The following is a 60,948-nucleotide window of genomic DNA, read 5'->3' as shown; positions in this document are numbered from 1 at the left end:
TCATGAACTTGAAGTCAGGAAAAAGCAGGAAACCCAGGTCATTGACATTCTGTTGTAGTTGCCTTTTTTTTTTTTTTAAATAATAACTTTTTGTGGGTCTCCCACCCAGCTCCCAAGTAAATATACAGAGAGTCCTTGTTTATGAACTCCTGGCCTTAGCTGAACTTTATTCTAGTGAGCTTTTCTAACTTAAATTATCCCGTTTCTCTTTAACTATGTTTTGCCTCTGGGCTTTTTTTCCTTCCTTTATTCTGTATGTCTTTCTTTTCTTCTTACTGCATGGCTGGCCCCTTGTGTCGTCCTCCTCTTCAGCTTTCCTCACTCAATCTTCTCTAGGTTTCTCCTCCTATGTATTCTGTCTGCATGCCAGCTCTGCATATCCTTTCTCCTGCCTAGCTGTTGGCCTGTTCAGCTCTTTATTAGAGCAATCAGGTATTTTAGGTAGGCAGAGTAACACAGCTTTACAGAGGTAAACAAATGCAACATAAAAGAAGTCAACACATAAAAATATTCCACAACATTCTTTTCTGGACATTCTGTGGTTATCCTCCAACCCTCATGGAGTTAAGCTCTGAGGATCTCCTCATAACTCTTGTTTGAAAACCATTGTGTTTCCCCACACTTAGTCACTCAGGTAAAACAATTGTCAGTTGCCAGAAAGTGTGATTGGAGGCTTTCTGCTTTGTATTTTATGGCAGCCCATTCCATATTAATAGAGTTGACCATGTCACCTGTACCTGTCTTTGTAACAGTACTGTGGAAAATGGGTGTTTATTGGCTCAACTTCTTTGTCTTGAAGGTTGTGGCAGCACTGCCGGAAGATATGACAGCAAGCTTTGATTCTAGTGGGGCATCATTCCAATTGGTGATATGTGTGCTTACTCTTGGACTGCTTGCTGTTTTTTTACTTCTTTGGAGAGGCTTCCGATCAGTAAGTACCCACTCATAGTAAGAGTATGGTCATTCTCGGTTTTTAAAATTTATTTCATTTTATGTGTATGACTGTTTTGGCTGCATGTATGCTGTATGTGTATCACATGTTCCTGGGACACACGGAGGTGAGAAGAGGGCATTGTTGGATCCCCTGATATTGGAGTTACTGATAATTCTGAGCTACAGTGTGGGTGATGGGAATTGAATCTTGGTCCTCTACAAGGTAACAAGTGCTCCTAACCACTGAGCCATCTCTCTAACCCTAATTCTGTGTTTAGACTGAACAACTTGTTATTTCATGGAAATAAATCATGTCATAGTGTTCTGGGTTACTTGTGGTAATATGCAGTTATTATAAACTGAATACAGATTTAGAGTAATATTTTTGTGTGTAAGGATTTTTAAAGGATTTTCTTTTTAGGGATACTATATACTAGTACTAAAGCCCCAATCTTCTTTCTTTTTTTTTTCTTCTTTTTTTGGGGGTAGGTGTTCTGTGTTTGTTTTTAACAGTATTAAAAAGCCAGCAGATGTTTCTACCTCCTAACTTTAGAGTAAAAAACACTACTGCCATTTATATTCAGTTAATAATCCCTGATATCATCCTCTGGCCTGCTGTGTAGAGGTACACATGTCCTGGATCCTTTATTGCCTTTCCTATAGTTAATTTTGTTTTTTAGGAGGGAGTCATACCATATCCTTTTCTTTCTGAGACTTCTTTTTAGATATTGGCCCTTGTGCACTGACTTCTTTTCTAGTTTCTTCATGGAGACCCTCTACTCGTGTTTTCCTTATATCTGTTTACACACATCCCACTTTACCTTATCTTTCTATTTTTTCTTCTGATTTTCTGTCTCTGTTGTGTAGGTGGCAGAAGTCTTTTGTTTGCTTCCCTTGATCACTTTTCCCCAGCCCCAGTGCTCTCAAGGGTGGATTTCTCCCTTCTTCATTGAGAGCTGAAGCTTAAAGAAGACAAAGGCTAATGAGTTTTTTAGAGTCAGTCTAGGCCTAGACCCCCATGATATTTCATAGACTTTTATTTTGATTATTCACAGTAGGAGACTTAATAATAGGAGATCTCTAAAATACTTTGTTTTAGGGCCAAATATATGTGTGGGAAACATAGGATTAAGTGGAATTAAACTGGTGTTTTTAGAATTAGGCTATTTCAAAGGCTTCAATATGATAACAATGTAAATCTTCAATGGGAGATCTTACTATGTAGCATTGTTTTCATTGGAAATAGAATGCTTTTGGGTAATTCATTCACAAGGCCATAAGAAAGTTGTTATCTTAAAGCTGGGAGTAGACTTCATATAGATTTACTTGAAGGTATATTTGTTTTAATATAATTTTCTTAAAAATTTGTTTCAGATTCAAAGCCGATTTTATGTTGGTAAGTAGTCATTTTGATTTTAGATCTTGTGGTTGTATATATTTTAAAAAAGTGACAACACTTTAGTCATAATAATCTTTACTTTGCCTTCTCAGTAAGAGAGAAAAGACTCGCTCTTGAACTTTCTGTGCTAATGGAAGAGAAATGTAAACTACTTGAAAAAGTGAGCCTTGCTCAAAAGGAGGTAAGAATGAAAATAACATCCATTGTAGTGTGGCACTTAATGGTTCTCCATGGATTATTCAGTGCCATCAGGCTTTGTTTCAATGCAGAGTTCCCTTGCTCCTCACCTTCATCACTTAGCCTTTTATCTTTGGAGTCCTCTTGGTGATGTATAGTGCTTATCTTCCCTGACTAAGGAGTGGGAGCACCTTGATTTTCTCATTGCTCATTTAGATATTGTGAAATTGCCTTTTAAGTCTTTTTCACATTAAAAATGACTTTATTATTATTGTGTATGTCTATTTGTTTCTCTGTGTGTGTGCCCATGTACCCAGAAGGCATTTGTGTGGTGATCATAGGTCTCAGAGGAGTTAGCTTTCTCCTTTTACCAAGTGGGTCCCTGGGGTTGAACTCAGGTTATTAGACTTAGCAGCAAGCTCCTTAACTATGGAGCCATCTCTCTGGCCCATTTCCACCCTTTTAAAGGCACTCATAATCTTTGTCCCTTTATATCATATAGAAGAAGGGCTTTTGTTTTTAATATTTTATATCTTATGTATAAGAGGTTTGTCAGATATATATTGATTGTAAATATCATCTAATCTGTGGCTTATATTTATGTCTTGTTTGGTGCCTTAGAAGGTTGAGGTTTAGAATTACAATTTAATGTGGTGTAATGTGTCATGAGATTTTCACCTATCAAGGATGTAAAGGTACTTTGTTACTTGTTATGGTGTAGAGACTTTATTCACTGTCTTCATTTGGGCTTTATATTAGTTAGCTAGGGCTACTGTGACAAAATGCCACTTTAGCAGCAGGAGTGAATTTCCTTACAGTTCTGGAAATGAGTCCATGGAGATGTAGGCAGGCTTTGCTTTCTCTGTGGCCTGTCCCTTGACTTGCAAATAGCATTGTCTGCTTGTTGTGTCTCACTCTGTCCTAATGCTCTCCTCTTAGGATACCAGTCATGTTAGGTTAGGGTCATGTTAACCGCCTTATTTGAACCTACTGATTTTTAAAGGCTTTGTGTCCAAATAACACACATTCTGAGGTGCTGAGACTTGAGACACGGTTTCTCTGTGTAGCCTTGGCTGTCCTGGGACTCTCTCTGTAGATCAGCCTGGTCTTGGTCACAGATTTCATCTTCCTTCCTGGTCTGGAACTTAAAGATTGTATCTTCTTTTCTTGCCTTGTCACATGGTGTAAATATGATTCCCAGTAACTACACATGGCTCCATTGAAAGACTGGAGAAGCTGTTGATTTGTTCAGGGGATAACAGACAACTCACTTCTTCGGATATGCTTTAGTCACTCTTGCTGTTAGAGTTTTCACCCCCAGCAGACTTGGGACAACTTTGCTCGTCAGAAGGGTAAAGTTGTGCCATATGTTGCCCAGGCTGGTGGTTGTGGCTTGTTTGCGGTCCTGACTTTGCTCAGCACAGTGGTTAGATGGCAAAACTAAGCTCAGAAAATCCAAGGGAATTTTATATATGTGGAGATAGATTCTGTTTGCTTCTTTGGCATCTATTTAGATACAATTTGAGATAAAATTTGTAGTTTTTACTCATGTGTTGTCTTGTTTTATTCAGTATGAAGGCTTACAGTCATCTTTAAAGGAGGTCAACAAGGCGTCAACAGAAGCAGAGTCTGAAGGGAAAAAATTATGATTTAAAAGTTAGGGAAAAGATTCTTATTTAAAATAGGTTATTTTCTCAAAAATAATTATTTCAGAAATTATGAAATGGTATATATGGATCTTAAACTTTAGAGAAAAGCTTAGGGGAAATGGCATTTGTAGGTAGCATAAAACATTAAAAAACAAAACAGTTTCAGGTCTTGTTATTACCTTGTTTTTAGGGATACAAAGTCAGTTTATCAGAATCTATAGATTTATATTAAAAAGTCCTTTATTCTATACTCCTAAGGGTGCATTGAAAAGACCATTCCTTTTTTTTGACATAGTTTGCTCCAGGAAGGTGACACAAACTCTCACAAATTTAAGCATAAGAGTAAGAGACAAGTAGGGCCTGACCATATTATCTTTTTCTTACCATGGTAGTAGGCATTACCTAAAATTAGACCAGAGGTTTACATTGTAAATAGGGGCATGGTGATAAATATTTAATCCCTGTCTACACACTCCATCATGGCCAGTTTTCAATCAGTAACATGATTGGAGAGTTTAGGAGAGATAGAATTAACTCTCCTGTTTTCAGAGGACACAATGATTCATCTTAGCAGACAGAGTAGGATGTGATGGAGTGCCTGGATACTGTTTGCAGATGGAAGGGCTGTAAAAAGTGAGTGTGAGCCTGTATAGTAAGTAGAATCAGCCTGCTCCTGCTGGTGATAAAATAGAAATCAGACCTTGTACCTTTGATTTAGGTGTTCAGTCCAGTGTGGTAGTTCTGTCATTGTCTGTCCTCAGTAGGAATTTTGTCCAATGATTTAGAATGCTCTTGTAGAACCCAGAAGAAGTTTAGATTCCAAATACATTCCTTAATTTTTTCTTTGTTACCTATGAAATCCTCAAGAGCCCTTTGTAGTTGCTATGTTTTATTGGGTAAGCCTTTTGTGATTTCTATGTGTTATTTTTAGAGCCTCTATTGTAAGTGCTATCCCAATGGGAACTTATTAGTTTCCCAGAATGAAAGAAATTTAGGCAAGTGTGGGGCATGCTTATGGTTCTGGAACTTGGGGGGCTAATGTTGGAGGATTGCCAGATCTGTCTCAAAACACACACACACACACACACACACACACACACACACACACACACACAGACAGACACTAATCCAAAACATATAAAGAGTTTTAGAACCTGCTTGGCATGCTTACTGACAGGAAAGTTGTTATTGGGTAACAAAGACAAATATTTATTCAGACTTGGTGTTGCAGGTAATATAAACTCACGTTTGTTATGACAGCAAATTTATGAGCATTATGAGTAAGATAAGTTGAGATTTGGCTACATTGAATACCTTAGAAAATTATCTAATTTTAGTAATTGAAACCATCTTTAGGGGTAGTAATCATAGTTGCACACAAACTATAATGTAATACAAGTTTTACAAAGCTTGAGAGTTGACTTTGCAGATAAACATCACATCAGTAGAGTAATCTTGATTCAAGCCAGAAATCTTGTAATGAAATAGTCAAATTTCGAGAGATCCATTTTTGAGACTACTATAATACATATTGGTTTTGTTCTTTTTAACAAGTTTGCTGAAGGATCACAAACATAGGTATGTTAATTATAGTATCTAACATCCAAAAACCAATCTTATAATATAATTAATCACTTTAAATTAAAAATATTATACAAAATGTCATTCAATGGAAAATATGATGACATACTCTTGATTTTTATATTTATTTTTCTATTTAATTGAACTTGTCTTTTCTCCCTGTAACATGCTTTTTAGCATACTTTAGAAATGTTGACATTTCTGTCAAAGCTGTGCTTACTGGATTTTCCCTTGTCTTCTGTCTTGGTACATAAAAGTTTCATTGGAATGTAACCATATTAATTCCTTCTGGGGTGGTCTTTGTCCTGGTTAGCCTATGGGAGTGTGCAATACTTAATCTTTTCATATAAGTTGCTGGCTGCTGCTAGGCCTGCTGTTATTTTAATATCAGAGAGATGAACAAATGTATACAGTGTTTATAAATTTGTTTGATTATAATCATCTGATTTTTACTTTAACTAAAAAATTCTTATGTCTGGCTTGTTAAAGTTAGCTTTCTATTGTAGACAATGTATAAAAATCTAGAAAGAGATAAATCTCAACTTGAAGATGAAATACTACTTTTAGAGAAGAAACTCGAAGAAGAGAGAGCTAAGCATTATGAACAAGATGAATTGGTGAGTCCTGTGTATTCCAAGAGAATTATGAATCTTACATAATACTGTGATATTGATGCAAATATTCCTTGTAAGCCAGCCATAGTGATGCAAACCTGTAATCCTAGAACTTGGGAGGAAGAGGCAAGACTTCCATGCTCTCCTGGCCTGACAGTGGGAGGACACACTATTTTCAAAAGTGTAAATAAATGAAAATAAATTAATACAACTCCAAAACCAACCAACCAAGCAATAAATCTAACTAAAGCAAAATGAAACAAAACAAGAAACTCATGTATGTAAAACATAGAATGTAGAAGACCATGAGAACAGTTTCCACATCTGATCTTTTCACTTTTTTTTGTTTGTTTTGTTTTTTGGTTTTTTGAGACAGGATTTCTCTGTATAATAGGCCTGGCTATTCTGAAACTCACTCTATAAACCAGGCTGGCCTGGAACTAACAGAGACCTACTTGCCTCTGCCTCCTGTTTGCTGGGATTAAAGGCATGTGACATCACCTCTGTCAAATTATTACTCTTTAAATTTTATGATCATAAGTGTTTCTGCACATTCCTTTTTTCTTATTGTTTTCATTTGTTGAGACAGTCTGAGAATATATCCCAGTGTGTATAACTGCATAACTGAGGCTGGCCTCAAACTCATGACCTTCTTGGCCTGTGTCTCCTAAATGCTTGGATTACAAGTGTGCAACCCCACACTTGGCTCTCTAATAATATACTGAAGAGAATAATATAGTGAAGAGAAATATGTGTGCATATATATATATATATTAACTTGTAATATTTATAACTTTTTTCTTTAAATTCTGGCATAAGGAAATCTTAATATGTCTGATATTATTGAAATATGAATTAGTGGGTTCATCTTGAACCTGAAAAGTGCCGTGATACATTCAATTTGTGAAGATGTACTATTATCACATAATTTATAAAATTCTTGTGAGCACACGGTAAGCAAGCTGACAAGGCCTCTTCATCTGGCCTCTCACTTTTATTAATAATAAATTAACAATGTACCTAACTAATGCATGTTGTCTTGGAGCAAAAGGGACATATTAAATATAATGACTGATACTGTATTTTCAGATGACAGACATTTTAAAAACGATACAATCTCTAGAAAGTGCATCCGAGTATGTCAAGATACAACTCGCTGAAGTAAGTTGAATTACTTTAAGTGGTCTGTCACTTGTGAAGAACATTCATGTTTTCAGATTATTATTAGATATATTAGTCAGAATTCTCTAGAGGAACAGAACTAACGGGATGACATCTATCCCTCCCTCCTTCCATCCATCCATGTGTCTATCTACCTACCTATCTCAAGGGAATTTATTAGAGTAATCATCAGGCTGCAGTCCAGTTAGTCCAAAAATGGCAGTCTACCAACAGAGAGTTTAAGAATCCAGTAGTTTCTCAGTCTGTGAGGCTGGGTTTCTCACCTGATATTCAGTATCCACTGGAATCCCAAAGAAGTAGTCTGAATGGACTTGCCAGTGAAATTTAAGACAAGCATGCTTCCTCCTTCCATATCCTTTAGATAGGCTGCTGCCAGAAGGTATAGCATCTAAAAAGATCCAGATTAAAGGTGGGTCTTCCAACTTCAAATGATTTAATTGAGAAAAATTATTTATAGCCTGCTTGGGTTTTCATTAATTCCAGATATAGTTGATAACCAAGAATAACCATCACATTAGGTAATAAAATAGTACATTAGTATTTGAAATATAGAGACTCTTAAATATGCATTTGCTTTAACTTGAGTTACCTTGAGTGACATTCATCTTCCCCTGGATAGATTTAAACTATGGCTGTTTCTGAGCACTCTTGAAGTTATGTAACAGGTAACGATCCTAACCAGAGTTGCTTCCTGAAGTACCAAGTTTAGGGCAGGAGACAAAGAGTAAGTAGTGTGGGATCTTTCTGGAATAACTACTCCTGCACTAGTGATTGTGGAAGAGAGATGTCACCATCACCAGTGGACTGTAGCCAGGGCACCTCCTGAAAGCCTTTAATTCTGGGTCCGGTTTCTTTTCTAAAATCACAATGTGGGCAGCAAGCAAGCAAGATTTTTCTGAAGTGCACATGGCAATAGCAGGTTGCTAAGGATGATGACCCATTGTATCAGCGATTTCTTCAGGTCATTCTGTTCCTGGTAGCAAGTGAAGCCATGCTTGGCAAATAGGCAGTGCAAGCAGTGTTTTAAGTGAGTCTTGAAATAAACCAATAATTCAGTAACTAATACTTGTTCTTTTCTGTCTTTCTATTTCAGTAGTTAACAAAATTGTCTGTATAGTACATGGAATTTCAATAATTTGCTCAAAGTCACTTGACAAATGAGTGTTGCATCAAAGTAGTGTTGATACTGCTTCTGCTGTTAATAGTGTCATGTTTTGGCTTTTGCTTAAACTTTATATTTTTCAGAGATTACATAAACAGGAGGTTTTCTGTTAAATTGTTATAAACTGTGTATTTCTTTTACTTAGGCAAAAACTAACATCAGTATATTTCAAATGAATGAAAAACACCTTAAGGAAGTAATACAAAATACCCTGAATGAAAATTATCAACTTGAGGAAAGCCTGAAGGAGGTTTGTTGCCTACAGATACTCTTTTAGATGTGAATATAGCGTTTGGTATTCTAGACACCTCACGACTGACCCATGTGTGGAGTTGTGTAGTGAATGAGTAGGCTTTTGAGAGCAGCTAGTGTCCCATGCAGACTTCCATCTCCCATAATGGATTTAAAAGTGGATCCTTCCATCTTATCTTCTGTCATGAAAGAAGTAAGCCCAGGCTGTCCGTTAGCATTTTGACACTCACAGCACACTGCAGCTAACACCACTCCTCACAGCAGAGAATGCAGTAAGAGTGAATAGATTACCAACTGGGGCCTAGAGGAAGAAGGAGTCCTGGGGGCAGGTAAAGTGGGACTTAGCTTTTATTCTCATTCCGCTCTCACTTAGACACTTGAACACATGTGCCCTCCCTTCTGTTGTCCCAGTACAATTTTTGTCGAGAAAATTCTGTTTGTCTGTCTGTCTTCCCCCTTTCCCTATCTGTCTCTTTCCTGCCTTCCTTTCCCTTGCTTGATCCCTCTCTCCCTTCCTTCCTTTCTACAGTATGCATATTGAGGTAGGAGTGTGTGTGTGTGCTGTGAGAGTTCGACTGTGCACAGGTTATGACTTGGTGTTGGTCCTTACCTTCACCTTGTTTAAGACATACTGTCCCTTTTCTCTTGCGTTAGAGCCTTTACCATCTTCCCACCCTAGTGGTGTGACAATGTCTGGTTCCATTATTATGAGTGTCTAAAAAGCAGCCTGTCTGACTTGACTATCCTCTTGTTAATAATTGCTTGGTTTCCTGTAATATATTTTTGTAATCTATCTCTATGGATATGTCATTCACTCAACCACTTTGGCTAATTTGTTCATTTAAACTTCTATTACTACTATTATTATTTTATTTACTCTTTTAGAGAGAGTCTTCTAGTGTATTTTAGGGTGACCTAGCACTCACTGTGGTAGTCAGCCTCCAAATTGCTGGTTTTATCGGTGTGTGTTACCTTGCCTGCTGCCACCTCTGTCTCTTCTTCTAATTTTTAATTTTAATTATGTGCATGTGTGTGTCTTGAGTGTTGTTATGTGCACACATGTGCAAGTGCCTCTGGAGGCCAGAGGCATCAGATCCCCCACAGAACTGAATTACAGGCAGTTATGAGCCACCTGCTATGTGTAAGGGAAACCAAACTGAGGTCTTTTGCAAGAACACTGGGCACTCTTCAACACGAGCCATCTCTCCTCCTTCATTGCCTTCTGGGAGCCATTTTCCTTGGGAACTTGGATTCTCTTGGTGATGGTGCATACCTTTGATCCCAGCACTCAGGATAGAGGCAGGTGAATCTCTTGAGTTCCAGGCCAGCCTGGTCTACAGAGTGAGTTCCAGGATAACCAGGGAAACCCTGTCTCAAAGAAGGAAAGAGAGAGAGAGAGAGAGAGAGAGAGAGAGAGAGAGAGAGAGAGAGAGAGAGAGAGAGAGGAGAGGGAAAGAAAGAAGGGAAGGAAGAAGAAAGAGGAAAGAAAGGAAAAGAAGGAAGGGAGAAAAGAAAAAAGAACCTGTTCTATAGATCTAGTGGGCTTTTGTTGTGTATTGTAGGGGAAGCTGTAGCCACGCCTACTTAGGGGCTGGCTACAAGTGTGCCTGACCAGGATTGTGAGGGCCTGGTCAGGGTGACATAGAGCGATACTTGCATGGGACTGCGTTTTCTCTTTTCGGTTTCACTTTTGTACTTGCTGGACAGACGCTGTAGCCTCGCCTACTTAGGGGCTGGCTACAGGTTGCCTACAGTGTATGTGTATGTGTATGTGTATGTGTATGTGTATGTGTATGTGTATGTGTATGTGTATGTGTATGTGTATGTGTATGTGTATGTATTTGTGTGCATTTGTGTTCATGATTAAGGTGCCCTCAGAGGCCAGGATAGGATGTTGACTCTTTTGCAGTTGGAGTTATAAGTGGCTGTGACTAGGCTGATGTGGGTTTTAGGAAGTGAACTCAGGACCTCTTGAGAACAGTGCTTGGTATTAACCACTAAGCAGTAGGTCCAACTCCTTGTTCTCTTTCATGTTCCTGATATTTAGTACTTATTTTGACTTTCTTTTTTGTTTGTTTTGTTTTGTTTTTGTTGTTGTTGTGTTTTTTGGGGGGGAATCGAGGGTTACTCTGTGAAAACAGTCCTGGCTGTTCTGGAACTACCTATGTAGCCCAGGATGACTTGAAACCCAGAGATCTTTCTGCTGTACTGCGTACAGCACAAAAGTGTGTATGTAAATAAAATTTTGACATTGCTGCATTGTCTTCCCTTTCCACTTTTGGTTTTGGGACTTGAATGCTGTGTAGATTATGTTGCCTTCTTTGTTTCCTGCTCTTTTTTCTTCACAAACAATATCCTTCTGTTAACTTTAGCTCTCTGAAATTATGTGATGATGTCTCATAATGTTTCTTCATATGTTGGACACTTGCATTCTGAAATCTCTTGATTCTGTGCGTTACTGGAATTATTGTAATAATTTAACATTATTTATTTATTTATTATGTATACAACATTCTGCTTCCATGTATATCTGCACACCAGAAGAGGGCACCAGATCTCATAACGGATGGTTGTGAACCACATGTGGTTGCTGGGAATTGAACTCAGGACCTCTGGAAGAGCAGTCTGTGCTCTTAACCTCTGAGCCATCTCTCCAGCCTCCATAATTTAACATTTTTATTTGTTGATTTGTGTGTGTGTGTGTGTGTGTGTGTGTGTGTGTGAGAATGTTAACGTGTGCATGTGAATACATGTGTAACTGTGAGTAGGAACCAGAGACCTTAACAGTGTCAGGAATGGATCTCCCCCCACCCACCTGGCTTTTAATTTTTGAGACAGAATCTCTCTATGTAATCCTGGCTATCCTGGAACTCCCTATGCTGCTCAGGCTGACCTTGAACTCACAGAATTCCACCTGCCTCTGCCTCCTGATCACTGAGATAAAAGATGTGTGTGACTGTGCTGGGCTAGGTTCCATCTTGTTGAGCTGGCTCGTCTTAAATCCAATTAGGAAGTGGTTGGTTACTTTCATAGCATTTATGGCACTACTGTACCAGTAGGCATATGTTGCAGGTGTGTTGTTACTGTATCTTGCACGGTTCACAGGTAGGTGACATTGATATAATTTTTTCCTCTGGTGTATGCATAATACCTTCCAGCATGATTGAAGCACACCAGTAGGGCTGAAACATCCAGCTATATGCAGGCATAAAGGAAACAAAGATAAGAGATGAGTAGCAGAGAATGAGACGTGCATATGCATGTCTAGGAGAAGACAGGAGCAGGAGGGAGGAAGGAAGGAGAGAAAAAACAGGAGAATGTATGTGTGTGCTTCTGGGTGTTGGTGTGTGCATGTGTGTGCAGGCACCCTAGAGGCCAGAAGAGGACATTAGCTCCTTTGGAATTATAGGCACTTGTGAGCTGCTCAGCGCAGGTGCAGGGAATTGAGCGTGGATCCTCTGCCAGAGCAGCATGTGCTTTTAACTCCTCAACTGTCTCTCCAGTTCCCCAGTTCTTCCCTTTTGTTTTCCACTCCTCCCTCTGTTAGTACTGCTTTCAAATCATGAGCCTTTCTGGATTGTGTGAAATCATCTTATTTTCTGTTTGTCTAACTGGCTTAAGTTTCTTCTGTCTATTGTCTGTGGAGTCTTTTTATCACAGCTGTGTCCCTACATGCTATTTGTTCATTTTCTTTTTGGGTTGATGCCTTTTCCTTTTACATCTTTGTTCTGTCATCTTAGATTTCAGAGAACATGGTGGTGAGGACTCCTGTGTAGATTTCCCATACTGTAATCAATAGTGCCTCCTCCTCACTTCAAAGTCCTGCCATGTAGCCCAGGCTAGACTGGAACTTTCAGTGCAGTTCAGGCTCAGAGCATATGCAGAATATCTGTTCAAGATCAATAGTGTGCTTGAGGGTTAGCCATCTTCAGTTAACCCTGAACAAAGCAGCATGGTGACTAAAAAAATATCATTAAATAATGAGGTCTGACATATTATATGTGATACAAAGAAAGAGTTGACTAGATTTATCAGACAAGTGTGTGTCAAAATCTTGTACTTGATAAAAACTTACCTTGTAAATCAGTTGGAGAATATTGGTTATTTTTGCAGTCGTCTTTTTTGAAAGTTCTTTATCAATGGGAGCCACATCTGAGTTCCTTTTTTAAATAGCAGCTCTACCTTTTTAATATCTTTTAATAATGCATATAAATATTTAAATAAATGCATCTAAACATTGTGTTGTCTTTCACATCCTTGTTGTTTTCTTATCAGCTTTTAGAGGAATTTGAAAAAACGAAAGAACAAACTGACGAACTGAATAATCAGAAAGCAATATGTGGAAGATCCAAAGTACAGGCAGAGCAAGTCCTAAATGAAAAAGAAAATGAGATCAAGGTAATGGTTCCTTGGTTTTAGTCATTAGTTGGCCACAATTTTATACTTAATTGGAAATACAAATAATTTTAACAGCTTTTATTGCTATTGTTGTGTCTTTTGTCACATTTCAAATGCTTCTTGAAGATACATAAATTTTAATATATATATTATCACCCCATGTCTTTGTCGTCTCATATTTATGCCAGGTGTTTATCAGTAAATAAAGAAAATAATGATTTTTACCTTTTCTTGTTATGCCGACATCTGCTTCTGTTGATTAAGAAACTGGGTTTTAGTTTATATGTTTTAGCTGAATATTCTTGTTATCTCTACTAAGTTTGTGTTACTTCATTCTACAAATGCTTTTTAAATCATTAAACTCAGGCTGGGAAGATGGCTCCCAGGGTAAATCATGTTTCCTAAGCCCAATATAGGAGTTCATATCCCCAGAATCTTAGAAGCTGGGTTTTGTAGCATAGTATCTAATGCCAGTGCTCTGTAGTAGAGAGATGGAGGCAGAGTCTGGCAGAAGCTTGAGGTCAGCTCGCCTGGCTTCCACAGCAGTGGAGAGACCTGTCTCAAGCAAGGTGGAAAGAAACGACTGACCCCAAAAGTTGTCTTCTGACCTGTGTAGGTTTTTTGTGGTGTGTGTACTTGAACCCGTCCATATGGCTCTCGGTTCACACCCACATACACTAATTGGAACATGACTCTAATTGTAGGAATACAAAATTAACATTACCTAGGCCATTGAGTGTACTGAGTGTGTTAAAGCACTTGCTGTACACTTCCTGACACCAGTTCATTTGATTCTTAGGACTCACTCTGTAGAGGGAGAGAATTGACTCCTAAATTGCCCTCTGATCTTCCGGCTTATGCCATGACACATATGTTGCTCCCCACCTAAATAAATAAATGTAAAAAAATAATAAGAATGTTTTCAAGACATTCTAGCTTTAGTTTTACTTACAGTTTGCCATATACTGGACTCTCTATCTCTCTAAATTCAACCAATCACAGAATGGTGCTCTTAACAAATTTGGGCTGATGAGAGGGTTCATTGAGTAAAAGTGACGACCTGAGTTTGGTCTCCAAACTACAGAAAAGTAAAAAGAGAAAGCCAGCTGACTTCAGTTGTCTTCTGACCTTCATGTGCTTGCCATACATACTCAATTCACAGACATACCAAAACAAACACTAATAATAAATAAAAGAAAATAATGGCCTCTGACTGTGCATGTGCAGACTTCCTCTCATTCCCTGCAACTGTTAATGCAGCGTTTGTGTTGCATTCGTTATTACAAGTCGTCTAGGAGGATTTGACGTGTACATGAAGATACATACAGGTTATATGCAAGCACTGCTATCTGATGTAAAGGACGTGAACACCCATGCAGTTTGTCTTCATGCAATGGTAGTGACAGGTATCCTGGAGCAGTGCAATGTGGATGCCGAGGGATGACTGTGCTTTCCTTCCTCTAACTTCCTTACTCTACTTGGAAGCTCAGGGTTCTCCCTAAGTAAAAAGGAATGGGATGTGAGACCTCAGCACTGCTCAGGGTTGGAGGGCATTTTTGTTTTTCCAGAAGCCTTGAAGAAAGGGAAGAGATTAGCAAGTAGTTTCAAATGGGATCTTCCAGAGAAAGGCATGGTGCACAGTCATCTTGTTACTTGTACATCACACTTGGTTTTGGTCAGTAGGCTCAGAAGCAACGTTACCTGTGTTACTAGAAAATACTCTTTCCTTCAGGAGATTAAAACAGCACTGCTGAGCCAGGCATGGTGTGCACACCTTCAGTCTCAGCACTGGGAGGCAGGCAGATGTGTCTGAGCTCCAGGCCAGCCAGGGCTATATGGTCAGACTGTCTCAAAAAGCAACAGCAGCAAAAACACAGTTGGAGAACTTCCAGGGCTCCATTCCAATCCTTTTACAATGTGTCTGTCTGTCTCAGTTGGACTCTCCAGCTAGTTGTTTCCTTGAATAAATCAAGGATCTATGGCTTATTTTTTGTGGGTCTGTGCGTGTGAGTTTCCCTCCCCTCAGAAAGCAGAAGTGTTGGAGTCCCTGCAGCTGAGGTTACAGGGAGTTGAGAACTGTTGGATATGGGTGCTGGGAATTGAACTTGGGCCTTCTGCAAGACAGTGTGTGCTGTTACCTGCTGAGCCTTCTCTCCAGAGGGATGTTCATTTTTTTAACTAGTGTGTATCTGTATGTGTCCATGTGTAGGTATGAGCCTGGGAGTGCAGTGCCAAGGTGTCTATGATCTTTTTATAGATATTCATACATCTTCATAGCTTTTGTATCTCTCAGATAGATGAAACACCACACAGCTTTTACCCTATATGTTAAAGGCCACCCTGTGGATGCCCACCCAGGCCAGAAGAGACCATTGGTTCTCCTGGAGCTGGAGTTATAAACTGCTGTGAGCTGCCTGATATGGGTGCTGGGAAAGGAGGTTAGATGCTCTAGCAGAGTAACAAGTTCCTAACTGCTGAGCTGTCTCTCCAGTTCAACTCTTACTTAGTAAGACATGGAAGAAACGCCAGAAGAAAATATTTTAGGGACTGGGGATATGGTTTAGTGGGTTAGTGCACTTGCTCTGAAGCATGAGGACCTGTGTTTGAATTCTAAGCACCCACTTAAAAGATGAGCAAGGCTGTACATGCCTGTAAGCCCCAGCACTGGGGACAGAGACAGTGGATCCCAGAGCTTGATGAGAGCCTAAGCTTCCAAGTAGTGGAGTTCTGATTCCATGAGAGGTCCTGTCTCCAGGCCGTAAGCTAGAGTGTGAGAGAAGAAGACACTTGTGTCTTCCTGCCTCATGCTCTTGCAGCCGGATGTGCCCCTGCACACTCAGGTGCAGATGACACAGAAGAAAATATTTTACTCTTTTGTAGTCATATAGTGGCTAGGAAGTCGAACCATCATAAAATATTGTTTGATTTTCTCTCTTTCCTTCCTTCCCTTTCTCTTTCCCTCCCCTTCCTCCCTGCCTGCCTTCCTCATTCCCTCCCTCCCTTCCTTCTTTTCTTTCTTTTTGGATACAGGGTCTCACGAGGCAGTCCTTTCTTACCAGAACTCACTTTGTAGATCAGGCTGGCTTCAGACTTACAAAGATTTGCCTGCCTCTCCCTTCTGAGTGCTGGGATAAAAGATGTTGTACCATTCTCAGCAAGGTTTTTCTTTTCTTTTCTTTTTTTTTTTTTTAAAGATTTAATAGTCAATAAATGTTGCAGTTACAAAATAAAAACCAAACAAAAATTTATGTGTCCTAATTGCAGGGAGAAAATTAGAGCACATGAGGATTTAATTTAATAATGTATTATATTTAGAAACTTACTTGTATGTGTATGTGTGTGGTATGTGCCTTCCATGATGTGTGTACAGAGTTAAGAAGACAGCTTTTGGGAGCAAATTCTCCTACCATGTGGGTTCTGGGGTTCAAACTCATATGATCTGGCTTAGTGGCAGATATCTTTACCTGCCAAGCCATCTCATTGGCTCTGGATTGAATTTTAAATTACTGTTAATTAAGTTCTAAATTGTAAAGCTATTAGCCCAAGTGATTACATTCTCTTTTTATTTTCTTCTTTTGTTCAATATCCAGTCTCTGATGGAGAGCCTGATGAAGACCAAAGTTTGGACTTGCTTGTTTGGAGACTATATAACAGATGATGGTAATCTTGATTTAGAAGTCAAGAGTGACTTAGAAAATGATGTGCACTTACATATGGAGACTGGCTTCTTGTTTCCTCTTCATTCTGCATGTGTGTCGTGCTCTTTGTACACTTGTACTTGGCTGTTACACATAGAAGCTCTTGTGTTGAAAAAGAAATAAACAAAAAATTTTAGTGAGGAATTGGTTTGAAAATATAGTAAATAGCTCTATGGATCTTAGTTTTGTGATGGCCGTACTATAACCAGCAACTGCAGTAACAATTAGTGGTGGTCAAGGTTAAGGTACTATAATCTGTCTAATGCAAAGGGCTTCACAAATTAGTTATTCTGACACCCATATGAATATCCAAAAAAAAAGAGTAAGTACCACAGTGGTTATGATGCAAATTTTTAAGTTGTAATGAAGAGAAGTATGATACATACATAGGGCAAAGGAGAAGGAGGCTACAGCTCTGAAGAGGTGATGAAAGATTTACTCAAAAGTCTAGCTAAATGAGGTGGTCAGAGTGCAGGGCATTTCAGATAGATGGACAAGACTGCTCCTGAAATAGATAAGGGGAGCTTAATTAAAGTTGTATTTGTATTTTTTCATTTAAATTTATCCTGTAAGAAATAGATTTTTAATAGAATTTTTTTAATATTACTTAATTTGGAGCCATGGTTCACTATTATTTTGTGTGTTGGAGCCATGGTCGGTGAATATTCATTTTGTGTTGGGACCTTGTAGTACATTAAATTGCTTTAAAAGTCTAGCTTCCTGAGTGTAGGTCACTCTACCTCATATAAATTACTATTTTTATTTTAATTACTGTTTTTCTGAGACAGTGTTTCACTGTAGCTCCAGCTGGCCTGGAATTCACAGTGTAGCCCCTGCTGGCCTCAAACTCATGGTAATCCTCTTCTCTGAATTTTGAAGTGTTGGGGTTTCAGGCAAGAACTGCTAAGCTCAGCTCCCAATTGTTTATTGTGGCAAGAAGAGGGTTTGTAAGACTAGCTGAGGAACTAATGCATTCATTTGGATGTCTTCAATAATTAACATGTATGGGTCTTAGTAGGAAGTACCATTATAGTAAGGAATCAGTTCACCAGTTATTCCTCCAGTCTCTCGGACAGTCTCCTCCCATCCCCCCTCGCCCCAAGTAACATTGGAAACCTGTGTCTGTGTATAGCATTCCTCCAAATCCAACTTTCTTTTCCCTTGGTATTTTTGTAATTATTTAATGGTTTCTGTTTATTTTATTGGTTTCTTTTTCTTGCATAACTGGAGTTACAGACAGTTGTGCGCTGCCATGTGGGTGCTTGAAATGAACCCAGGTCCTCTGGAAGAGCAGCCAGTGCTCCTAACTGCTGAGCCATCTCTCCTGCCCCATTTGGTTGGTGTCTTAGTTAAGGTTCCAGTTGCTGTGAAGAGACACCATGACCACAGCAACTCTTATAAAGAAAACATTTACTCGGGTGGCTTATGGTTTCAGAGGTTTACTCCACTGTCATCACAGTGGGAAACATGGGGTCATGCAGGCAAGCATGGTGCTGGAGAAGGAGCTGAGAGTTTTACATCTTGATTCCCCAGGACACAGGAGGTGAACTGTGACACTGTGCATAACTTGAACTTAGGAGACTCGAAGGCCACCCCCACAGTGCCACACTTCATAGGGAGACTCATGCATGTCTCTCTCCCCCCACACACTCTTCTTGTTACTTAGGCTCTCTGGGTTGGTGATTATAGCATGATTATCCTTTTCTTAATAGCATTTATCCACTCATAAGTGGGTATATACCATGTTTGTTCTTCTGGGTCTGTGTTACCTCATTGTAGATGATTTTTTTCCTTGGTTTTTCAAGACATTGTTTCTTTGTGGCTTTGCAGGCTGTCCTGGAACTAGCTGTTGTAGATCAGGCTAGCCTGGAACTCAGAGAGATCTGCCTGTCTCTACCTGCCTAGTGCTGGGATTAAAGGCTTGCCCCGAAACTGCCTGGCTCTGTATTTGTTGAGTTACCTATAAGAATGCTTTATTACAAGTATATATTATGTACTGAGTGAAAAGAGGGCACACAGAAAAGACAGAAAATAGATGCTGAATCTATTGGGCTATCTAAGCCTAATCACTTAGACTGCTGAAGCATCAAAATAACTAGGAGCCAGCCAGGAAGAAAAGCAGTACACTGCAAAAGAATGTCTCTTCTACTGAAATATCCAAAAGTCTCAGGCTGCTTTGAGGCCCCTACGGGGGAATACTAGTGTATTCGTGTCAAGTTATTCCCTGTCCCAGTAAGGGGAGTGGAACACGTTAGTGTCATTTGGATCTGGAAACTGTCTGATAATGAAGTGAGAACTCATGAATTTTTCCTGGTTTAATTTTTCTGTCTAGATGGGCCAGTATCCTCAAAATTGGAACTGAGAAAGAATGAAACCCAAGGTGACCCAGTGGTAAGTATTAGAAATTGAATTCTACCCATTAATCCACAGCTAGTTTCTAGGTTTTATTAGAATAAGGCTAGAGCTATTCTACTTTGTGATATCAAGATATTAATAAAAATACCTCTACTTAGCATTAATACTTTCATTGTTGGCTTGCAACCTTCTGTGAAATAGTACAGATCACAAGTCAAGTTTTGATGATGCATATAATACTGACATTTTGACAGGCTGAGGAGGGGGATTGTAAATTAAAAGCTAGTGTGGGCTATATAAGCAGATCTTGCCTGCACCAACCAAATAGACTGGAGAAATGGCTTCCAGGTTAAGAGCACTGGCTGCTCTCCTAGAGGACCTGGGTTTGATTCCCAGCACCCAACTGGAGGCTCACAACCCTTCTTGACTCCAGGTTCAAGGGATTAGAAGTTCTGTTCTATCCGTAGAGAACACTGAATATATGTGTTATGCAGACATACATGCAGGCAAAACACACATACATCTGAAATAAAAAATATTAAAAAACAAGAGAAAGAAACCTGATTATCTCTCATTTAAATAAGAACAACTTTTAGATGAACTTGAAAGCTTCTATGCTAGCTATACTATTTCAGATTTTCTTCCTTTAAATCTTAAATTTTAAAATATTTTAGTTTTATAATATAGCATTGATTTTGGTCATTTTGAAAATAATCTTTTTTTGTTGTTGTTGTTCACTTTGAGATAGGGGTTCCCAGTAGCTATGGAAGCTATGGAGCCCCTCCTGAAACTCACTCTTTTGACCATGCTGGCCTTGAACTGACAGATATATACCCCTGAGTACTGGGATTAAAGGCTTGTGCCTCCACCACCTAGTGTTTATCTATTTTTTTAAAGTGTCTCTTTTGAGACAAATGAAGCACAAATGTCCTTGTGCTTCAGGGAGACCCAGGTAGACTATTACTACCATGCTTAAAGTTTTCTGCTGAGTTAGTAAAAATACTTAGGATATTACATAAGGAGCTCCTACACTGGTGTGGAAACTGAACCTGTTCGCAGGTACTGTGGAATGCCATGGACTGCCTTCTTCTATGCCTGACACTCCAGGAAAGGAGCTGGTCATCAAGTGGCTTTACTAACTGCTGATTTTCACTCTCTTACAGAACTCAACTCTGCCCAACTCTGTTCCTGCTGAATCAGAGGGAGCTGGCCCTGGCTCCATCCCTTCACCGGTTCCCCAGGATAGAGACCCCAGAGGCCCTCCCATTGCAGAAGATCCAAGAAGTCCCGTTATGAGTAGGCCACCCCTATCCCCACCGCCTACTCTGGGAAACATCCATGCTGGTCCTCCAGATTCTGTTACATCAAGGGACTTTGCTGGCCCACCTTTCCCGCCGTACCCAGGTAGGCTTTTTTTTTTTTTTTATAAGTCCAAGTATGTGTCAATATTCATCTGTGCGTTTCTTATTACTCTGACAAAGCCTGGCCAGAACCAACTTGAGGAGGAAAAAGTTCATATGACTCACAGGTTACAGTCCACCAACAAAGGAAGCTAAGGTTTAACCTTGATCCACCTTAGGTAATTTTGAATTTTAACTGTATTGATCAGTAAATTTACAAGCAGTTTTTTTTTTGTCAGTGTCTCCCCCCCCCTGCACCCAAGTCAGGAGCCTGTGCAGGAACTCTTACTCTGTAGACCAGGCTAGCCCTGAACTCACAGAGATCCACCTGTCTCTGCTTCCCTCTTGATGGGATGAAATTTATTGTGGCCATTATTTAAAGTAATTGTTTATATTTATGTTTTAAGATTACTAAGTGTTTTAAAGTATTTCTCATAAACAGTAGTTCCTACATGATCATATTTAAAATCTAAGATCATATTTTGTTATTTGTTGAATTTATTCAAATTCCTTCATACCCTTACATTTTAAAATAAAAGTAATTTATTGACTTTACAGTATGTTTTACCCTTTGGAATCACAAGTTCCTACGAAGCAAATCATGTTGTCAATTACTAGACAAGCCCCTGCTTAGGTTTTCACAGGTGTCTGCTCTCTGCCGTCTCCTTTACTCGTTTGTTTTTATTTATCGAGGCAGGGTTTCTCTGTGTAGCTTTGGAGCCTATCCTGGCACTCCCTCTGGAGACCAGACTGGCCTCAAACTCACAGAGATCCTCCTGCCTCTGCCTCCCAAGTGCTGGGATTAAAGGCATGAGCCACCAAAGTGGGAAATACCCTTGAACTAATTGGTACAGGAAGCCTCTTCCTGAACATTACACCAGTAGCACAGACACTGAGGTCAACAATTGATAAATGGGACCTCCTGAAACTGAGAAGCTTCTGTAAGGCAAAGGACACAGTCAGCAAGACAAAACGGCAGCCCACAGACTGAGAAAATATTCACCAACCCCACATCTGACAGAGGGCTGATCTCCAAAATATACAAAGAACTCAAGAAGCTAGTCCAAAACACCAAACAAACCAATTAAAAAATGGGATACAGAACTAAATAGACATTTCTCAATAGAGGAATCTAAAATGGCTGAAAGGCACTTAGGAAAGTAATCAATATCCTTACCCATCTAGGAAATGCAAATCAAAACAACTCTGAGATACCATCTTCGGTCAGAATGGCCAAAATCAAAAACACCAATGACAGTTTATGCTGGAGAGGATGTGGAGAAAGGGGAACACTTCTTCACTGCTGGTGGGAGTGCCAACTTATACACCCACTTTGGAAATCAGTGTAGTGACTTCTCAAGGAAATGGGATCAGTCTACCACATGATCCAGCAATTCCACTCTTGGGCATATACCCAAGAGAAGCACATTCATACAACAAGGACATCTGTTCAACGATGTTCATAGCAGCACTATTTGTAATAGCCAGAATCTGGAAGCAACCTAGATGTCCCTCAACTGAAGAATGGATGGAAAAAATGTGGTATTTTTACACAATGGATTATTAGTCAGTGGGAAAAAAAAAAAACCAATGAAATCTTGAATTTTGAAGGCAAATGGATGGAACTAGAAGAAACGATTCTGAGCGAGGTGACCCAATCGCAAAAAGACAAACATGGTATGTACTCACTCATATGCGGATTTTAGACATAGAGTAAAGAATTACCAGCCTACAATCCACACTGTCAAAGAAACTAATAAACAAGGAGGACCCTAAGAAGACATAATGGTCCCCTGGAGAAGGGGAAAGGGTCAAGATCTCTTGAGCAAATTGGGAACATGGGAAGAGGAGGGATGGAGCTAGGAGAATGAGAAGGGGAGAAGACAAGGGATGCAGAGGACATGAAGGAGCAGAAAGGTTGAGTCTGGGGAAGAATAGATGATAACAAGAATGCAGATGTAATAGAGGGAGAAATTTTTTGTTTACAGAGAAATCAGGCACTAGGGAAATGTCTTGATCTACAAAGATGACACCAGCTAACAATCTAAGCAACAGAGGAGAGGCTACTTTAAATGCCCTCCCCTGATAATGAGATTGATGACTGACTTATATGCCACCCAAGAGCCCTCATCCAGCAGCTGGTGGAAGTAGAAGCCGATACCCACAACTTATCACTGAACTGAACTGGAATCCATATGCAGAGAAGGACAAGTGAAGAGCAAAGGGGTCCAGACCAGCCTCGAGAAATCCACAGAAACAGCTGAACTGAACATGAGGGAACTCTTGCTCCCCAGACTGATACCTGGAATACCAGCATGGGACTGATCCAGACCCCAGGAACATGGGTTTCTGTGAGGAAACCTCGGAAATCTATGGGACCTCTTGTAGAAGTTCAGTACTTATCCCTAGCATAGGTGTGGACTTTAGGAGCCCATTCCATATAGAGGAATACTCCCTGAGCCAAGACACATGGGGGTGGGCCTAGGCCCTATCCTAAAGGATACAATAGACTCTGATGACACCCTATGGAAGGCTTCACCATCCAGAGGGAGCAGAAAGGATATGTGATAGATAGGGTTTTAGTTGGGGGGTGGTGGTAAGGGAGGATGTGTGGGAGAAGGAAACTGGGATTGTCATATAAAACAATTCCATTTCTAGTTCAAATAAAAAAAGTTGAAAAAAAGAACAATAAAGTCGAGATAGTTTAAAAAAAAGTGTGCACCACCAAGCCTCTCATTTTATTCTTAACTTGTAACATGTTGATTGTATTCTGTGGGCTGTATGCGTTAACGGAGTTGCCACTGTGTAACCGCCCTGAGGCCCCTCATCTGAGGAGGGGAGTTCAAGTGTCTTCAGACTGGTGTTCCTGTTTTTGGTCTTGCACACTGATAGGAATGGAGAGAGTGAGACCCAACCACTCTCAAACCCAATGGATTTCCTTTCAATATGTTCAGCCAGTGGTTTTCACCAGTTCAGTTGGGGTTTCCTTAGGTGTCAAGCGACTGGGTAAGTAACATTCTTTAGCACAGCAGTGTGATTGTGACTGGAATGTTACCTGAATGTCTGGGAACAGTAGTCAAGAGGTATTTCTGCTCTACACCGAAAGAACAGCTTTGCACTGAGTGCACTGTTTCTCCAGTTCTGATTCTAGATTTTTATAACATGAACTTAACTTCATTCCCATTTTTTTTTTTACTTAATTTAGAAAATTTATCAGTGCATGTATTTTTTCCCTGTAGGAAGAACTTATGATTTTAGTATTTGTCTACAATCAAGTTTTATATTGAAACCTTTGTAATCTTGACATCATTAAATCTCTATTTAAACCCGATTTTCGCCAGCATTGGTGGCACATTGCTTTAATCTCAGCACTCAGGAGGCAAAGGCTGGGAGATCTCTGTGAGTTCCATGCCAGCCTGGCCTACAGAGCGAGTGCCAGGATAGGCTCCAACGCTACACAGAGAAACCCTGTCTCAAAAAAAGAAAAAAAAAGAAAATATAGAATCAAAAAGAAAAGCAGATCACATACTTTAAACACATAATGGCACAGAACATACATTACCATCCCAAAACATAGGGAAAGGTAATAGTGAGGAAATAGTGGAGCAAGCAAGATGGAAAACCAGCTGGGCAAATTCCAAACTGTACATCTCCATGTGTGAAGTCAAAACACTCTTCAGAACTCCAAATCTTTTGAGGTTTATTGACTACAATGCACTTCTCTCTCTTGGGCTGGTTGCACTCCCCATGAACAGCTCTCCTTGAGAGGTGTCCCAGGAACTCTGGCAACTCTAAAGTATTTCTGTGTATCCCATGGATGCCTGACAAGTGAGAAAGACAGAACAGGGCATCAGAGCCTCTGGAAGTAGACTTGCAGATGGTTGTGAGCTGCTGTGTGGTTGTTGAGATAAGCACAGGTCCAATGAAGGCGCATCCAGAACTGTTAAGCACTGAACCATCTCTCCAGCCCTTTCTTGTTGTCTCAATTTTCAGGCATGTCATCTAATATATGTGTTGAAAGTTAGTTTTGGGATGAGAGTAAGGGTTGACTGTATCTCGCTATAATACAAACTTTACTCTGTTCCATAGCTAACTTCTCATTGTCTTTTATCCATTTACATATATCCTCTTTAGCAGTCAAGGTTATTAGACAGGCAAAAGTCAATGGTCATGTAAAAGATAACCAGTAAAATACTTTGGGTTCTTATTATTAATTAGTTATCTTATTTAATCATTTCATATTTAGTAGATTGAATCTGTCAGGAGCTCTCCAATGTTCACTCACTAACCACTGAAGCTGGGAAATATATGTTTCTATGATAGGTATTAAAGTAAATAACAGAAAAAAATAAAATTCCAAAATTTAAATTTTCATTGTATATTTGTTGAGTTATCTATAAGGGTACTTTCATACAAACATATATTATGTACTGAAGGAAAGGAGGGCACACAGAAAAGACAGGAAGTGGATGCTACATCCCAAGTTATTCACTTTGGCTGCCACAGCAAGATGGCCTAAGACCTAGCTGGAAAGGTCACCAGCACACTGCAACAGAAAGTCTGGTCTACTGTAATTTCCACAGGTCTCAGGCTGCTTTGCGGCCCCTAATATGGAATACTCGTGTATTTGTGTCAAGTTGTTCCCTGTCCCAGCAATGTCAGTGTCATTTGGATCTGGAAAAGGTTTAGGAATAAATTGAAAACTCATGAATTTTTCCTGTTTAATATTTCTGTCTAGATGAGCCAAAATCCTCAGAAATGGTGTCCATGAAGAATTACTCCAAAAGCAAGCCTGGAGTAAGTATTTGAAATTGAATTCTACCCATGTATCCACAACTAGTTTCTTGGTTTTATTAGAGGAAGGCTAGAGCTCTCCTACTATGTGATATCAAAATATTAATAAAGTATACTTCTACTTAGCATTAACACAGTCATTGTTGGCTTGTAACCTTCTGTGAAACAGTACAGATGACAATTAGGTTTTGATGTTGCATGTAATCCTAGCTTTTTGGCAGGCTGAGGCAAGAGGATTGTAAATTCAAACCCAGTGTGGGCTATATATATAAGCAGATCTTGTCTGCACCAACCAAGTAGTCTGGAGAAATGGGTTCCAGGTTAAGAGCACCGTCTGCTCTCCTAGAGGACCTGGGTTTTATTCCCAGTACCCAAGTGGTGGCAACAACCCTTTGTTACTCCGGGTATAAGGGATCTGACACACTATTCTATCAACAGTCAATATATATGGTATGCAGACATATATGGATGCAAGACACCTTTACATGTGAAATAAAAATATTTTAAAAAAGACAAAGAAACCTGATATCTCCCACTTAAATAAGAACAACTTTTACATGAACTTGAAACTTTCTATGCTAGCTGTACACTATTTCAGATTTTCTTCATTGAAATTTTATTTGAATCTTAAAATGTATTTTAGTTTTAAAATATATAGCATTCATTTTTGGTCATTTTAAAATATCAATATCTTAACCATTTTCCGTGTGTGTGTGTGTGTGTGTGTGTGTGTGTGTGTGTGTGTGTGTATCTGTGTGTTTGATACAAGTGTCCATCTTTTTTTTGTTTTTCACTTTGAGATAGGTTTTTCCAGTAGCTCTAGAACCAGTCCTGGAACTCACTATATTGACAGGCTTGTCTCAAAATGACAGAGATCCACCTACTGCCTCCAGAGAATTGGGATTAAAGGCTTGTGCCCCCACAGCCTGGTGTTTACCTGTTTTTTAAAGTGTCTGTTTTGATGTGTCTGAACTGTACTTGTGATTTAGGGAGAGCCAGGTAGACTATTATTACCTTGCTTGAAATTTTCTGCTGAGTAAGTAAAAATACTTAGAATAACAAATAAGCATCTCCTCCACTGGTGTGGAAATTGAGCCTGTTCCCAGGCTTTCTGGAATGTCATGGATTGCTTTCTTCTATGCCTGACACTCCCAGGAAAGGAGCTGATCATCAAGTGGCTTTACTGATTGCTGATTGTCACTCTCTTACAGAAGTCAACTGTGCCCATCTCTCCTCCTGCTACATTTGAAGCAGCTGGCCCTGGCTTCATCCCTCCACCGTTCCCCCAAGATAGAGTCCCCACAGGTCCTCCCTTTGCAGGGGATTCAAGAAGCCCCGTTAAGAGTAGGCCACCCCCATTCCCACCACCTCCTCCAGGAAACATCCATCCAGTTCCTCCAGGATATTTTACACCAAGGGACTTCAATGGCCCACCCTTCCCGCCTCCACCAAGGGACTTCCCTGGCCTACACCTCCCACCATACCCAGGTAGGCTTTTTAAAAGTCTATGTATGTGTCAACATTTATCTGTGCTTTTCTTATTACTGTGATAAAGACTGGCCAGAACTAACTTGAGAAGAAAGAGTTTATATGGCTCACAGGTTACAGCTCTGGTAAAAAGGAAGCCAAGGCTTAGGTACTTTTGATTTTAACTGAACTGTGTAGGTCAGAATTTACATAAATTTAGCAACAGCTTTTTTTGTGTGTGTGTTTGTTTTGTTTTGTTTTTATCTTCCCAAGGCAGAGTTTATCTATATTACTTTGTTCCCTGTCCTGGAACTCTTAATCAGTAGACCAGGCTAGCCTTGAACTCACACAGTTGCACCTGACTCTACTTCCCAAGTGGTTGGAATTAAGGTGTGTGCCACCAAAGCCCAGCTTCAAGCATTTTTAAGATTGTAATTATGTGTATTACATTTGTGGCCATCATTTAAAGCAATTTCTTTTATTTTTGTCCTACAATTACTGACTAAAGTTTTCTGAAATATGTCTCATAAATAATATTTCCCACATGATTATATTTAGTTACTTGTTGAATTTATTGAGATTCCTTCATACCTTGCCATTTTATAATAAAAGCACTTTATTTACTTTACAGCATACTTTATATATTGGAATCAAAGTTTCTACCCAGTAAATCATGTTTTCATGTTCTAGACGATAGTCAGTTTAGTTGCCCTAGGTGTCTGCTCTTTGCCCCCACCTCTACTCTTCTATTTGCATGAAACTCTGAGGGCTTGGAAGATATTGAGATCAACTTACTGCTTAGTGTCTGCTGTGTGATAGACCCTGGATCTAAGTGCTGGACAAAATATGTATATTATGTGAAAGAATATGAGTTTCTGATATTTTGATGAACATTAGAAGCAAAATACTAATGTGATGTCTTGAGATCTGATTGAGTTAACAGTAAAGTTTGCAGTTTCCCTACTCTATCCTTAGATTTAAGCAATCCCATGTTTAAGAACAAACCTGTGTTTGCTAAGATGTCCTTCATCTAAGCTGTGACTCCTCACTTGTGACTTCACTCCCAAGTTGTGAAGGTAGTGAAAATTGTTGAACTGAAGACGTTTTCTGGATTACTGCCTGCCGAGATGACAAATGCAACTGTAGAGCAGTATTTCTTTCTCTGTTTTTTTTTTTTTCTACTCACCTTGTAGCTCCTCCTCCCCATTTGTTTTTGACATGTTGATGTGGTTTTCTTTCTTGGGCTAATACTATGTTTGAAGGTGAAATGAATTTAACTGAATTCTGCTTTCACATATGGTAAGTTGACTTGTTTCAGCATTTCATGTGTAGATTTACATATGTACTGTAATTGTGTCACAACTGCTTGTTGAATGAGAATGCAAAGGAAGTCCACCGTCTCTCAAATGATTGACTAGTGCCTAACAGTAACAGGTGACAGGTTTTGTTTTTAGTTTTGGTGAAATGTCTAAGTCAACATAAGCAAAACAAAACTAGACTCATGTTTATCCTAATGAAGATATTCAAAAATTTATTTCTAGGCCAAACATATTCTGAAGCTGCTCTACAAAGGCAAGATAGATTTTATCCTAACTGTGGTAGACTCCCTTGACCAAAAAAACACACAAAGTATAATATGCCTCCTTTGCTTGAAGTCAGTAAGAAATACCGTGTGTGTGTGTGTGTGTGTGTGTGTGTGTGTGTGTGTGTGTGTGTGTGTGAGCATGCGCAGCTGGGTGTGTATATATGTAAGCATATGTGCCTCTGAGATTAAATAGTTGAGATAGTCTAGAAGACAGGGAATTGAACCAGAGGCTAATTTAATTACTGTCCCAGATTGCTCTTAATTCCAAATCACCTTCCTAAATTTCCCGTGTTTGTATTTCTCATTGACTTTTTCCAAAAGATTATATTTGTTTTTGTTATGTGTATGGCACTTATTCTTGTGTATCCCATGAATGTCTGATACCTGAGAAAGACAGAACAGGGCATCAGAACCCTTGAAAGTAGACTTGCAGATGGTTGTGAGCTGCTTTGTGGTTGTGGAGAATTAAGCACAGGATCTGTGGAAGAGCAGTCAGTACTCATAAGCACTGAACCATCTCTCCAGCCCTTTCTTTCATGTTTCAGGAATGTCATCTAATATATGTGGTCAAGGTTAGTTTTGGGGCCAGAGTAAGGGTTGACTGTATCTCACTATAATACAAACTTTGCTGTTTTCCATAGATAACTTCTCATTGTCTTTAATCCATTTACATATATCCTGTTTAGCAGTCAAGGATATTAAGCAGGCAATTGTCAATGGCCATTTAAAAGAATACCAGTAAAATACTCTTGGTTCCTGTTATCAATTAGTATCTTATTTAATCATTTCATATTTAGTAGATTGAATCTTGTCAGGAGCTCTTCAACTATCACTCACTAGCCAGAAAAACCTGGAAAATACATGCATCTACTGTAGGTATTAAAGTAAATAACATAGAGAAAGTATAAAATTCTGAAATTTAAATTTTCATTGTGTATTTGTAAGGTATCTATAAGGGTACATTCATACAAGCATACATTATGTACTGAGGGAAAGGAGGGCACATAGAAAAGACAGGAAGTGGATGCTACATCTCTACTTGTTCAATTCTGCTGCCACAGCAAGATGGCCTAGGACCTAGCTGGAAAAGTCACTAGCACACTGCAACAGAATGTCTGTTCTACTGAAATTTCCACAGGTCTCAGGCTGCTTTAGGAACCCTAATATGGAATATAGTGTATTCGTGTCAAGTTGTTCCATGTCCCAGAAAGGCCAGTAGGACATGTTAGTGTCATTTGAATCTGGAAACAGTCTGGGAATAAAGTGAGAACTCATGATTTTTTCCGGTTTAATATTTCTGTCTAGATGAGCCAGAATCCTCAGAAATGACTTCCACAAAGACTGACTCCAAAAGTGACACTGGAGTAAGTATTGGAAATTGAATTCTACGCATGTATCCACAACTAATTACTTGGTTTTATTAGAAGGCTAGAGCTCTCCTACTATGTGATATCAACCTATTTATTAAGTATACTTCTACTGAGCATTAACACTTTCTTTGTTGGCTGGTAGCCTTCTGTGAAATAGTACAGATGAAAAGCAGGTTTTGATGATGCAAGTAATACTGGCATTTTGTCAGGCTGAGGCAGGATTGTGAATTCAAAGGTAGTGTCGGCTATATAAGCAGATCTTATCTCAACCAACCAAATAGGCTAGAGAAATGGCTTCCAGGTTCAGAGCACTGGCTGCTCTCCTAGAGGACCTCGGTTTGATTCCCAGTATTAGTGGAGGCTCACAAACCCTTCTTGACTTAGGGTTCAAGGGATTAGAATTTCTATTCTGTCCTTAGAGAACACTGAATGTGTATGTTATGCAGACATACATGCAGGCAAACACCAATACATGTGAAATAAAAAAATAATAAAAAAAACAAGAGAAAGATCCTGGCGTTGGTGCTGCACACCTTTAACCCCAGCATTCGGGAGGCAGAGGCAGGCAGATCTCTATGAATTCGAGGCCAGCCTGGTCTCCAGAGCGAGTGCCAGGATAGGCTCCAAAGATATGCAGAGAAACCCTGTCTCAAAAATTCCCCCCCCCCAATAAAAACAAAAACAAAACAAAAAACAAAACAAGAGAAAGAAACCTGATACCTCACACTTAAAAAAAAAAAAAACTTTCACATGGACTTGAAACCTTCTATGCTAGCTGTACACTATTTCAGATTTTTTTCATTGACTCTTAAAATGTATTTTAGTTTTAAAGTATAGCATTGACTTTGGTCATTTTGAAAATACCAATATCTTAACCATTTTCCTTTTGTGTGTGTGGGTATATTGTGTTTGATACAAGTGTCCACCTCTTTGTTTGTTTGTTTTTCATTTTGGGATAGGTTTCCCAGGAGCTCTGTAGCCAGCCTGGAACTCACTATATTGACAGGCAGGCCTCAAACTGACAAAGTTCCACCTACTGCCTCCAGAGTACTGGGATTAAAGGCTTGTGCTCCCACTTCCTGGTATTTATATTTTTTAAATGTCTGTTTTGATGACCCTGACCAGTACTTATGTTTTAGGTAGAGACAGGTAAACTGTTAATACCATGCTTATAGTTTGCTGCTACATTCGTAAAAATACGTAGGATTGCAAATAAGCATCTCCTACACTGGTCTGGAGACTGAGCCTGTCCCCAGGCTTTGTGGAATGTCATGCTTTCTTCTATGCCTGACACACCCAGGAAAGCAGCTGGGCATCAAGTAGCTTTACTGACTGCTGATTATCACTCTGTTACAGAACTCAACTATGCCCAACCCTCTTCCTGCCGAATTTGAGGCAGCTGGCCCTGGATTCATCTCTTCACCAGTTCCCCAGGATAGAGGCCCCAGAAGCCTTCCCTTTGCAGGGCATCCAAGAAGTCCCATTATGAGAAGGCCACCCCCATTCCCAGCACCTCCTCCAGGAAACATGCATGCAGATCCGCCAGGTTATTTAACACCAAGGCACTTCAATGGCCCATATTTACTGCCTGCATGTCCTCCAGATCGTTTTCATCCAAGGGACTTTCCTGGCCCACCTTTCCTGCCATACCCAGGTAGGCTATTTTAAAAGTCCATGTAAGTGTCAACATTTATATGTGCTTTTCCTATTATTATAATAAACACTGACCAGAACCAACTAGAGGAGGAATGATTGGAAGAGCTTCCAGTACTCCTAAGCACTAAACTATCTCTCCAGACCTTTCTTGATGTCTCATATTTCAGGCATGTCATCTAATATATGTGGTGAAGGACAGTTTTGGGTTGACTGTATCTTGCTATAATACAAATTTTACTCTGTTCCATAGCTAACTTCTCATGTTCTTTAATCCATTTACATATATCCTGTTTAACAGTCAAGGATATTAGGCTGCCAATCGTCAATGGCCATGTAAACAAATACCAGTAAAGTAATTTGGGTTCCTGTTCTTAATTAGTTATCTCATTTAATCATTTCATATTTAGTATTTTGAATCTGTCAGGAACTCTTCAACATTCACTCACTAACCACTGAAGCTGGGAAATATGTGTTATCTACTGTAGGTATTAAAGCCAGTAACATAGAGAAAGAATAAAATTGTGAAATTTAAATTTTCATTGTATATTTGTTATCTATAAGGGTACTTTCCTACAAGCACATATTATGTACTAAGGGAAAGGAGGGCACACAGAAAAGATAGGAAGTGCATGCTGCATTCTGAGTTTTTCAACTGGGCTGCCCCAGCAAGATGGACTAGGAGGCAGCTGGAAAGGTCACCAACACATTTCAACAGAATGTCTGTTCTACTGAAATTTTCACAGGTCTCATGCCGCCTTGGGGACCTAATATGTAATACTAGTGTATTCGTGTCAAGCGTTCCCTGTCACAGCTAGGCGAGTGTACATGTCAGTGTCATTTGGATCTGGAAACAGTCTGGGAATAAAGAGAGAACTCATTAATTTTTCCCGGTTTAATTTTTCTGTCTAGTTGAGCCAGAATCCTTAGAAATGACAACCATGAAGAATGACAGAAAAAGTGACCCTGAAGTAAGTATTAGAAATTGAATTCTACCCATGTATCCACAACTAGTTACTTGGTTTTATTAGAAGAAGCCTAGAGTTCATCTACTATGTGATATCAAGTGATTAATACTGTACACTTCTATTGAGCATTAACACTGTCATTGTTGGCTTGTGACCTTCTGTGAAATAGTACAGATCACATGCAGGTTTTGATGGTGCATGTAATCCTAGCATTTTTTGCAGGCTGAGATAGAAGGATTGTAAATTCAAACTCAGTGTGGGCTATATAAGCAGATCTTGTCTCCACCAACCAAATAGGCTGGAAAATGACTTCCAGTTTAAGAGCACTGGCTGCTCTCCCAGACGCCCTGTGTTTGATACCCAGCACTGGAGTTGTAGCTCACAACATTTCTTACCTCCTGGTTAAGGTATCTGAAGCTCTATTGTATCCTTCAAGTACACTGGATGTGTATAGTATGCAGATATACATGCAGGCAAAACACCTATATATGTCAAATAAAAAACAAATAAGAAAAACTTAAATAAGAACAACTTTTAGATGAACTGTTTCAGATTTTCTTCCTTGAAATCTTATTTGAATATTAAAATGTATTTTAGGCTTAAAATATAACATTTATTTTGGTCATTTTGAAAATATCAATGTCTTAACCACTTTCATTTTGTGTGTGTTGGTGTATGTGTGTGTTTGATACAAGTGTTTATCCTTTTCTTTTTTCCTTTTGGGCATAGGTTTCCCATGAGCTCTGTAGCCAGCCCTGAAACTCACTGTATTGACAGGCTGGCCTCAAATTGACAGAGATCCAGCTTCCTCTGACTCCCAAATTCTCTATTAAAGGCATGTGCCCCCAGATCCTGGTTTATATCTATTTTTTAAAATGTCTGTTTTGATGTGCCTGAACTGTAATTGTGATTTAGGGAGAGCCGGGTAGACTATTACTACCATGCTTAAAGTTTCTGCTGAGTTAGTAAAAATACTTAGGATAGCAAATAAGCTGCTCCTATACTGCTGTGGAAAATGAGCCTGTTCCCAGGCCTTGTGTAATGTCATGGACTGCTTTTTTCTATGCCTGACACTCCCAGGAAAGGAGCTGGTCATCAAGTAGTTTTACTGACTGCTGATTGTCACTCTCTTACAGAAGTCAACTGTGCCCAACACTCCTCCTCCTGAATTTGAGGCAGCTGGCAATGGCTTCATCTCTCCACCGTTTCCCCAGGATAGAGGCCCCAGAGGCCCTCTCTTTGCAGGGGATTCAAGAAGCCCTGTTATGAGTAGGCCACCCCCATTTCCTCCACCACCTCCAGGAAACATGCATGCAGGGCCTCCAGGTTATTTTACATCAAGGGATTTCGCTGGCCCACCCTTCCCACCTGCAGGTCCTCCAGATTATTTTTCTCAGAGGGACTTCGCTGGGCCACCCTTCCTGCCATACCCAGGTAGGCTTTTTTAAAAAGCCCATATATGTGTCAACATATATCTGTGCTTTTCTTATTGCTGTGATAAACACAGACCAGAACCAACCTGAGGCGGAAAGAGTATATGGCTCACAGTTTACAGTCCAGCATAAAGGAAGCCAATGCTTAGTTATTTTTGAATTTTAACTGTAATGTGTAGGTCAGAAATTAAGCAAATTTACAAACATGTTTTTGTTTTTGTTTTGTTTTGTTTTGTTTAATCTTCCCAAGGCAGGGTTTCTCTATAAATTTGTTGCCTGTCCTGGAACTCTTACTCTGTAGACCAGGCTGGTCTTAAACTCGAAGAGATCTACCTGACTCTGATTCCGAAGTGCTGGGATTGAAGGCATGTGCCACCAATGCTCAGCTACCAGTATTTTTAAGATTGAAATTATGTGTATTTCATTTCATAGATTGTATTGTGCCTATTATTTAAAGTAATTGCTTCTATTTTTGTCATAAAGATTACTGACTAAAGTGTCTTAAAGTATTTCTCATAAACAGTAGTTCCCACATGATCATATTTAAAATGTAAGATCATATTTATGTATTTGTTGAACTTATTGTTATTCCTCCAAACCCTTACATTTTAAAATAAAAGAAATTTGTTGTTTTCACTGCATAGTTTACCCCTTGGAATCACAAGTTTCTGCACAGTGAATCATGCTGTCAGTTATCTTAGGTGTCTGCTCTCTGCCCTTACCTCTACTCTTCTATTACCATGAATCTCTGAGAGCATGGAAGATATTGAGATCAACTTACTGCTTAGTATTGCTGGAAGATACACCCTGCATCTAATGAAGGGTCTACATGTTTTTTTCAGTACTGGGAAAAATATGTGCATTTTGTGAAAGAGTAAACTCTGAGTTTCAGAAATTTTGATGAACATTAGAAGCAAAATACTAATGTGGTTTCTTGAGATCTGATTAAGGATGAGTTAAGCTTGCAGTTTCCCTACTCCATCCTTTGGTTTAAGCAATCCCATGTTTAAGTATAAACCTGTGTATGTGAAGATGTCCTTCATCTGAGCTGTGACTCCTCATCCCTTAAGTCAGATCCTTCCTTCAGTTTAGACTAACACCCCAAAATTCTGAAGGTAGGGAAAATTGTCAAACTGAAGACAGTTCTGGATTACTGCCAGCTGAGATGACCAATGTAACTGATGAGCAGAATTTCTTTCTCTGTTTTTCCTTCTTGCTTTGCATCTTCGTCTCAGCAATTTGTTTTTGGCATGTTGATGTTGTTCTCTTGGGGTACTATTATGAATTTGAAGGTGAACTGAATTTAACTGAATTCTTTCACATATTTTTAGTTATATTGTTTCAGCATTTCATGTGTAGAATTACATATGTGCTGTAACTGTGTTGAAGTATGCTTCTTGAATACAAAGGAAAGGAAATGTACCCTCTCTCAAATGGTTGACTAGTGCCAACAATAACAGGTGACAGCTTTTGTTTTTAATTCTGGGTGCACAGGAAATGTCTAAGTCAGTATAAGCACAAGTAGACTAGACTTATTTTTATCCTTATGAAGATATTCTAAAAATTTGTTCTAGGCCAACCATATTCTGATGCTGCTCTAAAAAGGCAATCTAGACATCATTCTAAGTCTGGTAGACTCCGTGGACGAGAACAACCCAGAAAGTATATGCCTCCTTTGCTTGAAGTGGGTAAGAGATGCTCTCTCTCTCTGTCTGTCTGTCTCTGTCTGTCTCTCTGTCTCTCTCTGTCTGTCTCTCTGTCTGTCTCTCTGTCTCTCTCTGTGTGTGTGTGTGTGTGTGTGTGCGCGCGCGCATGTGCGCGCGCGCGAGTGCGTGTGTAAGCATGTGTCCAGTCCCTAGAGGACTGGGAATTGAAACAATGGCTAATAAAATTACTATCCCCAATTGCTCTTAGGGCCAAATCTCCTTTTATATTTCCTGTGTTTGCATTTCTCATTGAATTTTTCACAACAATTTTGTATGATTTTATGCTATGTGTATGGTATTTATTTCTGTGGGTCTCATGCATGCCTGATACCTGAGAAAGACAGAACAGGGCATCAGAACCTGTGGAAGTAGAGTTACAGTTGGTTGTGATGCTGTGTGGTTGTGGAGAATTAAGCACAGGTCCTGTGGAAGAGCAGCCAGTACTCCTAAGCACTGAACCATCTCTCCAGACCTTTCTTGTTGTCTCATATTTCAGGCATGTCATCCAATATATGTGGTGAAGGTTAGTTTTGGGACCAGAGTAAGGGTTGACTGTATCTTGCTATAATACCAACTTTGCTGTTTTCCATAGATAACTTCTCATTGTCTTTAATCCATTTACATATATTCTGTTTAACAGTCAAGGATATTAGGCTGCCAATCGTCAATGGCCATGTAAACAAATACCAGTAAAATAATTTGTGTTCTTGTTCTTAATTAGTTACCATATTTAATCATCATATTTAGTAGATTGAATCTGTCAGGAACTCTTCAACATTCACTCACTAACCACTGAAGCTGGGAAATATGTGTTATCTACTGTAGGAATTAAAGCAAGTAACATAAAGAAAGAATAAATTTCTGAAATTTATATTTTCATTGTATATTTGTTATAAGGGTACTTTCATACAAGCACATATTATGCACTGAGGGAAAGGAGGGCACACAGAAAAGATAGGAAGTGCATGCTGCATTCTGAGTTTTTCAACTGGGCTGCCCCAGCAAGATGGACTAGGAGGCAGCTGGAAAGGTCACCAACACATTTCAACAGAATGTCTGTTCTACTGAAATTTTCACAGGTCTCATGCCGCCTTGGGGACCTAATATATAATACTAGTGTATTCGTGTCAAGTGTTCCCTGTCACAGCTAGATGAGTGTACATGTCAGTGTCATTTGGATCTGGAAACAGTCTGGGAATAAAGAGAGAATTCATTAATTTTTCCCGGTTCAATTTTTCTGTCTAGATGAGCCAGAATCCTCAGAAATGACAACCATGAAGAATAACAGAAAAAGTGACCCTGAAGTAAGTATTAGAAATTGAATTCTACCCATGTATCCACAACTAGTTACTTGGTTTTATTAGAAGAAGTCTAGAACTCTTCTAATGTGTGATATCAAGTAATTAATACTGTACACTTCTATTGAGCATTAACACTGTCATTGTTAACTTTCGATGGTGCATGTGATCCTAGCATTTTTGGCAGGCTGAGGCAGAAGGTATGTAAATTCAAACTCAGTGTGGGCTATATAAGCAGATCTTGTCTCCACCAACCAAATAGGCTGGAAAATGACTTCCAGTTTAAGAGCACTGGCTGCTCTCTCAGACGCCCTGGGTTTGATTTCCAGCACTGGAGTTGTAGCTCACAACCCTTCTCACCTCCTGCTTAAGGTATCTGAAGCACTATTGTATCCTTCAAGTACACTGGATGTATATAGTATGCACATATACATGCAGGCAAGGCACCCACACCTGTCAAATAAAAAACAAAAAAATTAAATAATACTTTTAGATAAACTTTATAGCTTCTACACTAGCTATACACTGTTTCAGATTTTCTTCCTTGAAATCTTATTTGAATATTAAAATGTATTTTAGGCTTAAAATAAAGCATTTATTTTAGTCAATTTGAAAATATCAATGTCTTAACCACTTTCATTTTGTGTGTGTTGGTGTATGTGTGTGTTTGATACAAGTGTTTATCTTTTTTTTTTTTTCCTTTTTGGGATAGATTTCCCATGAGTTCTGTAGCCAGCCCTGAAACTCACTGTATTGACAGGCTGGCCTCAAACTGACAGAGATCCACCTTTCTTTGACTCCCAAATTGTCGATTAAAGGCATGTGCCCCCAGACCATGGTATATATCTATTTTTTAAAATGTCTGTTTTGATGTGCCTGAACTGTAATTGTGATTTAGGGAGAGCCAGGTAGACTATTACTACCATGCTTAAAGTTTTCTGCTGAGTTAGTGAAAATACTTAGGATAGCAAATAAGCTGCTCCTATACTGCTGTGGAAACTGAGCCTGTTCCCAGGCCTTGTGTAATGTCATGGACTGCTTTCTTCTATGCCTGACACTCCCAGGAAAGGTGCTGGTCATCAAGTAGTTTTACTGACTGCTGATTGTCACTCTCTTACAGAAGTCAACTGTGCCCAACACTCCTCCTCCTGAATTTGAGGCAGCTGGCAATGGCTTCATCTCTCCACCGTTTCCCCAGGATAGAGGCCCCAGAGGCCCTCTCTTTGCAGGGGATGAAAGAAGCCCTGTTATGAGTAGGCCACCCCCATTTCCTCCACCTCCTCCAGGAAACATGCATGCAGGGCCTCCAGGTTATTTTACATCAAGGGATTTCGCTGGCCCACCCTTCCCACCTGCAGGTCCTCCAGATTATTTTTCTCAGAGGGACTTCGCTGGGCCACCTTTCCTGCCATACCCAGGTAGGCTGTTTTTTAAACCCCATGTATTTGTCAACATATATCTGTGCTTTTCTTATTGCTGTGATAAACACTGGCCAGAACCAACCTGAGGAGGAAAGGGTTTATATGGGTTACAGGTTACAGTCTAGCATAAAGAAAGCCAATGCTTTGTCCCCATCATGTTGTGATATATATTGGCATCTCCCATGTGATGGAGTTACTTCTGACTTAGCATTTCAACCAGGGAAAATGGGTGACGTATTCATTCCCATGATGCTTCCTGCTGACTTTGGGACGAAATTAGGGATGTAAGAAGGCTGAAATGCTAGTCAAAAGCAAAAATGGGAATTTAGGCAATGGGGATTCCATCAGGAGCTTCTGGTTGGCAGGCTCTGTTGCAGAGATAGGGGTGTCATATCAGCTAGACTGGTTCACATTGACAGCACATCCAGGGCTGGCAGTCTACTTAAGAACAGCCTGTAGTCAGCAACTGATATACTCAGATATGTCTGCCAGAAGCAGAAACTTGTTTAAGACATGTTTAAATTAGGAACAGAAGTTAAAACTTATTTACTGAAGCCCACAGTTCAGAAAAAGCAGATATCTGTTCAAACAGCAGGAACATATTATAGTGGGAAATACCAATATGGAGTCAGGTAGAAATATAAGGGTATTTAATAGGGAAAAGCCTTACTTACAGAGCAACCTAGCCTGCCGGCGTGGCAGCAGTCTGTACCGCAAGTACAAAAGTGAAACCGAAAGAGAAAACGCAGTCCTCCAAAAGTCTCACTCTACGTCACCCTGACCACGCCCTCACAAGCATGGTCAGGCACACCTGTAGCCAGCTCCTAAGTAGGCATGGCTACAGCTTCCTCTACAATTCCCCTTTTAGTCTTTAAAAGAGGATTAAAACTTAACAGAGTAAAGTATCCAAAATTAACAATCATAAATGTAAAATATAAGAAGATACAACAATCTGCTTATGTCACATCCTAACTATCTATTTTAACTAAACCCTAAAGTCATCTGAAAGAGGTGTCCAAGCCTGAATACCTCCTTCCAATCCCAACCATAAAAAATAGGAAGCTATCCCTAAGTAGGTATATACACTATCCTAAGTGACAACAATGGGAAAAGTGGGCATAGCATCCTCCAAGTTACTTCCTGCTAAAATGGGACGATAACATCCTTGTGGGTCCTGTAGGAAGAAAATGTTAGTATAGTAAAAGTCTTGAATGAATTGTATCCAGTCCATGTTAGATGGGATTTGCTTGATTGAAGATCTCGCTTAAAATCCTCAACTTGATTGAAGTCAGTACCTGAAGCTCTGGCAGGAGTGTCAGTTGAAATGGAGCAAGTTGGATCCAGTGCAGTTGAGGAGGTGTGGCCCATTTTCTTTCCGGGGTGTCCAGGGATTGCTGTCAGGCAGGTCTTCATTGGCTGTGTGGGACTCAAACATAAACAGCAGAGAAACGTTTGCTTGTGTATGTACACATGCTGGAGAATGTAATCATGAGAGCATAACAATTACGAGAGGGTGTACACCTTGAGAGAAAGAACCAAGAAAAGACAAAGACAGTCCCCAAATTCTTTTATTTTGTATTACATCAATTGGCTTCTTGATACAATACAGAAACTCCAAAGTTTAGTTAAATAATGTGCTTGGAATTTAGATGAGGAAAGCCAAATCCTCCTTGAAATCCAGCATTGGTTTAATTGAATAGGGACTAGGAAATAAAGAGAAATAGAGTTCTCCGAGTGATAGCTGTAAAGTTTACCATATGGCACATTCCTTTTGTTTGATGGTTATAGCTACCTTTTCTTCTTAAGTATCTACCCAAGCAGTGTCCTTTGCCTTCTGGAGATGAGTTTTCCTGTGAAGATAAAAGCAAAATATTCCCTTTGCTTTGGGGGGGTTTCTATTTAGTTTATGAGATATACCTTAGTAGAATACCTGTCATTTGTCCTCGTTGAGAGGTTTTTCCTTTTCAACTCGAATCTTGATCAACTTTGGTGGTATTCAAAGTTTTTCTTCTTCTGTAGAAACCAATGCAAAACCCCTACCCCAACATAACACATGTCCTGGTTTCCATACAGAGGTTAGTACATCTTTGAAATAAACCGTCTGATTCAGTTCAGCAGTTTTTTTCGTAGTCCAGTGTCTTTCTGTAGCTGTTTGTCCTTTCTCATTGGCATTAAGAAAGTTTAGTGTTAATAAAGCATTATGCAACCTATGTTAGGGGGGTTTAGTCTTCCAAGCTTGTTTGTTGAGCATCTCCTCATAAGTGTTCTATTAGATCTCTCAACCATTGCTTGTCCTGTAGGATTGTGTGGTATACCAGTAACATGCTTTATGTTATAATATTTGAAAAATTGTTCCAATTTTGTAGAGACATATGCTGGAGCATTGTCAGTTTTTATTTGTGCAGATATACCCATAAATGCCATCACCTCTAGCAGGTGTGTAATAACAGAATCAGCTTTTTTAGAGTTAAGAGCAGTAGCCCATTGGAACCCTGAGAATGTGTCTATAGTATGATGCACATATTTCAAATTTCCAAACTCTGCAAAGTGAAAGACATTCATCTGCCAAACCTCATTTCTCTGAATGCCCTTAGGATTACAACCTACTGGCAATGGAGTTTAATTATAAAAGGAACAAGTAGGACAGTTTTTCACTATCTCCTTGGCTTGTTGCCAAGTGATGGAAAAGTCCTTTTTCAAACCTTTGCTATTTACATGGTGTTTCTTATGAAATTCTGAGGCTTCTAGCACACTTCCAATTAATAAACAATCAATCTCATCATTGCCTTGTGCTAGTGGGCCTGGCAGACCAGTATGGGATCTGATATGTGTAATGTATATAGGATTACTTCTGTTTCTGATTGTTTCCTGTAATTGTAAAAACAATGAGGTTAATTCTGTATTATCAGGAACAAATTTTGTAGTCTCAATATGTAATACAACTCTCTCTGCATATTGAGAATCAGTAACTATATTAAGAGGTTCTGTAAAATCCATAAGTACCATGAGAATTGCATATAAGTCTGCCTTCTGTACAGATGTATATAGACTTTGAACTACTTTACTTACCTCACCTGCTTTATAACCAGCCTTACCTGATTTGTTGGCATCAGTGTAGAAGGTAAGAACTCCAGAAACGGGAGTTTGTCTTACAATATGTGGAAGAATCTAGACTGTCTCTCTTTTTTTTTTTATTAAATTAGTTCTGTCAGTTTTGGGATAATTGTTTCTAATTGTTCCCAAAAAGTCAGTAAGAGCTATTTGCCAATATTTATTATCCTTCCACAAGGAGGAAATTTCCTCATTAGTTAAAGGAACTATAATTTCTGCTGGATCTTTTCCAGTCAGTTGACGAAGGCTTAATTTTCCCTTTAAAATCAAATCATAAATCTTTTCTATATGTCTTTAACTTTTTATGCTGTTTTTGTGGCAGAAATATCCACTCCAATATAGTGTCTTCCCTCTGCATCAGAATCCCAGAAGGGTATTCTCTGGATGGCAAGATAACCAGAATACAGTCTAAATTAAGGTTTATCCGATCTACATGTGCATCCAATATTCTGTTTTCTACCCACTGTAACTCTTTTTCTGCCTCAGCAGATAATATTCTAGGGCTGTTTAGGTCCTTATCACCTTTAAGGGCCATTTTTAAATGCTTTAAGTCATGTCCTTCTACACCAATAATTGTCTGTAATTGAGAAATTTCCCCTAACAATTTCTGAAGAGAATTAAGAGTTTGATAATGATTCCTTCTAATTTGTACCTTTTGAGGTCTGATTCTTTGTAAGTCTATCTTGTAACCTAAATAGTTAATAGAATCTTATCTTTGTATCTTTTCTGGGGCAATCTGTAACCCCCAACGAGGCAGAGCTTCCTTCACCATTTCAAACATATGTTCCAAGTTTCCTTATTAGAATCTGATAAAAGAATGTCTTCCATGTAATGATAAACAAGAGATTGTGAAAATTTCTTACAAATTATTTGTAGGTTGTTGTACAAAGTTCTGACACAAAGTAGGACTATTTAGCATTCCTTGTTGCAAACCCCTCCACTGATATCTCCCAACTGGCTGTGAATTATTAAGAGTTGCTACAGTAAATGCAAATTTTCATTTTCCTGTAACAGTATTGTGAAAAAACAGTCTTTCAGATCAAGGCCATCCTTTAGGTATTAAGGAAGGCAATGGCATTCCAGGTTGCAGAGAGCCCATTGGTTGAATTACATTATGGCTCTCAGGTCTGTCAGCATTCTACATCTTCTACATAATCCAGAAGGCAGTGGCATTCCATATGAGGCATTGTTAGAATTCATTCGTCTACATTTTCTCTTAGTATATCCCATTCTACTACAGCTGAAACATCTAGGTTCCGGGTGCCTTCGTGGTCTCCTGGGGAAGGCTCTTCCTATCCAAGGTTCTGGTTCATAGTATTAGTAACCTCTAGCCTCTTGGTACCAAAGTTGATCTCTGTAAAGTACTTCTCCTTCCCAAGCCCTTGCATCCTCACCTCTAGAACTTTCAATTTCCTGTTGCCTTTTTAAACCTTTCGAAATGGCTTCTCCTACCCAAGCTCCAGTGTCTTGCACATGATAGTCAATGTTGGTTGCATACAAAACCCATTCTTCTCGTGGAGCTGATCTGATCTTTAAAGGCAAAAGTATTCTTTTGCATATTGGGTTTGCATTTTCATAAGCTATTGGATATATAATTGATTGTCTTCTTTCTGGATCTGTTACCTGTAATTCTACTGCCCTAGTTAACCTTTGTAAGAAGTTCTGGAACTGTTCTGTAGGTCCCTGTTCTATTCTGGTATAAGCTTCTAGGTGTTCTCCTGGCTCACAAACCTTATCCCAGGCATTTTATGCTGCTTTCCTGCATAGAGCAGTATATCGTCATCATATTCAGCCTGAACCTGTGGATCAGCATAAATACCCTGACCAAGAATCTTATGTAGGGGGGCTTCAAAAATCTTCCTTTATACCTTGACGCTTAAGGAGCTTCACCTCTTCCCTGAACAATGCCCTCCACTGGATTTGGCATGAATTCTCAAGTACAGATTGTTCCCAATCTGTGGGTGTCACCCTGTTAAAGGTTGCCCATGAATGTAATAGCTGTTTTATGTATGGGCTATGGAGACCATATGAGATAACTGATTCTTTAATATTCTTAAGATCCTTCAGCTGTATAGGTTGCCATTCATAAGCCATCTGTCCCTGAGGTTGTTTCTTAGAAGCTGGCTTTTCTACCATGGTAGCTGGGTACACTAATGGTGTATGAGTAACAACCTTAGAAGAATAGTCATGATACCTGGGTGGAGTAGGTGGATTGGAGTGATTCTGCCTCTGAGACATCCCAATGATCTTTAAGCCTAGCAATGATATCCTTATGAAAAGTTTCAATCTCCTTAATCATAAAAGATTCCAAGCACGTTAGTGAATCTGTAAATTGCTCTAACTGCTCCTCTCACGTTTTTCTAGGTCTTTAATAAGATCATCTTTAGGCAGCATCTGGATGGTATGGAAACTGCCTTCTAAGTATTGGAGTCTAGATTCGAGGTCATGATTTGCTGATTTTGAGTCCTCAGCAATCGACCGTTTGGACCTATGTAATCTGTCAGCCCTGTACTGTAAATTATCTTCCAAACATTCCAAATCTAGACTCAAATTTGTGATCTGCTACCTTAGATGCTTTAATAATTGATTGAATGGCATTGTCCAATTCTTCAACCCTATCCTGGGTATTTTGCACATTTGCATCTAGTTTCTGGGTAACAGTGCCTATCTGAGTTTCTAGCTGGCTACAGATATTCTTTAACTCTTCACGGTCTTCTGACAGCCTAGCCTCTAAGGCCTCAGACATGGAAGATCTCTCTGTGTTTATCTTATCATAAATACGCTGCATCTCATCTTGGGTAACAGATATCTCTGTCTTTAGCGTATTGGACAGAGAGCCAAGCTTATCATCCAATTTCTGTTTCACTTGCTGCACAATTGTAGTCTGACCTATCTGTTCTCCAAAACCTTATTGCGTAAAGCTGTTATTTCTTGTAAGTAGGTGGTGAGGTTATCCTTATCACTGTTCCTGAGTCCTCTGGCTAGTAATATGATTTGTACCAGCAAGCTAACTGCCATTACAGCTTATAGGCTGGTAATTGGCAGATTAACATCCTCCTCAAGCATTGAATTCACGTAATAAGCAAAACCCTTAACAATTTAGGCAAGTGATAAATATTCCGCCATAATTTTACCTGATTTCTACTCCAGATGTAGTAACTATCTTTGACCAGCAGGTGGTGCGGGTGTTCAGTTACTCAGTGCGGCGTTTGGCAGCAGTAGGTGGCATCAGAGGAGAGAGGTCACAAAGTGGCTGCGCTTATCTTAGAGAGTATAAGGCCTTGCGGCCACAACAACTGAAAGAGATGTGGCTTTACCGCTGTGGGGAAGCCACTGCTGTTAGCCGAGGCCTACTCGGCTCTAGGCAGAGGCCTCTGGGCAAGGGTAGGCTCCAGTCCAAGCCGGTCCCATGGACGCAGGTAGAAACTGTCTCCCAGCTGGGCAGACAGTTCAGAGAGGCTCAGTTGCAGCAGGAATGGGCTTGTGTGGGGAAGTGGGTCGGCTGTGAGCTGGGAGCACCTGTGGAGAGAGGGCGCTTTCCCGGCATAGGCCGCCAGCCCGGTGGAACCCACAGGCTGTCCCAAATGGAGCCTCGGTTTCCAATATCCCACTCCTGACAACCAGATAAAGTGGGAAATTACCAATATGGAGTCAGGTAGAAATACAAGGGGATTTAATAGGGAAAAGCCTTACTTACAGAGCGACCTAGCCAGCTGGCATGGCAGCAGTCTGTATAGCAAGCCAAAAGTAAAACCGAAAGTGCCCAGCCACCTGAATCTCTCACTCTACGTCACCATGACCACGCCCTTGCAGGTGTGGTCAGACGCACATTTAGACAGCCCCTAAGTAGGCATGGCTACAGCTTCCCCTACAACATATTTATAATTTTGGGTCCTAGCAAAAACTACAGATTTGGGCTAGAAACATGTACATTTTTCTTCTGTCCAGACAGCCAGGTATGGATTGGACAGAGGTCACTTTGGCCTGATGAAAAGGCCTTTAAGTTTATACTTAGATGACAACCAGAATAAACCTAAAACCTTGAGCTTGTGCCTGAACAGTAGGTAGTCACTACTTTATCAGCTAACATGCTTTCTATAGTCTATAGTGGATCTGACTGCCTGATGCTATCCAGCTGACAACCATTAATATTTCAGAGATCTGAGAAGGATATATTTTATACAGTTTCTGAATCTATTAAAAAGTGACAGAAGCCAGTTAGAAGCCAGTCCATATACAGTTAGCCATTCCCAAGTCTCTCCATTAGCGTTGGAGGTAGATGTCTCAAAAAAACAGCAATCTTCGCCAGGCCTATAAAGTGAGAGTTTTTTTTTCCTCTCTATGGAAGAGGAACATGGAAAAGACTGACCTTGTTTTGTCTAGGCAAAGGGGGTGCAATCAATTTTCCAGTGTCCAGCAGCTTTGTCCACAGTCTTGGCCAGGACCTGGCAGGCAGCAAGTATCACATCTGAGCATCTCACTCACTGGTCCAGGTGCAGGAACTGGGGTGCCTCATAATCTTCTTTGGAGACTTTGGGTCACTGTCAGGATCTGGCAGTCTGTCTGATATTATAAACTTTTAAGATAACATTTTAAATGCCATATTCTTCAGTTCTCTGAAGCATTAGAGGTCTGTCTGTCTGTTTTAGTTACTTGCCTTAAGCACACATTAATCATACATGTAGCTAGGTAAGGTCTTATTTCTGTAATTTTCAGTTTGAGTGTAACTGGTTTTAATTTAGAAAAATATTTGAAACTTAGCACAGCTGAATTTAAAACTGCATAGTTACCTTATATTCCTTAAAGAGTAGCTACATGTACACATTTTAGCTGCTTGCTTAAACTTAGCTTCTTTCTGAGACAGGGTTTCTCTGTGGCTTTGGAGCCTGTCCTGGAACTGCTCTGGAGACCAGGCTGTCCCTGAACTCACAAAGATCCACCTGCCTCTGCCTCTGGAGTGCTGAGATTAAAGGTGTGTGCCACCAACGCCCTAAACTTAACTTCTGAAAACATAAACTGGAACATCTTATAATAGATTAGCAGCTTTCATAAAACAAGAACTTTACATTATCAGGTTTGCTTAAAAAATGATTCTAAATTGAAGCTCTTTAAGTACAAACATTAATAAAAACATTTAAAAAAACATAAACATTTCAAAAACTGGTTTTAAAAGAAATTTAAATTCCCTTAATGTCTTTCTGTAATATATAGACGCATCAACATTTTAAGTTTTAATTGAAAAACTTCTTAAGATGGTACCTCCTAATTTCCATGTGGTCATCTTAGTCAAGATGGGGGTTTAAGTATCTTTTTTTCAACTTCAGCAAAATGGCTACCAGTCAGCCATGTGACCAGCTTGCATTGCGGCTGGCTACAAAATGGTGGTAACCTGCATCATTTGTTTTAGCTCTATGCTTGTAACAGAACTTAGGCTATGCCAGGAAACAGATAGAATATTTTAAAACAAGCATACATAAATTGATTGAGAAATAAACAGAACTTTTAAATCAGAATTAATTTAATGTGGTTAAAATTTTATCTTATATTACCAATTTTTAAAATTTACTATTTGTAGGCATGAGAAACCATAGCAAACCATTTACGTTTTTCTCTGACTTTTAACAACCTTTTCTCTGACCTTTGACAACTTTCCTCTGACCTTCTATGACTTGCTTTGACCCTCTATAACTTTCTATATACCTTCAGTTTATTCCTCTGATTTCCTTAGACATTCTTAGACAAATTTCTCTTTCCTTTTCCTCCTTTATTACTTTAGTCTCCTACATTTTCTCTCATTTTTCAGTCAACATAAAACTTCTTATCAAAGTCCTTTTTATAGTTTTTAATAACGTTAAGGCCGTTTCTTAAGAACGTCCAGATCAGACCAGATGGTTCACCCGCCCCAGCTCCATGTGCTCAGGGCAGAGACCTGGGGTGTGTGTGCTGGTAATCCCAGACCGTCTCCCTTCATGCCACGTGTGTGGAGCATAGACTAGACCAGGCAGCCAGGCAAATGGTGGCCTTACAGCCATGTGGCCAGGGCAGGGAAACTCCTGCTACAAGCCAGGGCCCTCGCAGGATGGCAGTTGGGGTAGAGAGAGCCCCACTTTGCATGGCTCACAGACAGGCAGGTGAGGATGGAAAGACAGACTCACCTGCACCTGCTAGGCTCAGCTGTGAGGGCCGCAGCAGTGGTTGGAGTTCAGAGTAGCAGGGGACTCCACTGCAGCACACTCTAACCATGGCACATGGCAGAGGAACTCCTGTCCTGTACCACGTGCTCAGGGCAGCAAGAAAAGACCCCTGACCTACGCATGCCACATGCATGGGCAGTAAGGATAGAAAGAGATGCTTATCAAACACACAGCACAAATGTGAAACTTGAACAAAATTAACAGAAACAGCAGACCTGAAAACACAAAAGTGACACTACACCGAAAAGCAGGTGGGGAGGGTGTGGACTGCAAGATATCAGACAACACAGATAACAAACCTACTCAACTGCCCAGTCACCCAGCCCATTCCAACCCTCCAGGCTTTACAGAAACCGTACAGAAACAAAGACTGGAAAAGAAAGTTACCTAGTGTGGCGCCACATGAATCATTGAAAGGGGGTGGTTAGTTGTTAAACCATGGGGAGAGCAGAGACAGACACAACAGCAAAAACAGAAGGACAGACACAACAGACAGGACAAACCGCTCGGCAGACCAAATTACAGACATGGCGCCAAACCAAAATTACAGAGCAGGAGGGAAGCCGATTGAGGGGTCCAGTTGCCCCTTGGAGAATCGACACTTCGTATCCTTCCCTTTCCCAGATGACCCTCAGACTTTCATCTAGGGTGGGACCAAGGGGTCCAGGGCACGTCTGCCTCTGGGGAACATCTGCTTTCCCTATGGTCCAAATCAGACGACCCTTGGACTTTCATCCAGGGCAGGACCCAGGGTCTCAGGACAAGTCTGTCTCACCCTGTGGTCCAAATTACCAAATACAAGTCCTACGCAGGCACAAACTCCAAGTCAAGAGACATAACAAGACACATTATCAAACATGGACATAACATTGAACATGTAAGTTGCGAGCTCTATCCACCTTACCTCCAACATCGGATTCACTCAGGTGAGAGGTGGTCGCAAATCCAGGACGAGCCCCCAAATGAAAGACCCCCGGGAGATCAGGCTCCCAGGATCTCAGCCCAGGAACTCGGTTACCCCAGTCACCAGGCAGAGTCAAAAGCTTGATGCAAACTGCAGGAGGCTTTATTATAGATGTTTAATGAGCTAACCCCATGTTAGCTCCGGTCTTTCATCCACCCACCATGGTGGATGGCTAGGAAAGACCAGCTACAAGCATTTTTAAGATTAAAATTATGTGCATTTAATTTCATAGAATTGTATGTGGCTATTATTTAAAATAATTGCTTATATTTTTGTCGTAAAGTTTACTGACTAAAGTGTCTTAAAAGTATTTCTCATAAAGAGTAGTTCACACATGATCATATTAAAAATATAAGATCATATTTAGGTATTTGTTGAATTCATTGAGATTCTTTCATACCCTTACATTTTAAAATAATAGTAATTTGTTGTTTTCACTGCATAGTTTACCCCTTGGAATCACAAGTTTCGGCACAGTAAATCATGCTGTCAGTTACTAGACAAGACCCCTCGTAGTTGTCCTAGGTGTCTGCGTCTGCTCTCTGCCCTCACCTCTTCTATGACCATGAAACTCTGAGAGCATGGAAGATACTGAGAACAACTTACTGCTTAGTATCTGCTGCAAGATACACCCTGCCTCTAAGGAAGGGTCTACTCTTTTTTCAGTACTGGGAAAAATATGTGCATTTTGTGAAAGAGTAAACTCTGAGTTTCAGAAATTTTGATGAACATTAGAAGCAAAATACTAATGTGGTTTCTTGAGATCTGATTAAGGATGAGTTAAGCTTGCAGTTTCCCTACTCCATCCTTAGGTTTAAGCAATCCCATGTTTAAGTATAAACCTGTGTATGTGAAGATGTCCTTCATCTGAGCTGTGACTCCTCATCCCTTAAGTCAGATCCTTCCTTCAGTTTGGAATAACACCCCAAAATTCTGAAGGTAGGGAAAATTGTCAAACTGAAGACAGTTCTGGATTACTGCCAGCTGAGATGACCAATGTAACTGATGAGCAGAATTTCTTTCTCTGTTTTTCCTTCTTGCTTTGCATCTCCTTCTCAGCAATTTGTTTTTGGCATGTTGATGTTGTTCTCTTGGGGTACTATTATGAAATTGAAGGTGAACTGAATTTAACTGAATTCTGCTTTCACATATTTTTAGTTATATTGTTTCAGCATTTCATGTGTAGAATTACATATATGCTGTAACTGTGTTGAAATATGCTTCTTGAATACAAAGGAAAGGAAATGGCTGACTAGTGCCAACAATAGCAGGTGACAGCTTTTTGTTTTTAATTCTGGGTGCACAGGAAATGTCTAAGTCAGGATAAGCACAAGTAAACTAGACTTATTTTTATCCTCATGAAGATATTCTAAAAATTTGTTCTAGGCCAACCATATTCTGATGCTGCTCTAAAAAGGCAATCTAGACATCATTCTAAGTCTGGTAGACTCCGTGGACGAGAACAACCCAGAAAGTATATGCCTCCTTTACTTGAAGTGGGTAAGAGATGCTCTCTCTCTCTCTCTCTCTCTCTCTCTCTCTCTCTCTCTCTCTCTGTGTGTGTGTGTGTGTGTGTGTGTGTAAGCATGCATGCATCCAGATTAAATTCTTGTGATAGTCTAGAGGACTGGGAATTGAACCAATGGCTAATATAATTACTATCCCCAATTGCTCTTAAGGCCAAATCTTCTTTTATATTTCCTGTGATTGTGTTTCTCATTGAATTTTTCAAAACAATTTTGTATGTTTTTATGCTATGTGTATGGTTTTTATTTCTGTGTGTCCCATGCATGCTTGATACCTAAGAAAGACAGAACAGGGCATCAGAACCCTTGGAAGTAGAGTTGCAGTTGGTTGTGAGCTGCTGTGTGGTTGTGAAGAATTAAGCATAGGTCCTGTGGAAGAGCAGCCAGTACTCCTAAGCACTGAACCATCTCTCCAGACCTTTCTTGTTGTCTCATATTTCAGGCATGTCATCTAATATATATGGTGAAGGTTAGTTTTGGGACCAGAGTAAGGGTTGACTGTATCTTGCTATAATACAAAATTTACTCTGTTCCATAGCTAACTTCCCATTGTTTTTAATCCATTTACATATATTCTGTTTACCAGTCAAGGATATTAGGCTGCCTATTGTCAATGGCCATGTAAGGAACCAGTAAAATAATACCAGTAAAATAATTTGAGTTCTTGTTCTTAATTAGTTATCATATTTAATCATCATATTTAGTAGATTGAATCTGTCAGGAACTCTTCAACTTTCACTCACTAACCACTGAAGCTGGGAAATACGTGTTATCTACTGTAGGAATTAAAGCAAGTAATACAGAGAAAGAATAAAATCCTGAAATTTAAATTTTCATTGTGTATTTGTTATCTATAAGAGTACTTTTCTACAAGCATATATTATGTACTGAGGGAAAGGAGGACACACAGAAAAGACAGGAAGTACCTGAAGCATTCTGAGATTTTCTACTGGGCTGCCCCAAAAAGATAGACTAGGATGCAGCTGGAAGGTCATCAGCACACTGCGACAGAATGTCTGTTCTACTGAATTTTCACAGGTCTCAGGCTCCTTTGGGGGCCCTAATATGGAATACTAGTGTATGCATGTCTAGTTGTTCCCTGTTGCAGTTAGGCTAGTGGACATGTCAGTGTCATTTGGATCAGGAAACAGTCTGGGAATAAAGAGAACTCATTAATTTTTCCCGGTTTAATTTTTCTTTCTAGATGAGCCATTATCCCCAGAAATGACTTCCACGAAGAATAACAGAAAAAGTGACCCTGGAGTAAGTATTAGAAATTGAATTCTACCCATGTATCACAACTAGTTACTTGGTTTTATTAGAAGAAGCCTAGAGCTCTTCTACTATGTGATAATAAGTGATTTATATTGTACACTTCTATTGAGCATTAACACTGTCATTGTTGGCTTGTGACCTTCTGTGAAATAGTACAGATCACATGCAGGTTTTGATGGTGCATGTAATCCTAGCATTTTGGCAAGTTGAGGCAGAAGGATTGTAAATCCAAACTCAGTGTGGGCTATATAAGCAGATCTTGGCTCCACCAACCAAATAGGCTCGAAAATGGCTTCCAGGTTAAGAGCACTGGCTGCTCTCCCAGACGCCATGTGTTTTATTTCCAGCACTGGAGTTGTAGCTCACAACCCTTCTTACCTCCTGGTTAATGTATCTGAAGCTCTATTGTATCCTTTAAGAACACTGAATGTATATAGTATGCAGATATACATACAGGCTAAACACCCATACATGTCAAATAAAAAGCAAATAAAAAAACTTAAATAAGAACAACTTTTAGATGAACTTTATAGCTTTTACACTAGTTATACACTGTTTCAGATTTTCTTCCTTGAAATCTTATTTGGATATTAAAATGTATTTTAGGCTTAAAATATAGCATTTATTTTGATCATTTTGAAAATATCAATGTCTTAACCACTTTCGTTCTCTCTCTCTCTCTCTCTCTCTCTCTCTCTTTCTCTCTGTGTGTGTGTGTGTGTGTGTTTGTGTATGTGTTTGTTTGACACAAGTATTTATCTTTTTGTTTCCATTTGAGGATAGGTTTCCCATGAGCTCGTAGCCAGCCCTGAAACTCACTGTATTGACAGGCTGCCCTCAAACTGACAGAGATCCACCTTCCTCTGACTCTCAAATTCTCCATTAAAGGCATGTGCCCCCAGATGCTGGTGTATAGGCATTTTTTAAAGTGTCTGCTTTGATGTGCCTGAACTGTAATTGTGATTTAGGGAGAGCCAGGTAGACTATTACTACCATGCTTAAAGTTTCTGCTGTGTTAGTAAAAATACTTAGGATAGCACATTATCTGCTCCTACACTGGTGTGGAAACTGAGCCTGTTCCCAGGCCTTGTGTAATGTCATGGACTGCTTTCTTCTATGCCTGACGCTCCCAGGAAAGGTGCTGGTCATCAAGTAGCTTTACTGACTGCTGATTGTCACTCTCTTACAGAAGTCAACTGAGCCCAACACTCCTCCTCCTGAATTTGATGCAGCTGGCCCTGGCTTCATCCCTTCATCGGTTCCCCAGGATAGAGGCCCCAGAGGCCCTCTCTTTGCAGGGGATGCAAGAAGCCCCTTTATGAGTAGGCCACCCCCATTTCCACCACCTCCTCCAGGAAACATGCATGCAGGGCCTCCAGGTTATTTTACATCAAGGGACTTCGATGGCCCACCCTTCCCACCTGCAGGCCCTCCAGATTATTTTCTTCAGAGGGACTTCGCTGGCCCACCCTTCCCACCTGCTCGTCCTCCAGATTATTTTCTTCAGAGGGACTTCGCTGGCCCACCCTTCCCACCTGCTCGTCCTCCAGATTATTTTCTTCAGAGGGACTTCGCTGGCCCACCCTTCCCACCTGCTCGTCCTCCAGATTATTTTTCTCAGAGGGACTTCGCTGGGCCACCTTTCCTGCCATACCCAGGTAGGCTTTTTTTTTTTTTTTTTAAAGCCCATGGATTTGTCAACATTTTCTGTGCTTTTCTTATTGCTGTTTTAGACACTGGTCAGAACCACCCTGAGGATGAAAGAGTTTATATGCTCACAGGTTACAGTCCAGCATAAAGGAAGCCAATGTTTAGTTACTTTTGAATTTTAACAGTACTGTATAGGTCAGAAATTAAGTAAATTTACAAACATGATTTTTTTTGTATACAATCTTTCCTGCCTTGAGAAAATTAAACAAAACAAATTTGTTGCCTGTCCTGGAACTCTTATTCTGTAGACCAGGCTAGCCTTGAACTCGCAGAGATCTATCTGACTCTGATTCCCAAGAGCTGGGTTTGAAGGTATGTGCCACCAATGCTCAGCTACAAGCATTTTTAAGATTAAAATTATGTGTATTTCATTTCATAAAATTGTATTGTGGCTATTATTTAAAGTAATTGCTTCTATTTTTGTCTTAAAGATTACTGACTATAGTGTCTTAAAGTATTTCTCTTAAACAGTAGTTTCCACATGATCATATTTAAAATGTAAGATCATATTTAGGTATTTGTTAAATTTATTGAGGTTCTTTCATACCCTTACATTTTAAAATAAAAGTAATTTGTTGCTTTCACTGCATAGTTTATCCCTTGGAATCACAAGTTTCTGCACAGTAAATCATGTTGTCAGTTACTAGACAAGACCCCTCTTAGTTGACCTAGGTGTCTGCTCTCTTCCCTCACCTCTACTCTTAAACTTCTAGACAAGTGAAATGAGTTTTGTTTGGGAAGTTTTAAGGTTGTCCGAGACATTACAGGAAGTATTTTCAGTAGAATAGCAGGTCAGGATCACTGATCTGAATATTAAGTTGAAAATTTTGCTCCACTGAATAGCTATTTTACAGTAAGTCTTGAATGTATTGGGATCAGGGGTACCTGCCAAGTAGGACAAAAACAGCTGAAACCGAAGGTGATGTTCTTACTATTCCTATGTAGTTAAGAAGTACAATTTCAATGTCAAGTTTCCTTTGGGAGATCAAATATTGTGTTGTGAGTGTTTGGACATCAGAATAGGGGCTGGAGCTAGTGTTTCAACAAGTGTGCTGTACAGGTTTTTAACTCCACTCTCCTTTATCCATCTCTTTGGACAGGGAGAAATGTGTTCGAATCAAGGGGCTTTCCACCTTTCTTTCCCCCAAGAGCTGGGTTTGTTCCCCCACCCCCACATGCTGAAAGTAGAAATGAGCTGCCTCCACAATTGATTCTGCCTTCCAAACAACCTGTACCTGCATGTCTGGAAACACAGGAGACCTGACAGTTTCCTCGGGGGGTCATTTCTTCTCATTTTCTCTTTAAGTAATTGCTATTACTTATGTGATTATATTGTTGCTCAAATCAAAGCTTAATGGAATAGCATTTTATAAATAAAGATTATTTAACTATGAATCTTATGAGTAAATTATTTCTCTTTTATTTCATTCTGGATAGTATATTTTACTTCGATTACCTCATCCACCATTACGGTTGTTTTATACATAATCTTATAGTTGGGGGAAATCCTTTTTTTTTTTTTGTTTTTGTTTCATGTTTTTTTAAGACAGGGTTTCTCTGTAGTTTTTGAGACTGTCCTGGAAGTCACTCAGTAGATCACACTGGCCTCGAATTCACAGAGATCTGCTGGCCTCTACCTCTTGAGTGCTGGCATTAAAGCTTGTGCCAACCATGCCTAGTTAGTAGGGGTATCTTAAACTCTATAGGCTATGTGTTTATAACAGGAATGTGTTCACCATGGTTGTAGTCAAATGGAAAAGAAAGTATGTTTATGAAATAAATTTTAATTGAATTACAGTCTTGTCATTGATAATTATAAAACAAGCCAGTTTCACATAAGCATAGCTCCATAATTTAGTCTTTTTACCAGTACCAATAATTCAGTGGTTCAAAAGGGAAGTGTCTGGTGCTGGAGAGATGGTGGCTCAGTGGTTAAGACTGGGTGCTCATTCGGAACTGAGGATTGGGCTTGGTTCCCAGCATCCACATGGCAGTTCCAGATCTGGAGAATCCAGTGTCCTCTTCAACCTCCAAGTGTACCAGGAATGCTTGTAGAGCACACACATGCATGTAGTGCACAGTATACATACATGTAGTGCACAGACATGCATGCAGAACACCAGGGATGCATGTAGTGTGCAAGGTTTGCATGTGGTGCAGCAGGAATGGATTAATGCACAGGCATATGTGTAGTGCACAGGCGAGCATGTAGATAAATCATTTGCATATGTAAATTATAGAAAAAGGTAATGCATTGTGGTTTTTCTGATTTGATTATCTTACAAGATGTGTATCCTACTCTGGAGTTAGATATGAATGACCCAAAATAAAGTTATGAACTTTAAATCTTAAATATGGATTAAAATTGTAAAGAAAGCAGGGACATTGTCTAATGAGGAATTTCAGAATTTTATTGAACTTTGTTCACTGAATAACTCTCTTTTAACAGTTCAGAGAGAGAGAGGAGTGAGATAGAGCATGAAACAGCAGGCACACACAAGCCCACTCTTGTACAGGGTGTATGGTGATCAGAGGACAGCTGGGAGATTATCTTTCTACAGTAGGTTCTGGAGACAGCTCAGGTTCTCAGCATCACACAGTGAGCACTTTCCTCTGTATCCTGCCAGTCCTACTGACTGGCTTTCTAACATAATTTCTCTTTCTCTCACTCTGTTCATCTATTTATTGATTTTGTTTCTTTCTGAGACACAGGTTTTGGTGTGTAGCCCTGATTGTCCTGGGACATGCTGTGTTGACTAGGCTGACTTTGATTTTGGAGACATTCCTGTTTCTGCTCATAGAGTGCTGGGATTAAGAGTGTGCAACACCACACCTCTCATTTTATTCTTAACTGGAAGATGTTGATTGTGTTCTGTGGGCTGTGTTAAGAGAATAACCAACAAGAGGCCCCTGTTTCTGAGGTAGGGAGTTCAAGTGTCTTCAGACTGGTGTTCCTGTTCTTGGTCTTGCACATTGATAGGAATGGAGAGAGTGAGACCCATCCAATGGATTTCCTGTTGATGTATTCAGCCATTGGTTTTAACCTGTTCAGTTGGGTTTTCCTTAGGTGTCAAGGGACTGGTTTGAAAGGTTCAGGCATTATGTTGGCCTGCCCTGTTACCTGGCAGAATCCACTCAGGCAGTACCCTGGTCAGCCAAGGGTTCCATAGGAACTAAGTCTACACACAGGTGTAGAGGACCCCTTTAAAACACAGACCCCTACCTATTAAACTCTCTCTACTCTCTACTCTTCTCCTCTCTGCTCTTCTCTTGCTTTTCTCTCTTCTCTTCTCCTATCTACACTCTCTCTGCCTCTCTATGGTGATGGGCCATGGCAGTCAGCCATTAACCCTGTTCCTCTTCTTGCTTAGTCTCTCTACTTTGCTGGACCTATAATAAACTGGTTAATATGTCTAATAGTCTCATATCTCATCTTGTGTCTCATCTTGCACTCTTTTTTCTTTCTAATTTAAACAAAAGAATAACATGGGTAAGTAACATTCTCTAGCACAGCAGTGTGATTGTGACTGGAATGTTTCCCGAGTGTCATTGGGAACAGTGGTCAGGAGTTGTTTCTGCTCTACACAGAAAGACAAGCTTTTCATTGAATGCAGTTTCCCCTGTTCTTATTCTAGAGTTTTACAACATGAACTTCTACCTCTTAATTCCCATTTTATTACTTGATTAAGAAAATGTATCAGTGTTTTGTTTCCATAAAGAAAGAACTTACGATTTTGGTATTTATCTACAATTAAGTTTTATATTGAAACATTTGTATTCTTTGTTTTGGTCAGCTGCCTTCAGGACTGTGAACAGAGCCAGCCATACAGTCCAGGGTTTGATTCTGAGTGGGTGTGTGTGGACTAGTGTAATTGAATTACCCAACAGCGCTAATGATGAGACAGGAAACACCTTATCATCTCAGGAGGGCTCCCAGCTGATGCCAAGAAGCCACGGTTTATTGAGAAGTTTATTTAAATAGTCTTCCAAGGGCAGGGAAGCATCTATTATGATGTATATAGCTGATATCAAGTGATTCTATTAATTTAAGCATCACCTAAACACTTCCTAGTCTTGTAGACAGAGTTCTCAGCCCAGGTGCTGTCCTCATAATACCTAGGCCCATAGAGGTGCAAACTAGGAAGCCTTCTACACTGAGGCCATGCTAGTCAATAGCAGATTTGCTCACATCTGCAATACAATTATTGGCAGAGCTCCTGGGAGCTCCTGTATACTAAAACGGGAGGTTAGACCTTAAGACATTCCTTAATAGAACTTTCCTGGTCCCCAGCAATCCTTGACATCATTAAATCTCTGTTTAAATCCACTTCTTTTCTTTCTCCCCCTAGACCAGGATCTTTCTGTTAGCTATTTATATTTCAAATATGCAACTCCAAACTGTACATCTCCATGTGTGATGTCAAAATACTCTTGGAGAACTACAACTCTGCTCAGCTTTGTTGACTGCAATGTACTTCTCTCTCTTGGGCTTGTAAGGCCTCCCCCCCGAAAGGGAAGATCCTCACTCAAGTCTCGGGATGACGCGACCCCCCCCCCAAGAACTCATGAGAGACTGTCCGTGCTGCAATCACATGAGGTTTATTGACAGGAGCCAGCGTGCTGGGGCCGAGACTCATATCCCACACAGGGGTAGAGGAGTTTCCACCCCAAATGGCTGGGAATAGGGGTTTTTAAAAGAAGAAACCACAACCCAAAATACCAAGAATACCAGTGAGGGAAGAAATCCCAACCCAAAATACCAAGAATACCAGTGAAGGGAAGAAATCCCAACCCAAAATACCAAGAATACCAGTGAGGGTAGAAACCCCAACCCAAAATACCAAGAATACCAGTGAAGGGAAGAAATCCCAACTCAAAATACTTGGTGAAGGGTCATGAGGTAAATCACAAGGGGAAACTCCCTATTCCTTAAGATAGTAAGATTCTAATCTAACTTTTTATGGCTTGCCTTTTCCTGGAACAGAGTTGCTGAACCAGCTAGCCACCCTATATCCTAGGCCTTATTTTGTCTGCTGAGGGGGTCGTCTTTATCCTGGCTTTTCAGGCTGGTTGTACTGCCTGTTAGCAGCTCTCCTTGGAAGGTGTCCCTTGACTCTGGTATCTCTAACACTTGGGTTCTCCAATACAATCCAGGCTTTACCTTCACAGCTTTTACACAGTTGGCCTCTGTACTAGGTCTCCATTCAGGAACACCCCCGACACAAGCCTGGTCTCATTGGTTTTACTCCATAACTCCTTTCTTCTGTCCTAGAACTCACTGTGTGGTCTACCTGACCTCAAAAAGATGTGCTTTCTGGGAGTAAGAGAGCCCACTATTGGTCTCCAAGTCCAGTTCTTCTCTAAGAGATGAGGAAACAGACAAAGGAGCTTGTGCTGAGGCCAACTGAGACAGAATCAGAAGTTGAGACTTTCGGTTCAGTATTGTGCCCTTCACTTGGATGCCAATCATCTTTACTCCTTCCTTTTGCAAACACATGGGGACACTTTATGTATACACACACAAACACACACATGCTGAGTCACTCGGAGTTATCAGATCTGTCTAGGAAATAATCTAGGCATTAGACAATTCCAAGATGAATCAGTGCCTGTGAAGAAGGCATCTAGAACAATAATGAATGATAGCTGTTAATCTCAAGGACCAAGACACAGATCATGTTAAAACCACAATTATATGGCTCAGCAAAAATTAATAGCAGTAATAATTTCTGCCTCTGATACACTGAAGAAAATAAGAAGCATGTTTAAATTACCAATAGTGTATGCTAAATGCATGCTACATTGGGATATTGTTAACGCGTCTAGTGCCTTTGTTTTTCCATTTTTCTTTTTTTTCAGTGTTTTATTTTTATTTATGTATTTATTTTTTTGGAAGTAGGGTCTGAAACAGCCAAAGCTGGCTTCAGTCTCACTTTGCACCAGCAAAGGACTGTAGTGGTTTGAATAGGAATGGCCCCATTAGCTGATGTTTGAATATCTGGTGACCTGTTGATGGAATTCTTTGGGAATGATTAGGAGGTATGTCCTGTCACTGAGTGGTTTAGGTGCCATGGTTATTGAATGAGTATGGTCCTCATAGCTCATATATTTCAATGCTTAGTCACCAGTTGGTAGAATTGAAAGACCCCCGTGGAGGTACTTTCGTAGAAGGAGACCAGTACCCAGGAATCATCGAGACCACGAACTTGGATGCAAACTGCAAGAGGCTTTATTGGATACACGGGTACCCGGGGCGACTTAGCTTCTGTGAGGCCAAGAGCGCCGAGCCAAGGGAGAGGGGTCCTTATATAGCAAAAAGCGCAAGCGAGAAGCAGGGATTCTATTGGATAATTTAAATGAGGCGCAGTACAGAGCTATTCCCATTGGTCAATGTAAATGAGGCGCTACTCAGGGTTATTCAAATGAGGCGAAGTATAGAGTCATTCAAATGAGGTGAAATACAGAGTCATTTCTATTGGATGGTTCAAATGAGGCACAGAGCCATTCCAGACCAGCATATTCTCAAGGTCTGGTGTCTGGTACAACAGACTCAATTCCCCCCTCCGCGTCCAGATGGCTGACCTTGGGTGGGGGCCCGCCGGGGTGGACCAGCTTTGGAGGGAACCGGCGGCCGGACATGCGGCGGCGGGGGAAGTGGAGGCCAGCGGGGGTGGAGATCGGGGAGACGCAGGAGCAAGGCATCCGCCGCGCGCCCCATCAGCTGCCGACCGGGGGAGGAGGCAAACTTAAGAGCTAAGGGGCAGGGGTCTTTCATAATGACTGAAGATTAGTAGATGTGACCTTGTTAGAGTTGGTTTCCTGCTGGGGATGAATTTGAGGTCTCTAAAGCTGCTGCCAGGCCAAGTCTACCCGCATCCCCTGTCCCCAGCAGGTTGCCTGAGAATCAGGCAACTTGTTCAGCACCATGCCTGCCTGCATGCTGCCATTCTCTCTTCACATGCTGATAACTGTCAAATCCACCAAGACTGTAAGCAAGCCCCCAGTTAAGCACTTCCCAAAGCAGATGCTTTGGTCATGGTCTCTTCACAGCAATAGAATAGTAACTAAGATATGGGGCTCTGATGCTTCAGAAGACCTCTGCCATGCTCAGCTCTTCCTGCCCACTACTTGTGGATTAAGATGTGAGTTCTCAGATTTTCCTGCTCTCTTACAATCCTTCCACCTTCTTCGACTTTAACCCTCTGACACTGGAAGCCCAATTAGACACGTTCTTTTGTAAGATGCCTTGGTCAAGGTCCTTTGTCACAGCAACAGAAAAGTTACTAAGACACTGACCTTGAATTTACGGTCTTCCTGTGTTACGATAAATCTTTTTGTCAAAAGCCACTTGAGCCCCACCGCCACGTGCGAGCTTTAAGACAGCCGCCTGCCCGAGTTAGGCCCAAATGAATACACAGAGAGACTTGTATTAGTTACAAAGCTGCTTGGCCAATGACTAGGATTCTCATTTGTTAGCTCAGTCTCAATTACCATACATCTATATATTTTATAAGACTTATCTTATCGGACGCCTTATTGGCGTCCCTCCTTGCTGATGAATCACATCGTGCCGCTGCAGCAGGAGCAGAGGGGAAAAGAGAGAGACACTTCCTTTTTCCTCTTCTTAAATATGAGTCTTCTTGCTATGTCACTTCCTGTCTGGAACACCACTT

General features: G+C 40.1%; 1 protein-coding gene across 1 annotated transcript; it reads left to right on the top strand.

The window, feature by feature from the left end:
* Positions 1-724: 724 nt before the first annotated feature.
* Positions 725-54,607, top strand: LOC100768287 (basic proline-rich protein-like). Its single transcript, XM_027419630.2, has 23 exons — positions 725-931; positions 2,308-2,329; positions 2,425-2,513; positions 6,246-6,356; positions 7,443-7,514; positions 8,843-8,947; positions 13,225-13,347; positions 16,938-17,007; positions 19,378-19,436; positions 20,564-20,804; positions 25,539-25,597; positions 26,806-27,082; positions 29,952-30,010; positions 31,373-31,670; positions 32,582-32,640; positions 33,774-34,071; positions 35,645-35,758; positions 37,022-37,080; positions 38,195-38,492; positions 50,151-50,264; positions 51,495-51,553; positions 52,755-53,223; positions 54,376-54,607. Exons 1-23 carry the CDS (start codon positions 725-727, stop codon positions 54,537-54,539), a joined length of 3,426 nt encoding a protein of 1,141 aa, XP_027275431.2. The 3' UTR covers positions 54,540-54,607.
* Positions 54,608-60,948: the final 6,341 nt, after the last annotated feature.

The sequence above is a fragment of the Cricetulus griseus genome, chromosome 5 (genome assembly GCF_003668045.3).
Source record: "Cricetulus griseus strain 17A/GY chromosome 5, alternate assembly CriGri-PICRH-1.0, whole genome shotgun sequence".
NCBI classification, from domain to species: domain Eukaryota; kingdom Metazoa; phylum Chordata; class Mammalia; order Rodentia; family Cricetidae; genus Cricetulus; species Cricetulus griseus.
This window is presented reverse-complemented; position numbering and strand designations above follow the sequence as displayed.

Bases quoted from the DNA above. Each gene is read 5' to 3' on its own strand.
- LOC100768287 (XM_027419630.2), top strand. From the start codon at position 725: ATGTCACCTGTACCTGTCTTTGTAACAGTACTGTGGAAAATGGGTGTT. The intron at 8,948-13,224 runs GTTTGTTGCCTA...TTTTCTTATCAG, and splicing joins TTGAGGAAAGCCTGAAGGAG to CTTTTAGAGGAATTTGAAAA. The intron at 34,072-35,644 runs GTAGGCTTTTTT...AATTTGTTCTAG, and splicing joins ACCCTTCCTGCCATACCCAG to GCCAACCATATTCTGATGCT.